General features: G+C 39.8%; 1 protein-coding gene and 2 long non-coding RNA genes across 3 annotated transcripts; 1 reads left to right on the plus strand and 2 right to left on the minus strand.

Annotated features, from left to right (window-relative positions):
* Positions 1 to 1317: 1317 nt before the first annotated feature.
* On the minus strand, positions 1318 to 22366 carry LOC124277665. Its single transcript, XR_006898887.1, has 2 exons — positions 22329 to 22366; positions 1318 to 3562 (listed from the first exon to the last, which is right to left on the minus strand). It is a non-coding gene; the product is annotated as an uncharacterized LOC124277665 (long non-coding RNA).
* LOC124277662 (protein yippee-like 2) lies at positions 7250 to 57903 on the minus strand. The gene is made up of 5 exons (XM_046713394.1): positions 57739 to 57903; positions 20051 to 20575; positions 12844 to 12887; positions 9574 to 9682; positions 7250 to 9392 (listed from the first exon to the last, which is right to left on the minus strand). Exons 2-5 carry the CDS (start codon positions 20153 to 20155, stop codon positions 9303 to 9305), a joined length of 348 nt encoding a protein of 115 aa, XP_046569350.1. The 5' UTR covers positions 20156 to 20575; positions 57739 to 57903; the 3' UTR covers positions 7250 to 9302.
* LOC124277664 lies at positions 38737 to 47045 on the plus strand. The gene is made up of 3 exons (XR_006898886.1): positions 38737 to 38757; positions 40130 to 40132; positions 46738 to 47045. It is a non-coding gene; the product is annotated as an uncharacterized LOC124277664 (long non-coding RNA).
* Positions 57904 to 72089: the final 14186 nt, after the last annotated feature.

Genomic DNA, 72089 nt, shown 5'->3' on the forward strand with positions numbered 1-72089 from the left:
AACATACGGTAACCGTCTTTGACCTGGAATCTCTACATGGACACAAGCATGCGGCACTGGCGACCGTCTTTGACCTGGAATTTCTACATGGACACAAGCATGCAGTAAAGGTGACCTTCTCTAAACTGGAATCTCCACATGGCCTCAAGGATGCAGAACTGGGAACCTTCTCTGAATCGAAATCTTCACATGGACACAAGCATGCGGTATTGACGACCTTCTCTGACCTCTATTCTCTGAAATCACACAAGCACACCTCCTTTGACCTGGAATCTCCACATGGCCTCAAGGATGCAGAACTGGAACCCCTGCCATGGGATCCCTCAGATTAATTAAGTCAGGTTATTTGGTTGCAGCTGAACAACAGCATTATTGTTTACAAGTGTCAATCAATTATTTCCAGTTTGCTCATGTGTGTCAACTGCGTTAATGGGACTTCAGTCACGTCACAGCAGTTCAGTCGAAGAGAGGTGGAAAGGCTCATGAGCAAGGTCTTTGAGGTCTTTTGGAAGGTGATGACCAGGAGAAATGAGGTTTAAGACGGTTTTCAAGATGATGGATCTTACATTGCATCTGTGTATGTGTGGTGGTAGTGGTGGAATTGGGTTTAACGTCGTGCTTGAGAATATTTCGCTCATATGACGATGTGCATGCGTGTGTATGTGTAGGTGCGGCTTCTTGTACTAGCCCAGACTGAAGCTGGTTTTATAGTGCTAGCCCACTGAGATACCATGCCGCAGTGAAGCATGAATACCCCACTCAGACACATTATTCTGACTCCGAGCCGATCAGTCCTTGTTGTACCCATTAATGCCGAGCGCCAGGCAGGGACCAACAAGTACCATATTTTAACGTCTTTTAGTATGACGCGGTCGGGGATCGAACCCGCGACCTTCCGCACTTCGGGCGGACGTTCTAAACACTACACCACGGAGGCGGTCGTGTATGTGTGTGTGCGTGCGTGTCTGCCTCTATTACTCTTTACAGTCCGAGCCCCTCGAGTTACCATGTCACAGTTTAACACAGATACCCCACTCACTGTACAAGCAGACCAGTCCTTGTTTAATAACCTCAATGTCACGCACAAGGCAGAATAACAACAAGTACCATCTCCTTATGGTACGACACTGCGTTTGATCCACTGACCTTCCACTCTCTGGGCAAACACTCTAGCTACTAGACATCCACCTTGTGAGACCAAAGAGTATAGGTATGGTCCTGGCAAGGGGAATCACAGATTCAAACCCATGACAAGAAGGTCCTGTGAACCATGTGACTCACTGTAGTCACTTGAAAAAGACAAAACGAACACCGAGATGTTATGCTGGTATTTATTGTACAGCAATTAAGCGTACATCGTTATATATAAATTAATGACTGATGGTTGACAGACATATACAACATCATGTTGAGAGGAGTTGAGTCAACTCCACTTACAGTAGAGATAGAGAGATAGTGTGAATGGGATGAGGGAGGAGCAACAGAGGGAAAGACAGTGTGATGAAGGTCGTTGAACCAGAGGAATAAGAGTTAGATGTAGGCAGTTTTTGCAAGGATAGCTTCCAGGATTCAAACCATGGCAAGCCACACATAGCTTGATTTGGTTAATTTCAATAATAATAAAGGTTAGTTTAAATTTTTTTAAATTTTAAATTAGCAAACAATGAATTTTTATATGAATATTTGGTTTTAACTTTACTTTTGATTATTGCCCCGAAGACATACGAGATTGATGTATCCGTCGGTGATGAGGTGATTGATTTCATAAAGGGACCATCTCAAAAGTTTTGTTGATCGATTAGTGGCATGACAGCATTTGCAGGTCTCCAAACATTTGAGATGGTCCCTTCAGTTGACCGAGAAATGACCTCTATCTACACATGTAATTCCAATTATCGAGGGTTGTGTTATGAGATGTCCAGTTAGCTTCATGATGTAGCAAAACTGTCCACAACAGAATTTTAAGTGTTTACATCAACAGATTTGTTAGCTGCACAATGATGGATACTCCATCCAAGGATAATTCAACTTCAATTAACTCCTTATTTTTCAATTTTTCAAAAAAATACAATGAAATGTAAAATGAAATTCAATTTTACTTGTGCATCAATGACATTGGCTGATTTTTTTCAAAATATAAACTCAACAAAAATTTGTCTTCCGATTCATGATTCTGAAGAATGTTTTTTTATGAAAAAAGCTTATAATGTAACAGCTAGAATAACTATAGGTATATACTACTCAACATCAGCCAAGGATCCCACCTTTCATTAAAGCTGATCTCATGCTTAGCAAACGTTTAGTAGTATAAATAAATGTCAGTATGGTGTAGAAAACTAATTATTCCAAATTTTATGATATTAACTTCTTGAAATAACGTGAATTTGATGAAGACTTTGAAATGATGGGTTTACTTTGATAGAGTGATTTAGTGCCAGGGGCCGTGTCAGCAATGTTTCAGCTATATAGGACAGTGTGTTTATACAAGTGATGGCACAAGGGTGCAGTATTGTTCTAGAAGCAGCGAGTCAGATGCTGGGTGTGTGACCAATGATTGTACCAGCTACTAAATGCTGAACCGCAACAAGACTTTTTCAAGTCTCAAAAAATATAAAAAAGAAAATGAGATAAGACAAAGATAAGTAAGGAAAACAAGACAGAAATGGCATTTGTTACGAAATCTGAAAACCTGCTGTGAATGTTACCTCATTACCAAGGTCACTACCAATTGGGAAACAAATCCAAGCTTAATATGCATTTGTAAAATTCAAATCACAAAAGGTCATTCTGGTGAATTAATCCCTTCAAAAAGGAAGTGAAGTTTTGAGAATTGATTGATATTAACAAATGAAGTTACTGTTATGGGTCAAGCATCTCACTGACTATTGGTTAGTAGATTCCCAGTAACCATGGCAACACACTAGGTCCACTGACACTAGCCAATCACCATAAGAAAAGAATAAGACCATACATGTGATTGGCCAGTTTAAGATGTTGGGAAATCAGAGAGTAAATCTGACACTGGCTGACTATAAGGTGAGTCACTGTGAAGTGAGAGAATGTAGTTTTATGCTGCTTCAAACTGTATGTCACTGCACCTTAGCTTTATCTGGGAGGAAAAAGTATGAGTTGGGGAATTAAAGATACATGGCCATGTCTAAATCTGAATTTCCAGCCCTTTCACAAACAGTGAGTGAGTGAGTGAGTGAGTGAGTGAGTTTAGTTTTACGCTGCACTCAGCAATATTCCAGCTATATGGCAGCGGTCAGTAAATAATCGAGTCTGGACCAGACAATCCAGTGATCAACAGCATGAGCATCGATCAGCACAATTGGGAACCGATGACGTGTCAACCAAGTCCGCGAGTCTGACCACCCGATTTCACAAACAGTACACCCATCAAAGGAAACAACTGTTCAATGGACACTAAAACATCATTAACTGTCTAAGCTAGTAGTGAGTGAGTTTAGGTTTATGCCGCTTTTAGCAATATTCCAGCAATATCACGGCAGGGGATGCCAGAACTGGGTTTCACACTTAGTACCCATGTGGGGAATCGAACCTGGGTCTTTAACCAATAGGCTACCACACCGAGCCCTAAGCTAACAATAATTCTTTTCATGACCATAGTCAAAACTGGATCTAGTGTACTACCATGGCAACAAGAAGTCCTTGATTTCCAAGGATGGCAAGTTAAAGATTTCTGTAACTGTGTGCTCAAAACAAAGGTGTTAGAAACAAACAGAAATGCCTCAGAAGAATATAAATGGTTAATATGATGCACACACAACACTACCCATACATGTATATGCACACAACCAGCACCTCCACAGCCTTTAGGAAAACAGTTCTCTACAGATACATCACAAAACATAAAGCCCACCTACAATACAACATAGACTAGTTCAGTTGACCAAGGTGAGAGCTATCACATGAGTATATATAGCACTGCAGCACTAGAGCTAGACAACGAGTGTAACGCTATACCGGACAGGTAATAGTTAAATACCGTATCTCCTCTGTTGAATGCTGGCATCTAATCGATCCTGAGTCATCCACTCTGCATCAACAGTCATATCAGGCCCCGATTTCTCGAAACAAATTTAAGTCTGAGTTTTGACTTAAGTCAGAGTTTTACTCAAATTTGAGAAAACACAGGAAAATGCATTTCCCAGAATAAACTGAAATCAATATTAAACTCAAACTTAGTAGACAATTTGAGTTTGGTGGATAGATTACTTAAGTTGTTTGGGATTTTTTACGACCATCCTAACACTAGGAGAGCTTCGAAAATCTAGGACCAGGCCCTGATTTCTCAAAACAAACTTAAGTTTTTACTCAAATTTCAAACTGAGTTTGACAATTTGAAACAGATGAATTTTTAACTCACCTGCATTTTTAAAATTAAAAGGCCCAAACAACTTAAGTAATCTATCCACCAAACTCAAATTGTCTACTATGTTTGAGTTTAATATCGATTTCAGTTCATTCTGGCAAATGCATTTTCCTCCGTTTTCTCAAATTTGTGACTCAGACTTAAGTTTGTTTCGAGAAATCGGGGCCAGATCTCTAATCCTATTTCATAATGGGAAATGACTGTGATTATTAATGGCCATTTGTATTGGTACCCTTCATACAACTGTAGAATTTGGGATTCGGAGTGTTATGACTGAGCCAGCATTAAACAGAATAGACGTCAGGCCTCTAATACACTACGTATCAACTGATTGTGTGAAATCAAGATACCGGGTGTCTAATTGAGGAAAGACGGCACATGTGTGATGCTTGCATATTCACAGGAGGACAAGTTAAAAGATTAAGTTAAATTGCTGTAATAACCTTTTTGGTTATGTGGACAAGGTGTCGAACCTCAGATCAGGAAGTCAATGATTCAAGTTAAAATCAGATGACGACACTCAGACAGTTTCTTCCTGGAGCTTACATTAAAATAAGACTTCAAATAGTTGTAGTCTGAAAAGCATAGCTGGAATAGGGCCAATGAAACATTACTTCTCCAATATATAATTTGAAGCACGTCTAAACAATATTTTCAACTGACATCACCAAGGCAGATAAGCAATGTTAACATATGGTTCCTGCCACTAATGGACATATTGTACTTTCAACTACTGGTCCAGATTAAAATGTTCTAGGGTTTGGTTGATGGTCCAAGCTTTCTGACTAAACCTTTGGCTGACAGAGCTAACATAGAAAATGAATAGTACTATTGTTAAATAGGAAAACAGTGACTTCTTGTACAAAGATGGACTAAACTTATTTTGGGACAATGATACTAAAGCTTAACCAAACACAGTAGTTATTGAGAAGCTCCTAAACTGGATGAGATATGCAGCAAGTTATCACACATGTGCAACTGGATATCAAACAGAGGTCGCTACAAACCAACCAAGCCCATGACCAACCCAGCCACACATGAACACAGCACATACGTATATACATTGTTACACATGTTTGGCCAGATTTCCACACTTCTTTACATCAAACTTCATGTTTCCAGTATCGATTCCAACATATTTTGTTAAAACATAAAAGAACATCTTTTTCCATTGTCACTTTGAAAATAGTGTTATCTGACATTTCGAAAAGAACTATGAGTGCTTTTTAACTACAGCTATGCGATCACAGAAATTACAATACTACCTTCAACAGATAAACATATTACTGTTTAAGACAAACATTTTCAATAAATTAAGTGTTTCCATGGAAACATCAGCAGTTTGGGAGAAATTTGTAGCTGTAAAATATCTAATATCACATGGTTAGTGGCTAACCTATACATCTTCAATATCAAGAGAAACCCAAGACAAGTCACAGATAGTTTTTAGGAAACTATTCTCAAGACTGTTAATCTATATAAAAGCCATGTATGTTTATGACCGAATGTTTGGGTATGATTTGGAATGTCTGAGCAGCCTTGACTTACAGCATGCACGATTGTTCGAGTCACACGGCAGGACAAATGTTGAACATAATTATCAATATTTCACAAAACCTCAATAGGATCGAAAGTTTGCTATGCCATGACAAGATTGACTATTGCAATACGAAAAACATGGTGGTATCTAATCTTTTGGGGGCTAGAATATATTCACTACTATATGAACTAGTGCTTTTCAAATTTTGACTTAACTGATGGAGTAAGAATACATTCCTCAAAATAAAGAAGTTGACATCCATAAATTCTTGCCTATAAGTTTATTTATACGCGTTCATTCCTACCAGACTTTGCTGAAGGGATATGATACAGATTTTCTTCTGGGCATAACAATTGAATATTTTCCCCCTAAAATACAGACTCTCATTGTCCTTATGTGTCCGCTATAGCCAAGAAATTATGGCAGAGGAGTGAGTGAGTGAGTTTAGTTTTACGCCGCAATCGGCAATATTCCAGCTATATGGCGGCGGTCTGTAAATAATCGGTCTGGACCTGACATATGGTAGAGGAGTTCTACTGCTAATGTATCAATTATTTAAGGATTGTGAAATATTGACAAAATATACAACTACATCCTTTTTCTGTAATGGTGGGTGCTGTCGTCACTGCTGTATTTTCTAAGCACTCTTTACCAATAAAATACAGTGTAGGTTTTTTACCCAAGTGTGTGTTTTACAATTACCAACAATACACAGGTCTGCATGCACTATATTCCACCATCACTGATAAACACTACAACCTGTGAGGTATTGATAGTATTCCACACAAACTGAGTCACCCAGTGATGTCCGAACTCTCGGCACTTTACCAAGGCATATCACAACAAAAATGTTCATTAGAATGAGAATAATAATAATAATAATAATAGTGGATATTTGTCAAGCGCCATTGTCAACCCACTCATGCATGCTCATGATTAGGATCCTTACGCTTCAAAGGAACTAAAAATACAAACAAATTAAATCATATTCTAGCATACTGACTTGGTTGGAAGTAATTAATTAATTATTCATAGATTGTTTCATGACATATCTGTTGCTGACTGTGATGAAGGGTTGAATATGATTGCGGATGAAATACGACAAAATTTGGATATTGTCTTATATATGAGAACGGCAAGTACGCTAATGGTATAATGATTGTCACGATGAGTGATGAATCTGGATTCGGAAACTGATGAAAACTGTGAAGACAATGATGATTATGATGATGATAATGATTATGGCATGAAGAGTCAGTTTTGTGAATTCTGTCGGCCTGACCCATATGAAGCACATATACAAAGATGGACACTTGTTGTGTACGGTTGTATTGACGTCACTTAGAACACAGTACCACTGGGTCTTATCAGGGTGGAACCTGCACACGCTAACTGAGAAATACTACCGCCAGTCCTGCACGACACAGATGTAACGACCAGGGATGGAGATTAACTGTTTGCGTCTACTAGCCCAATACTCATCATTACCACTATAAACCATTTGGAAATTTATCTTATCTTATAAAACTGCTTTTAGCAAAATTCAACAATATCACAGCAGGGGGACACCAAAAATGGGCTTCACATGTTGTACCCATGTCGGGAATCAAACTTGGGTCTTCGGTGTGACGAGCGAACGCTTTAACCTTTGGGCTACCCCCCAGTCCCTTATTGTTAACAAAACTGCTGTAAGGGCTAGTGTTAATGTCCATCTCCGGTCAATCTAAAGATCATGGTCTGTTTGTATGAAACCTATCACATCGAAAATGAAGCTATTGAAAATATTACTATGAAGTATATTGTCAGAGAGAGTAACATTCTTCCCGAATAATGCTAAACGTTATATGACCATTACGAAATTCCGTAATTGTCATGTTTTATCACAACTTGGTATGTATCACTTACTGAATTCTGTCATCAGCAAGCAAATAACATATTTACACTGAGAAATATATGTTTCATACGTCATTTTCTAAATCCAAACAATATTCATATTCATCAACACTAAATTTCATACAGAATAAAGTTGATTGAAGGACATTATGGCCAAGCTGTTGAACTGAAAGCACCTTTGACAAACAAAATGGCTGACCATGCACAGTGCAGACTGACTAACAATACAACTGTTACCGTGGCAACCGACAGCTGAAGACTATTGATGACAAGAATAGCACTGTGTCGCTACTACAGATATGTACAACATTTTTCAAGAAAAATCACAGATAATTGAAACGTTTAGCACAATGGAACTCCCGAGGGTCTCCCACTGGTGTTGTCCAGGAATAAGTTAACGAGCTGATCCGAGTTTGATGTTCAAGTGAAGTTTTCTCCGCAAGGTCCGACACAGGTTCACATATTCGTCCTCTTGAAAATCTGCATTGTTGAAACAGATCAACTAATATTCACCTTTTCAGCTGAATTGTGCGAAATCCTTCAATCTATGTGGATGAATGATTCTGTTTCTGTAAGGGGCGTAGATCTCACCGATTTATCGATATATTGAAAATATACCCATGATACGCCTACTATGTATGTACAATCGCAATAAATATTCTTTGAAAAGTAATATCTAAAATTTTGCAAGAAAACCTGTCCAGGTTAATACCAAGGCTACCCTTATATTTCTGTCTGTGACAAAACGAAGTACTAAATCTGGTATCACTGTTATAATAGTAATTTTGAAACAAGCCTGAAGTAAAGAAACATGTGAACTACACAGAACCTGGTTGGTAATACCTACATACTGTCAGACAGGCCACACAAAATCTCAAACAAAAATAGTAGGAATTGAGTACCACAATATATGTCATTTTGTGCTTCGATATCTGACCATGTGAAGTAGGCGTATTGTAAAACCCCTAGAATCATCACCACAAGTTCTTATGAAGGTTCCAAAGAAAAGCAGACTGAAAAGGTCAAGTTTTGCAGACTTACATTCGACGACAAATCTTAAAACACACTTTAAGCCTGTCGAAAGTACATTCACAAAGATTTGTCTACAAGTGCGGATTACAAAAGTACTTCACAATATGCAGACGACAAAAAGGTCTGAAGATAATCTTGACATTTCCGCTGAAGCTGTCACAGCCCACTTGACATCCAGACAAGACAAAAATGTCTGCCATTTTGAAAAACAGTCTCAAACTCGGAATCTAATCTCTTCCAGAATCAGCTCTCTAAGTGGATTCGGTTCGAGTTGCGGACACATTGCCACCATCGACTCTAAATAAACCGTCTTGTGTTCTTCCCAGTCAAGACAGTCCAATCGTGAGGAGGGTCACACGATCATACTTGACTTGGGAACACAGTACACTGTAACCATGGTAACAGATCACATGATCAATGATGAGAGGGGATGATGGAGAGTCAGTCCCATCCGTTGTCTTTGATCATGTGTGCCAGCTCGATGATAAACTTCCCTTCCTTGTACTTCTGACTAGACTCAAATGCATGTTCCTGAAATCACAAAGAACAGCATCAAATATTTGTTTATTTTGTTTGTTGTTCAACACCACACCAGCTATATGGTGGCAGTCTGTAAATGGATTGGTTGGTTTGTTCTTTAATCGAAGAGTGAACGCTTTAACTACTGTATTAAAAATACATCTGCAAGTTTAACTTGTATGTACAAACTCACATATTTCCAGCCCAGTGTGGTTTTGCAGCACTCGCAGTAGATGTCCGCAACGGCATGCAAGCCCGTCAGCAACACCCTCTCTTCCGCTGGTCCGCAGCCCACATTAACACTGCAAGAAAGACTCCAATTTAGCAAAGAGGGAGGGAACAAGCAAAAATAGTTTTAAGTCGCTTTTAGCAATAATCCAGCAATTTCACGATGAGGGTCACCAGATATGGTCTGTACATGAGGGGGATTCAAACCTGGGTCTTCTGCGTGACGAGCGAACACTTAACTACCCCACTGCCCCTTCAGCAAAAGGGAGGGCAGTTGGATGGCAGATTTATTGAAACTCACGTACACATGAAAGATAAAATGGATGAATAGAAGTGATTTTGCTTGCACAAATGGAATGACATTTGTTTCAGAAAGATATTGTCAGGTGAGGTTCACTGAAATTCACGAATAGAAGAGACCTTGCTGGCACTAATGGAGTAAAATTTATGTTAGGAATATAATTCGTCAGGTCGATTTCACTGTAATGCAGGAATGGAGGACACGATGGCCACATTAAAAAGGGAGATAACTGACGTAATTTGGGATTCAAACACACAATCACAAGATTCCAGCATACCAAAGGGAGACAACTCTTCACAGTATAACTAAAATGTGATAAGGCACACTGTTAGGATCAGAGATGCACAGTCAGCAATATTTCAGCTGTATCTGTGCAACCAGTAGATTGTTCATACTTCGGAGGGGCGGTGGGATAGCCTTGTGGTTAAAGCGTTCGCTCGTCACATCGAAAACACAGGTTCGATTCCCCACATGGGTACAATGTGTGAAGCCCATTTCTGGTGTTCCCTGCCATGATAATGCTGGAATATTGCTAAAAGTGGCATAAAACCAAACTCACTCACTCACTCATCTGAATGCTGACTGTCCTACAGTTTGACCACAATGTAACCTACTCTGCTAAGAGCCTCCTGCGGCTAAACAAGCATGGAGGGGCACACGGCTTGTGTGTATAGTGAAACCAGCAGGCTGGCATTTAAACAACACATGCACTAAAATAGCCAATTAAAAAGCACATGCTTTCAAATGTCAGACTCGGACGAAAGGTTATCTGTTCTGAAATTACCTCAAGGGGTAGCTGAGTTTACAGAAAGGAGTTCAACGGCCACGTGTGCCAAACATTTCACACAGAGATTGCGGATTTCGTCTTGGCTTCAGAAGAAGTTATGCGAGTCCTGTTTTACACTGTTTCTAGCAATATTCTAGCAGTATCAAGGTGGGGACACCAGAAATGGGCTTCACACACTGTACCCATTTGAGAAATCAAACCAAACTTTTGCCTGTGTCTAGTGAACAAATTAACCACTAGGCTATCCCATTAGCCAGTGAAGGAGCACCCCATTCTTTCATTCTACTGCAGTTAATCTGTCAAGGACTACCTGATCAGGGCCCGGTTGTTATCCTTAACTTCATTTGAGTAGAATAAAATCTGCCATGTACATATGCTGAACATTTTAAATTGTGATGCTAATGCATTCAGATGACCTTGACCATGATGCTGTCAATAATTACGATATTACTTTCTGAATGAATCCGAATAACAGTCTTAAAGGATGCTTCTGTTGAAGAATTAATTAAGTGTACTTGATGACCTGGGCTGTTTTACAAGTATCATACATTGGTTGTACTGTATATCAGGGTGCGGTTTGTTGTTTCAGTACCTGCACCGAGTGCAGCCTGGCTTATAGGTTTGGCTGCACCATCAAAGTTATGGTTGCACCACACTGGTTCTAAAACGTAACATAAATTCTTGTTTAGCACTGAGTATCAGATACATTCAGGGGTGGAAATAACCCATTGCCCGAAGCCCGAGTCCAGTGTTTTTTTCTGTCAGGCATGCAAATTTGTATATCACACTGTACTGGTGTCCAGTTGACTTTCCAACGTTAATTATGTTGTTTATTTAAAAAATCAACAAGAAAACGGCCGGTATAGTGGAAAAATTATCAGGGCAAGTGATTTTACATGTGCCACTGTACCGGAGTACACTAGCAATTTTTAAGTTATTTCCACCCCTGACATTCAACAGAACCAGATCCCATGATGATAATGATGAATGACTCTATTTCAATATTGCATTACCTTTTTTCATAAATCTCAATTATACAACTGCTACATAAATGACTAATGACTATACACATGTTTATGCTTGTAACAAGTCTTGTTACTTCCAGCCACTTACTTCCCAATAAAAACACACAATGACAGCTGTAAGACGTTGGAGGATATATTGTTACCTACGCCAGGTGCAACCTGTTACTAAAGGCAACCTGCACCAGCCATTTTTGAACATGCACTGGTGCAGGTTGTCAATAGAGAAATTGCACCTTGCACCAATTCAATTAAAATCTCTCCATTTAAAAACATTCATGAATATTTGATTCCAGTGATCACAAATAAAGAACTGAATTCATTAAGGATTTAGTTTTATGCCGCTTTTAACAATATTCTAGCAATATCGAGGCGGGGCACACAAGAAATGGGCTTCACACATTGTACCCATGTGGGGAACCAACCCGGGTCTTTGCATGACGAGTGAATGCTTTAACCACAAGGCTACCCCACCACCCCTAAGTCAGAATAAACATTGGACCAATAGTTGATCTGTATTTCGATTAGGCACTGTAGCTCACTTGACTTTAATGCCACATTTTCAACACTGGTGCAGAAGAGGGTGGTTTCAGCTTGAAGCAATCTTTTAGTTGTTTTGGCAGTGGATGCCAAGAATGAGATTAAGAATTTTAATTCTTTCATATTTCAAGACGTTACTCTTTGTCTCAAATAATTATGTCATATCAACACTAGGAATACTTTGTAAAATGTTTAAAAAAAGTTTAGCTTCACTACTACCAAATTATTTTTATATTGGCTGAGTGAGTGAGTGAGTGCGTTTGGTTTTACATCGCTTTTAGCAATATTCTGGCAATATCACTGTGGGGACACAAGATATGGGCTTCAGACATTTTACCCATGAGGACATGACGAGCAAAGGCTTTAACTACTAGGCTATCCCACCAGCCCCATAATGGCTGAGAATATTCACAAAAATAAAACTTAACTGATCAGACATTAACAAAAAAAATCCATGAAACCATGGCATAGGTATCTGCTTGCCCTTAAAGCTCTCCCCCGGGTAACTGTATGGCGGGATGACTCACACTAGATTGCTATGTGTACCCACCCCTATGACTTGACGACTGTTGGCGAGATACTTACACTGAGTTGAACAAATATGCCCGACCCTGGCTGCCTTGGAACGACTGAAACAAACAAAATATTAATGGTCAAACTTTGGTATCAAGATGGATGTCAATATCTTTTACTGTGTAAGCTTTTTAGGACTTGAGAAAGTCATTCACATACATCAATGTTATATACAACATATATTGTCATCAAAGCATTGTAGCATTATTACAATGACTTGGTGGACACGTCATCGCATCCCAATTGGACCCGTGAAAACCCGGATTAGAACTGATCTTCAGTAACCCATGCTTGTCGTAAGAGGTGACTAATGGGATCAGGTGGTCAGGCCTGCTGACTTGGTTGACACATATCAATTGACATATCCCAATTGCATAGATCGATGATCATGATGTTGATCACTGGATTGTCTGGTCCAGACTCGATTATTTACAGACTACACCATATAGTTGGAATATTGCTGACTGCGGTAATAAACAACCAACCAACCAACTCAATAAGTAGCTTAAGAATTATCTGATTTCTTGAAAAACACAAAACACAAACACAATCATAAATCATCATAGGCTTGATGGGAGATACAGGAAGTGGTTTCAACATCATTAATATCAACCAGTATGTAGTATCTGTATGGCTGCACTCAAACACCAACAGCCCCAGCAGAAAGGGAGTTGATACGGGGACATAGGCTTGATGGGAGATACAGGAAGCGGTCTCAACATCATTTATATCAACCAGTATGTAGTATCTGCCAGTATGTAGTATCTGCAAGGCTGTACTCAAACACCAACAAACCCAGCAGATGGGGAGTTGATACGGGGACATAGGCTTGATGGGAGATACAGGAAGCAGTCTCAACATCATTTATATCAACCAGTATGTAGTATCTGCAAGGCTGTACTCAAACACCAACAAACCCAGCAGATGGGGAGTTGATACGGGGACATAGGCTTGATGGGAGAGATACATCAGGAAGCCAGTCTCAACATCATTAATATCAACCAGTATGTAGTATCTGGGACAGGGCTGATGGGACTCAAAAGTGGTCTCAACATCATTAATATCCAGCAGATGGGGAGTTGATACTGGGACATAGGGCTTGATGGGAGATACAGGAAGCCAGGTCTCAACATCATTAATATCAACCAGTATGTAGTATCTGTAAGGCTGCACTCAAACACCAACAAACCCAGCAGATGGGGAGTTGATACTGGGACATAGGCTTGATGGGAGATACAGGAAGTGGTCTCAACATCATTAATATCAACCAGTATGTAGTATCTGTAAGGCTGCACTCAAACACCAACAAACCCAGCAGATGGGGAGTTGATACTGGGACATAGGCTTGATGGGAGATACAGGAAGCGGTCTCAACATCATTAATATCAACCAGTATGTAGTATCTGTAAGGCTGTACTCAAACACCAACAAACCCAGCAGATGGGGAGTTGATATGGGGACATAGGCTTGATGGGAGATACAGGAAGCGGTCTCAACATCATTAATATCAACCAGTATGTAGTATCTGTAAGGCTGTACTCAAACACCAACAAACCCAGCAGATGGGGAGTTGATACTGGGACATAGGCTTGATGGGAGATACAGGAAGCGGTCTCAACATCATTAATATCAACCAGTATGTAGTATCTGCAAGGCTGTACTCAAACACCAACAAACCCAGCAGATGGGGAGTTGATACTGGGACATAGGCTTGATGGGAGATACAGGAAGCGGTCTCAACATCATTAATATCAACCAGTATGTAGTATCTGTAAGGCTGTACTCAAACACCAACAAACCCAGCAGATGGGGAGTTGATACTGGGACATCAAACACCAACAAACCCAGCAGATGGGAGATACAGGGACATAGGCTTGATGTCTCAACATCATTAATATCAACCAGTATGTAGTATCTGTAAGGCTGTACTCAAACACCAACAAACCCAGCAGATGGGGAGTTGATACTGGGACATAGGCTTGATGGGAGATACAGGAAGCGGTCTCAACATCATTAATATCAACCAGTATGTAGTATCTGTAAGGCTGTACTCAAACACCAACAAATACCAGCAGATGGGGAGTTGATACTGGGACATAGGCTTGATGGGAGATACATAGGCTTGATGGGAGCCGGTCTCAACATCATTAATATCAACCAGTATGTAGTATCTGTAAGGCTGTACTCAAACACCAACAGATGGGGAGTTGATGAAGCACATAACATCAGCAGATGGGGTAGTTGATACTGGGACAGATGGGGAGTTGATATGGGGACATAGGTTTGATGGGAGATACAGGAAGCGGTCTCAACATCATTAATATCAACCAGTATGTAGTATCTGCAAGGCTGTACTCAAACACCAACAGCACCAGCAGATGGGGAGTTGATACTGGGACATAGGTTTGATGGGAGATACAGGAAGCGGTCTCAACATCATTAATATCAACCAGTATGTAGCATCTGTAAGAGCGCACTCAAACACCAACAGCCCCAGCAGATGGGGAGTTGATACTGACATAGGCTTGATGGGAGATACAGGAAGCGGTTTCAACATCATTAACGGCAACCATATACACCTTCAGGCAACCATATAACACAACAGGCTATTTAACCTGCTGTAATTTCACAAACAGTAAAAGAAATTCGTCCAGCTGTCAAGAATATGCAAGAATAAGGGTTTTATTTGATCATTACCCTAAATCCACACAAAGCACTCCTCAAAGCCAGGCCTAGACTAAGGCTTAGTCTCTGAATATATATAATTTTGATAGTAACAAACAAGCCCATTTATATTGAAAAGGAGCCCAAGGGAGACCAGAGATTCAGAACCTGAACCTGAGGAAATCTAGACTTGCTTTATTTAGGGCTTTAGCACTGCAGAGAGGGCTTGGCAGTAGGGAAATTAATGTAGTTCAGGGACTGTGAGACAGACTAAGCCAGGCCAAACACTAATCTCATTAATGATTTATTATGAAGCTTGTCCCCAGGTTCAGACACCGGTCATAAAACACAGGGGAACCAACAACACAAGGCCACTCTGTCTTATTGCTCCTACAGACCACAATGACTAGTAATGTGTGCCAGAAATAGGCCCTTGGAGTCAGGGTTTATGTGGTTCATTCTCCTGTTGGCCATCGTCCAGGCTGCAGATAATAAGTCCAGTGGTCAAGCGGGTATTGCTCCACAGTCCTATAACCAGGCTGATGGTGAAGCTAAGTCCTACACAACAAACCATGGTGTGGGTGAGGGGATGTCACCCAGGGTTTATGTGGTTCATTCTCCTGTTGGCCATCGTCCAGGCTGCAGATAATAAGTCCAGTGGTCAAGTGGGTATTGCTCCACAGTCCTATAACCAGGCTGGATGGTGAAGTCTTACACAACAATATGTCCGACCATGGTGTAGGTGAGGGAAAAAGTATGTCACCCAGGGTTTAAGTTGATAAGCAGACATGGAGTCCTGGACATCAGGTTGCCTGGTTCGTTGTTTGAGCCACACTCAGCAATCTTCCAGCTGAATGAAGGGATCGAACCCCGAACACCAGAAATGGGCTTCACACATTGCACCCATGTGGGGAATCGAACCCGGGCCTTCGGCGTGACAAGCGAACGCTTTAACCACTAAGGCTACCCCATCGCCCTGACAAACAAGGAGAAGTTTCGACCATGTTAATATGTTTTGTGAAACGAAAGTCGTTCTTCTGCCCTTGACCTTCAATCAGGAGTTGTACTAACCAGATAATCTTATAAAACTGTGTGTACAAAGAACTTCTGACCTGATCTTTGTTCTACTTCTCTGGACTGGCCCTCTTAGGTTACACCACACTATTCAGCTAAAGCCCAGGCTTAATGAACTGAAAGTAGGTGGACTTAAACAAATGACCTTCAATCACGTACTGCACAAGGTCATAAACCTCATACACCTGCTGTTGACACACAAGTAGACACGTATTGACATCGGAGTAGCCCACTATTGAGGCCTGTCTCCTGCAAATAACACCCCAGTATTCCACTATTGATGTCCAAGTATCCCCTTATTGACACCCCAATATCCCACTATCGACACCCAAGTATCCTCCTATTGACACCCCAATATCCCACTATCGACACCCAAGTATACTCCTATTGACACCCCAGTATCCCACTATCAACACCCAAGCATACTCCTATTGACACCCCAGTATCCCACTATCAACACCCTAGTATCTTCCTATTGACACCCCAGTATCTTCCTATTGACACCCCAGTATCCCACTATTGACATCTCAGTATCCTCCTATTGACATCCTGTATCCCCTTATTGATAACCCAGTATCAAACTAATGACACCCCAGTATCCTAATACTGACATCCCAGTTTCCTAATATGGACACCCATGTAGCCTCCTTCTGACATCCTGTATCCCACTATTGACACCCCAGTATCCCACTATTGACACCCCAGTATCCCACTATTGACACCTCAGTGACCTCCTATTGACATCCTGTATCCCACTATTGATAACCCAGTATCAAACTATTGACACCCCAGTATCCTAATACTGACACCCCAGTGTCCTAATATGGACACCCATGTAGCCTCCTTCTGACATCATAGTATCCCACTGTTTGAATCCCAGTATCCTACTATAGACATCCTGTATCCCACTATTGATAACCCAGTATCCTACTATTGACAGTGTCACCAGCCGAGGTCTGAAATATCTGTGAGGGTAGAAGGGTTCCCGTGTCACTGTAAGAGGTGTCCTGTGTCTACTCGGGGTTAAGAGGTCCCACATTTTACTAAGCCATCACAAGAGGTCCCTGTATCCCATGTCAACAGAAGAGGTCTCCTACATCCAGCTGGACACATCCCGTATGTCCCTTTACACCCCACTGCTCACCTTAACCCCACAGGTAACTATAACACCGTCATCAGGTCCAGAGTCAAGTCAGTAGGTCATGCGTCTGAGCGGCTATTCCACTGATCTCATTACGTCGAGTACATCCGTTTATATAATGTAATACTCACCAGAAGCATTCACTCAACTCTCGGTCAAGTACAAGTGCTAAATCCTCCCAGCGATAGACATTTTCTACTCCTGTGCTAACTCTCAACAAGTGCTTAAATGGGGATTTGAATATAACCCCGGGGAAACACTTTTGCTGAGATCGACACACATACGTAGTCAGGAAGGTAGATGTAAACTTAGGATCAACATGCGAAATAACCACATGAGCTTTATCAGCCAAAGATGAGCCTCGGGGTTTATGCTTGATTCAACCAAGTGGCTGGCAAGGAAATTGGAAAAAATCTTATTTGGCTAAAATCCTGAACTGTTAGTTTTGAAAAGTTTTTATTTTCCTAATTCCAGAGGTATGTTAATTTTGTATTCAGCAGAATAATGTAAAATCAAATTTCTTTTTATTGGCCCTGTTTTCAGTGAAAGTCACCTTGATCAAACCTACATTGGTTTTAAACATCAACATTAATTGAGAATTGTTATTTATTCCCATTTGGGAATTTTTACTGACATTTGATGCAAACTTGGGGCTGAATATCGTCCGCTGATCAGGTCGAGATAAAAGCATGAGCCTTAAGGGTTCCCTGTAATCAGAAGCATCAACCGGCTGTAATGAACAAGCAGCCCAACAGCGGTTTTAGTACGGGCAGGTCAGAGCGTCTTCGGTTTGATCATAACTAAGGAACCTACTAATTGTGCATCTGGGGAGTTGCTGTCAGAACAGGAATAATAAGCACTGGCAATAACTTCTCATTAAGCAATAGGTAAGTACTTGTCGTCAGGTTAACGGGAAACATGTGACTTATCGGGCATTGGGGCTGACAATACATGTGATAAACATCAGAGGTGACAAAAGTGATTAGGTGAATAATGAGGCAGGTGAGTTGTAACCATGGTAACAACACAGTAACACTCAGTAACCGTGACCTCGGGGTCGGTAGTGTGCGATGATATAATGGCCAGATGCCGATAAACCATGCATCGATCCATGGGTCGCCGATACAGTGAATAGATACACAGTTTTACACTGTCGTATATCCCGATACGATACTTCAAATGGGCCACCATACATCGATGTTTTACTTTGAATATTGCTGAATCGTGATATCTGTCAAGAAAGACTTACTTTGTTTGATGATTAAAATATATGCATACTTATTTTCCCTTCATACGTTTCTCGGAAATTCTTGCGTCAGGAACTGTGTCAAACATAGCACTCGCATTTTATTAACATTCACAAAGTCTGTGTATAAACTTAATTATCTCATTTCCGAACGAACATTGAAAAACGCTGTCGGAATTTGACAAAATACTTTAAAATAGTTTTGTTTTTATCTTAAGGTGTTTTATAGTTGGTGTTAGAATTAAAAAATTTAGTATCGTGATACGTATCGTATCGCCACCCTTATATCGATTCATATCGTATCGCAGCTTCAGTGCACAATACTTAGGCAATATATCGTCGTGACTAAAATTTTAGTGTCATGATGTATCGTATCGCAGGTTGTATGCCAATACCAGCACTACCCCTTACTGATACAAAGTATACAGTTGACCTATAAGATTACATAGGATGATAACATGGGACACAGAGAAGCTTTTATGACCATATGGGACACTACAAACCTCTTCCTGTTACAAAGCATACATTGGAACTCTTACAGTTACACATGACACAAGGGACTCTTATAGTTACAAGATACTCATTTACACAATTGGGATGCGATGACAAGCGATGAAGTGAGTCTGACCACCCAATACCAGGATATGCCCTTTACGACAAGTATGGGTAACTGAAGACCAATTCTAGCCCGATCTTCATGTATGAGTGTGAGTGAGTGAGTGAGTGAGTGAGTGAGTGAGTGAGTGAGTTGGGTTTTACACCGCTCTTGGCAATATTCCACCAATATCATGCCACGAGAAACCAGAAATGGGCTTCACATATTGTACTCATGTGGGGAATCGAACCTGGGTCTTTTGCGTGATGAGCATACGATTGAACCACTATGCTACCCCACCCCCACTAAATCAGAATGAACATTGGATCAATAGGTAGATGAAAACTCACCACTCAAGCAAGGCATGCTTGACTTGTACTATTGTACACAGGCAGGGTGTGATTTCGGTTTTTATTCAGTACCCTGTGTTTTACCCTGCTTTTAGCAATATTCCAGTGATATCACGATGGGATCACAGGTCTTAAGACCCAGCACTCACCTTTGATATGAGCTCATCATGGTTGGCTAGGTGTGCCCTGCAGTGAACACAGCTGTACGTGCGGTGACACTTGCTGGGAAGATAGGCTTGGAACGTCTTCACCATCCTGACGCCAGCTGACAGACATGGACCCTGGCTGTGCAGCAGGGGGGTTAGGAGGAGGGCCAGTCTGCTAGTCGTGGGGGGAGCAGGGGGGCCAGTCTGCTTGTCAGCGCAACCACTCACGCCACTGATGCAGGTACACCTAGCAGAGGAAAGAAATTCCGAACCTTGTCTCCTTGTCAGCTGAGTCGCTCACACCATAGATGCAGGTACACCAAGAGTTACGGAAATCACTCAGATCCGTGGACGTGGGTCTTCTGTCTGTAGACCTGTCGTCAGTACTAGTAATGATGGGCTGGTGAGGAATAAGTCCCAGTTGATTCCGTGTCAGAGTAGCTGGGACTTCTAGATGGAAACTGGTTTGATCTCTAGAAGTAGCAGACGTCTAAACGTTTTCAGTTTGGACTCATTGGGCCACTGTATCTGAAAGAAAAATCAAAAGGTTAGGTTTCAAACAAAGGCAGAAATGACTAACCACAGTTATCATTGTGAATATGTCTAAGCCTTCTACTGTTATTACATCATAGCCATTCAGTCTGTGCACTGGCTGACCTCAATGTTACAATCCTAAGATAAACAGATGTCCTTCCTCACTGTCAACTGTCAGCTGTCAACCAATCCCATTGCAGACAGAATATTCCCGCCAAAACAAATGGAAAAGTACCATATTAACAACCAGGTCATTGATCAACTAACCATAGATTTTGTGAAAATAATGGGTTCAGATCTGGCACAAACCTACCAGAGATTGAACCAGGGGTTTAAACTCATACAAACTGAAGCTACACCAAATCACGTTTGACCAAGGCAAATGTAGAATTTATCAAAAGGAGATCCTAAACTGTTTTTCCAGCTTGTCGTGAGAATGCCGCCACTCAACCTAAGGGCCTACTCTCCTACACTAAAGTAACCATAGAAACTAAACATGGTTCTAAAAGTTAAAGGAGGCACTGACGGCCCAATTGTATAAGTTCACAATTCATGTTCCTTGGCCAGTGATAATAGGTTTGAACTCAACATTCTGCCAGAGAATGTTCCTTGGTTTAGAAATGTATGTTGGCACCATACGTTTCACAAATAAATATCGGCTACAGGCTTTCATGAAGTATAACCAAAACACTGTTGAAAGTTACTTTAAACCAATCTCTGTGAGATACATGTATCAATAGAACTCTACAGGATTCACTGAGCCAAAAGGTCACCGCGAGAGTATGCACTGTGTTGACACATCTGGGTGTTGAAAATCAATGCCAAACTTGCCCGACTTTCCAACTCGGGATGTGAGATCGCCTGACAAACAATACAATCTGCTTCAGTTGCCTGTGGCCGATCTAAAATTTTGGCAGACCCTGAGCATGTTCAGACAGTTGTCATAATCTGCTTGTAAAAAGTAGTGGTGTCTAGATTATTGTGTTTACATAGCAATATGCTTGCTTGTGTTTGGGTGTGTGTGTGTATATAATCATCTGGTTGGTTGGTTGGTTTGTTGTTTAACACCACACTGAAGAATATTCCACCAATATGGTGGCGGTCTGTAAATAATTAAGTCTAGACTAGACAATCCAGTGATCAACATCATCAGCATCGATCGACACAACTGGAATACGATGACATGTGTCAGCCAAGTCAGGGAGCCTGACCACCCGATCCCCTTAGTCGCCTCTTACGACAAGCATGGGTTACTGAAGACCATTTTTAACATGGATCTTCACAGGTGTGAGTCAGTTGTCAGTTAACTAGTTAAGACAATCCTAATACACATGATAAAGGGAAATATATTTCTATTCAGGTATTAACCAGTACCCCTTGTTTACACTGGTGTCATGGAGCACCATGGAGACAGGTGGTCTGGTCGCTATGAAGTATAAACATATATTGTCTTGCTTCCCACTGTTGCCAAAAGCAGCATGAAAAACAATATGCAAAATGCACTGACTGGGTTCTATAGGTCAGTCTGCTCAGATTTCATAATAACCTTGCTTGTCAACAAACTAGGGAAACATCACCTGATATGCAAATAGGGCTTGTGGCAGTTTTGTCATGCTAAGTCATCATGTAATGCATAAAAATGTGTGACCCTCATCAGGTAACACCGACCCCAGCTGATATTTCACCAATATCATGGCGGGGGCGCCAGAAATGGGCTTCACACATTGTACCATGTGGGGAATCGAACCCGGGTCTTCGGCGTGACGAGCGAACGCTTTAACCACTTTTTTTACCCGACAGCCCCATAGGTCCATGGGTACTATGGTAGCTATACGAGATACTACATCAATCAGGTGACCTAACTCAGTGACATCGTTATTGTTTGTTTAACGCTGCACTCAGCAATTATTCCAGCTGTTAAGCGACGGCCTGTAAATAATCGAGTCTGGACCTGACTATCCAGTGATCAACAGCACTAGCATTGTCCTATGCAGTTGGATAAGATGACATGTGTCAGCCAAGTCAGCAAGCCTGAAAACCCAATCCTGTTAGTCGCCTCTAATGACAAGCATGGGTTGTTGAAAACAAATTCTTGCCAGGATCTTCACAGGTCTGTGACTTTGTTAATTGCGTTCAATCACACCCTGAAGATGTACATTAGTGTTGGGCATTGGTTAAAATCTCATAATTGATGATTGGTTCATTACTACCGATCAATCATCGAAAATAATTGGTTAGCGTCATTTATGAAATTTGTTAATGAACATAGAAATAAGGAAAAAAAACATGTAGTTCTTTTGGGGTTCTTTGGCAAATTTTCATATCTTTAAAGGATGACTGGTATGTTAGGAACATAAATTTCCTGGAATCTTTAAGATAAATTCAATCATGACTTGAAACGAGCTTGTAGTGCTTACGAAATTTAACAGACAAAACCAACCATGTGAAAAATATTGTTAATGAAAACAAGTGTTCCAGAATTGTTTGTGTTGGATTATGAGAAATTATGATCGATTGCTTGGTCGTTTAGTCACTACGACCAATCTTCGATTGTTTCAATTAATCAGACCACCACTAATGTACATAGCGGTAATATTGTTAATAGCAGCTTAACACTTGCTCTCACAAACCAAGACTGATTCCACTAAACAATGTGAGACGTATCAATGAATTACAAATTTACATTTAACGACACATGTGTTAGGCGTTGGAATGAATTACAAATTATACATTTAACTGACTGTTCATGGGTTTCATAAAGCAACAGGAATAGTGATTATCAAGAATATAACAACATTCACTGCCTGTTTAACTGGAACTCACAGTTCACAGCAACAAATCAGGGAAAACGATAATGACACACAGGAATATATCAGGGACGTGATTCTGCTCCGAAACATGTTTTTTTTTCTGTTAACAATGAACACTTTCCTATTTACATTGACTCAATGTTATATACTGTTTTATTTAAATCTGAGTCATAAAATAACATTATCAGGGCTCACTCCACTCATTGAACATTGAACAAAACAAATTGATTACACTGAAGTATGACTGAATAAATATGATTCTATAAAAATCAATTACTTTAACAATACACACTACCTTCTCTATTACGTATATCATCAATCATCATCATCATCATCCATCATCATCATCATCATCATCATACATCCAAATTTCTACGCCAACCCAAACACAAACAGTACCTCACAACAACTTCACTGTACAGTCAGTCATTAGCAATTACTTTGGACCTCAGCCAGTTTACCACTAACAAATCCAACAAGAGCCATATTCAGGCTAGGAGAACCTCCCGTGGTGCAAGCCAGCTGATTCACAGAGCGGTAGTACCTTTAACACAGCATTAACCCACAGCCTTGGCTACCAACTGGCACACACCAGCTTACTGGGCCTCAGAATAGGACCAGATGACCTTGACCTTCACACAGTGTTTACAAGTTGAACAGCATGTGTTGATGCAATATGGAGTACTTTGCTCGGCTGCAGTCGGTTTGGAGATGTGCCGCACAAATAAAACAGACAAGATACTAGATCAGCTATGGTCCTGAATACAACCTTGTGTAGTCTTGTGGGGAATGTGTGTGTTATTCTAGGCCAGAACACTAAGCTTAGCCACAAAAGAAAATCAGTAATGTATGTGTGTCTGGTTGAGATAAAAATATCCACTGGATGAAAATTGGAAGTATCTTCCTCTGTTATCTTGATCTCAGCATAAACTGCTATCATGCTCCACTTCAGAGCATATGACCCTTTTCAATTCTATCTTTGGTGAAAATAAGAAATGTTGGTTCTATTCAGAAAATACTTTTAAACCAATATTTTCTGTTCTATCAATTCATTCCTGATAGTTTGTATTAAAGTTAAATTGAATTTCAGTAGAAACATTTTGAGTCAGAGGCCCAGATAAGCTGCGTATCCGGGTAAAATACGCATAGAAAATTTCCAACTATGCATTGAAAAAATAATTGTTGCGTACCAATTACGCATTTAAAATGTTAGATACACAAAAAGTTTAAAACGAATGCGGACGGAATATATTTATAAAAATCGCTTGCGTTATGAAAAAGACATTGATTGCTATCAAGTTGTACTTTTAGTATAGGACAAGTGTCGTACTGTCAGTACAGGATGAGTGATTTTTTATGAAATCATTTCCTTTATATTTAAGTTGGTTTTGATTAGGTATGACATGAGGCAGAACATACCTCAATGACGTAATACTTAGGTGAGTAAAATGACTGAAATACGCACATATTTGAAAGCAGTGGGTAACAGAACATGAAATACCCACACTTGAAAATCAATGCAAGATCTAAAGGTATAACAAAAAGGCTCACATGTTGTTCATAATGATCGTGCTAACAGAAATAAATTAACACACATACAAATATTTTACGACTGCAATATTGCTGACATCTTGTAATATTTATATTCATACACCATTACCATGGCAACTTGTTGGTAAGCTGCATCACCGAAGAGTTCCAGTGAAATGCTGAGGTAATCTCAGTGCACTTCATGAATTACCTGTATTCCTGTCAGAGTGCTCGCATTTGCATATATGCTGAACAAATAAGATAGGGATCATAAATAATTAGGGGATGATTTTTTAAAACATGTTTATTTTTGGGAAAGACAAGTCTAGAATGCCTCTCAAACAGTTCATGCTAATTCTTCACTACAAAAATTAGTCATGATAAGTAATTTATAAAAACAATTAACCTTTTTTTCAGTAATTATTACATCATATGTACAAATATAGTACAACGATGATATTTTAGACATCATGAGACAATTGTAATAGTAAGTGAGTGAGTATAAACTTAAACCACTTTTATCAATACTCCAGCAATACAATGGTGGAGGACACCAGAAATGGGATTCAACCATTGTACCCATGTGGCGTATGGAGTGACAATCACATTAACACTCTAACCACTGGGATACCCTACTTCCCCAGCTGTAATAAGTCCAGACATACATACAAATAAACAAACAATGCAGGGAACTGAGGTGAGGTGAGGTGAAATTGGGCTTAACGTCGTGCTTGAGAATATTTTGCTCATATGACGACGTGCATGCGTGTGTATGTGTATGTGCGGCTGCTTGTACTAGCCCAGACTTAAGCTGGTTTTATACTGCTAGCCCCACTGAGATACCATGCCGCAGTGAAGCATGAATACCCCACTCAGACACATTATACTGACTCCGAGCCGACCAGTCCTTGTTGTACCCATTAATGCCGAACGCCAGGCAGGGACCAACAAGTACCATATTTTAACATCTTTTGGTATGACACGGTCGGGGATCGAACCTGCGACCTTCCGCTCTCCGGGCGGACGCTCTAACCACTACACCTCGGAGGCGGTTGCAGGGAACTGAACAAAGACTGGATATATTGTACTTATTTTGGGATTCAAATCTAGCTCATGTTGATGTGAGACTGCTCAACATTACAACACTACTGTGACAAACAGGACCTCTACAGAAATCTTGACAATTATTTCACTAACAGAGAAATCAATCTTGATAATTTTGTTGTATACAGCAACTATGTCACTGTTTCACTGAGAGGTACCCCACTATTTTTTCTTTGATTATTTCTGGCATTTCTAACATTTTGACAGTTTATAATCTGGATAAGACATTTCTTGTTTTGGGGTCGAAAATGTAACTTTTAGGGTTGGTTATAGCTCTTGGACGAAGTCACAAACACAGTAATGGTGTTGACAAACCTAGAGACATAATCAGTTAATTGTGGAATTCACAAAAACATAGGATCCTGGCACAAACAAGGGAGACAATTCAAAATGAAATGAGTTCATGAACTGAGTGAATTGGCACTGCAGCAATCATTCATGAAGAACAAACATTATACCCTTCACTCACACTTCCATGCTATACCCAATGTTATACTCAATGCTGTACTGAATGTTTTACTCAATGCATTAGTCAAAGCTTTATTTAATGTTAAACCCAATACTATAAACAATGTTGTACTGAATGCTATACACAATCCTTTATTTAATGCTAATATCATACCATATTTAATGCTATACTCAATGCGTTAATGCTATACTCAATGTTTTACTCATTGCTACACTCAATTTTATACTAAATATTTTACTCAACTCTGTATTCAATGTTATACCCAATTCTATATTCCATGCTCTAATGCAATGTTATACTCAATTCTATATTCAATGTTTTACTCAATTCTATATTCAATGCTACACTCAATTTCTACTCCATGCTCTACTCAATGTTTTACTCAGTTCTATACTCAATGCTCTATTCAATGTTTTACTCAATTCTATACTCAATGTTTTACTCAATTCTATACTCAATTCTATACTCAATGCTCTACTCAATGTTTTTCTCAATTCTATACTCAATGTTTTACTCAATTCTATACTCAATGTTTTACTCAATTCTATACTATACTCAATGTTTTACTCAATTCAATGTTTTACTCAATTCTATACTCAATGTTTTACTCAATTCTATACTCAATGCTCTATTCAATGTTTTACTTACTCAATGCTATACTCAATGTTTTACTCAATTCTATACTCAATGCTCTATACTCAATGTTTTACTCAATTCTATACTCACTCAATTCTCTGCTCTCAATGTTTTACTCAATTCTATACTCAATGCTCTATTCAATGTTTTACTCAATTCTATACTCAATGTTTTACTCAATTCAATGTTTTACTCAATTCTATACTCAATGCTCTATTCAATGTTTTACTCAATTACTCAATTCTATACTCAATGTTTTACTCTTCTATACTCAATGTTTCTATACTCAATGTTATACTCAATGTTTTACTCAATTCTATACTCAATGTTTTACTCAATTCTATACTCAATGCTCTACTCAATGTTTTACTCAATTCTATACTCAATGCTCTACTCAATGTTTTACTCAATTCTATACTCAATGTTTTACTCAATTCTATACTCAATGTTTTACTCAATTCTATACTCAATGTTTTACTCAATTCTATACTCAATGCTCTACTCAATGTTTTACTCAAATTCCATACCCCATTCTATACTCAATGCTCTATTCAATGTTTTACTCAATTCTATACTCAATGTTTTACTCAATTCTATACTCAATGTTTTACTCAATTCTATACTCAATGCTCTATTCAATGTTTTACTCAATTCTATACTCAATGCTCTACTCAATGCTATACTCAATGCTCTACTCAATGTTTTACTCAATTCTATACTCAATGCTCTATTCAATGTTTTACTCAATTCTATACTCAATGCTATATTCAATGTTTTACTCAATTCTATACTCAATGTTTTACTCAATTCTATACTCAATGCTCTACTCAATGCTTTACTCAATGCTATACTCAATGCTCTACTCAATGTTTTACTCAATTCTATACTCAATGCTCTATTCAATGTTTTACTCAATTCTATACTCAATGTTTTACTCAATTCTATACTCAATGTTTTACTCAATTCTATACAATGCTCTACTCAATTCTATACTCAATTCTATACTCAATGTTTTACTCAATGCTTTACTCAATGCTCTACTCAATGCTGTACTCCATGCTATACTCAATGCTCTACCAAATGTTTATCTCAATGCTATGCTCAATTCTATATTCAATTCTATACTCAGGTGCCTAGGACTAAAACTGCTGACTCAGCCAATTTCCTCCTTCCCTACATATATGCATCTCAGCACTTGATTCTTGTACAATTTAGTAGTGCAAATCAATAACATGGTTTATTGCTTTTCCAGAGTCAATCGATTTGCAAACTGGATTTTGTAAAGATTCTATGGTTGCTCTGCCATCTTTCATATACAGTCTTGCGTGACTCAAACATTTCCAAACATGGAAATCAAGACGTATCAAATATGTTGTCTTCGTAAAGCTGTGACTCATCGCAGGCCAATAGTCATTACAGGCAGGACATGAATAGGTTCTTCTATGACTCGGGGAAATGTCGACTGATCAGCAGACAAATGATGTATCTTGGAGGTGAGGGGAAATGGAACCGTAACTTCATGTTCAAGATCACTGCACTAACATAGCAGCTTGCATGTGTGTGTGTGTGTGTGTGTAAAAACTAATGATAGTATTATAGTCTCAGCCCACTGAGATACCATGCTGATGTTTAACATGGACACACATGTCAGGAATATGATATTGTGTTATTCCTTAATCGTTAACCTGTGAGACAGGATCCCGATCCACATAACATTCGTAGCGCTATGACATTCGTAAGCCTGTGAGTTACGACTGTTCATTATGTTACAAATGCTTTGTGGATCAGGACCCTTGGTTACAAGTCCCATCTTTATGTCTTTTGGCAAGTTTTGTTTCTTCTATAACGCTGCACTCAGCAATATTCCATCTATATGATGGCCGTCTGGGCTAGACAATCTAGTGATTAACATCATGAACATCGAGCTACGTAAATGGGATGAGGACATGCATCAACAAAGTCAGCAAATCTTACCACCCAATCCCGTCAGCCAATTCTTACGACTAGCGTGTTAACCCAATTCTAAGCCAGATCTTTATGGGTATCTATTGGCTTGAAGTGGTGAGGGGTCAACCTCTCTAGGCAAAAGTCAACACATAAACTGACAACCTGAAAAAACACACACACCTGGGCCTAGACTTTTGAAGCTCTCTTAGCGATAAGATAGTCGTAAGTGCCATACATTAACATTAACTTACGACTATCTTAGTGCTAAGAGAGCTTCGAAAATCTAGACCCTGGACCTGTGTAAACAAGTGGTTGACGACACGAACAACTGCCTCATGTCAAGGTGATACACACTGTCAACTAAGGCACCCATGCTGAGCATGTAATATAGTTAGCTGTTATGAGAATCATTTGGTAGAAGGGACCTCTACTGATATGGATGGACACACGTGGACAGTATTAGCAGGATAGACAGCTTGTAGGAAATATGATACATTCAGGCTCAATTGCAGCCACACAATCCTCAAAAGAGACACACAGTGTGTCGGGGCAGTCGGGTAGCATACTGGATAAAGCTTTCGCTCGTCACACACAAGATCCGTCTTCGATTCTCCAGGGGTGGTGAGGTAGCCTAGTGGTTAAAGCGTTCGCTCGTCACGCCAAAGACCCGGGTTCGATTCCCCACATGGGTACAATGTGTGAACCCCATTTCTGGTGTCTCCCGCCACGATATGGATGGAATAGTGCTAAAAGCGGATTAAAACCATACTCACTCACTCACTTGATACTCCACATGGGTACATGTGTAAAGCCCATTTCTGGTGTCCAAGCTGTGATATTGCCAGAATATTGCTAAAAGCAGCGTAAAACCAAACTCACTCACTCACTTGATTCTCCACATGGTACAATGTGTAAAGCCCATTTCTGGTGTCCCAAGCTGTGATATTGCCAGAATATTGCTAAAAGCAGCGTAAAACCAAACTCACAAACAAACAAACAACACACACAGAGCATGGTTCGAAATCAGGATATATATAGATTGTGTGAAAGTCTCTAATCAGAATATCAGGACAATATTACACATCTCTAACAGTTCATCACAACGACATCATGTAACCATAGCAATCAAACAATTCCTCTAATGAGGATGGTACACAAGGAAATCTTCTGCCAAGACTCTCCAGAGTGGCCTGATGGTGTCAGATTCTGTCTATGTATGAAAAGTATCCGCCACATCACATGAATGATACATGCCTACAAATGAAAAAAGTCCTTCAAAAATATTAAAGTTCCATCACAAATCTCAAAACCAGGTCTCAAGAGGATGCAGTTCTTTTAGAAAATATAAATACTTTACTTGCTTTTGTATCAACATCATCAAATTACAGCATCTGTCTAGTTTATCATTTATCATCCCATTCCCTTTCATGGGAGATGTCGCTTGGGTGAGATAATGAATATCTCCTAGGAGATATCAGTACAATGAAACTACATCACAATGTTTTGCTGACTATTGTGATGTCATCAGTTACCAGGAGACATGTTGTCTAAGGTGCTATAATTTACTTTATAGAGTTGTGTCCCTTGGGTATGCCAGGAACCTATGATTGTGGGATGAACTGAGTGAGGTCTTCATGATGCTTTTAGCAACATTTTAGCAATATCAAGGAGGACACCCTAAACTGGCTTCACACATTGCACATATGTTAGGAATTGAACTCAAGTTGTCAGTTTGATGAACAAATGCTTTAACCACTAGGATACCCCACCTTCCCCTTATTGTGTTAAAATCCTGTTTCTCTCAGTCATGTCTCTCGGGTTGTTAGCACCAATCCCATGTTCATGGGGTTCACTAAAGACCAGGGCCCCGTTTCACAAAGCTCTCGTAAGCCTAAGATCTCGTAACTTTTCTCGTAGCATTCGTACCTCCTATGTTACAGTATAGGAGGCATGAATGCTACGAGAAAAGTTACGAGATTATATGCTTACGAGAGCTTTGTGAAACGGGGCCCTGGGGCCGCTTGCACAGAGTGATTTTAGCGCTAAGATATCCTTAAGTCTGTGTTTGAGTATACGATCATTGTAGTGATGACTTTGTTTTGTGCAAGTAGGCCCTGCACAACTTTGGGCTCTCTTTCCAAATTTGGCTGACCAGTGTGATATAACTTAAATTCTGTTATAAACAGGGTTTAACCCCATTCATCTGTTACCATGACGTCAAGATCAAATGACAACTTTCTCTGCCACTGAAGCAGGCTGCTGTACTTTCCAGACTGAAGTTCCCAGCCATTACAGTTTACCAAAATAGTGAGTGAGTAAGGTTTCATGCAGCTTTTAGCAATATTCCAGCAATATCACAGAAGGGGGATACCAGAAATGGGCTTCACACATTGTACCCATGTGCGGAATCGAACCTGGGTCTTCGGCGGGACAAGTGAACACTTCAACCACTAAGTTATCCCACGCCCCATTAACAAAAATAAATACCAAGAATGATTATGGATGAACAACCCTCATGTCTCTTGATATCATACCCATTACAACTCATTGAAATTTTGGCGTTTTAAACTTTCTGAAACTGATGTTGACATTCTCGCTATCAACAGACACTTGGTTAGTCTACGTGTTTATCAACACACCTCAACAAAACACATAGAAAGAACTCCTTCAGAAGAGATCATGTTTGGCTCACAAACCGGTTTTATAAGAGATCCCTAAATCATTCAAATAATATGAGCGCTATTTATATAACATGATATGTTTGTAGGTGTCTAGTACTTTCATACTTGAACGCTCAACAATAGTGCAAGTGAGTGTACAAAGGTGGAGTGGGGAAAGTGACAGGTGGTTCACATACATAATATTCTGAAAGGCAAAAGAAACGTAATCAATGGAGTATATGATCATATTGTTTTTTAAGTACTGTAAATCATGAAATTAATGCGAGCATTTTATTAATGCAAAAAATGTGTCTGTACTCTTCTCGCATTATTATAATGACGATTTCATATCTGACCATGTCTACTTAATTAAAGACAGAAAATGTAAATCTGTTGACAGTACACATTACACCGATACAGGTCACTTCCTCATTACAGGTATCTCAAGCCACATGTAATTATCACTGGTTACAATCACTGGTCATTGTATAAAGTCACTCAAGCACATCAGCCAGACCAGACATTCTCCAGCCACTTGTTTGTTGTACCTTGGTAGATGACTTGCGTCTTTCAAGTCGGATTACGTTTATGCATGTTGTCATAAGACAAGTAGTAGCAAGCAATCACGTAATCAAGCATGGCAGTGTAATCAAAACTTCATCAGCTCATTTCCATTCATTGCTTAACAAGCTCAATTCATTTTATCATCAACACAGATTCCTCGCATTAATTTCGTGACGCATTTTAGACTAGACCCTCACACTCGCATTAAATTTGTGACGCATTAATTTCATGATTTACAGTATACACCGGAAGTCAAGTTTGAGGAAAACATGAATCGTGGCTCAGAGAACAAGTGAACGATTGCCATTCAAGCTGGCAATTTATGCCTGAATGCATGCACGATGCACAATTGCATCTCGATTTCAATGTTTTGTTTGTGTGAACTCTTCCCTTTCTACAAACAAAAACATTTCTAACCTCAATCCCAAACCACATTTTTGCTATTTCTTACGAGGGGGGACCACTTGCTGGTAGAACAGCCAGGTGTGTGAGTTGCCCTAATGAAATTGACATTTCACTATACATGCTTGTTGATTACCTGGCGGTTCTAATGAAACCACCATATTATGCGTAAATACATATTTCTGAAAGATAAAAAAAACAAACAGTTAAAAATACCTCTTTGATCTAATGCAAAAATCCACTTTCAACAAAACAAACCATATTGATTATCAACTCAATGAAAAACAAAACTCTGTATTCATGCCATTATTTCATTAACAAAGCTTCCTGGAATATCTATTTGCCTGGTAAATATTACAACCAATAACTTCACAATAAATTGGGGAAAATTGTATGTCAATATGAAAGTACAAAGGCCTGTATCGTGACTGACGCCCAAGCTAATCCTAATAATCGTGTGCAGTGAAGCACTCAACACTCTCGTCAAGGCTGTCGTCACGCTCTACTTGCCACGATGATAAACATTCGCACCTAACCTACTTGTGAGCTAACTAAGGTGACAATACACCCACGGCTTGCGACTTCACCTGGTTTAATGTGAAACGGTTTGAGAGCTTTGATGGGTCCACCCTGTGCTAAGTTTAAGACTGATGTCAGCAAACTGTCTGGGTTTAGGGAATGAGGGCTTGAAAGTGGGATATGTTTATCTTTCTGGGTGGGTTTAGCGCCATGTGGTCAGAAGTTGATGTTTCTTAAGAATAATATTTTGGAATTTTGTCACAGTTTGAGTAAGTGAGTGAGTGAGTGAGTGAGTGAGTGAGTGAGTGAGTGAGTGAGTGAGTGAGTGAGTGAGTGAGTGAGTGAGTGAGTTTATCAGCTTCAAATAATACCATGTTGGGAATCAAACCCCAGTTGAGAGTACAATGAGTGAACATTAAAACCATTTGGTTATCCAGTTTCTATTCATGGTAGAAATAATTGCTTCAATGGCTGATATTTTATGACATTTGTCCTCGCATGCCAACTGGATTATTGAAATCAGCACATGTACACCAGAACCAAAAAATGAAAAATAAAATCGAAAATATTTAAATTTGTAATACTGAAAACAACTCAATTAATATTAAAATTTGACATTAGTGTGACTCACATTTCAACCTGTTCAACCAATTTTACTCAAAGAAAATAATATTGTTGCCTAAATTAAGACACATCACCATGTTCAATGCCAGCACACGTTTTGGCTTAACAACAATCTCAAGGATAATGTGACAAATATAGACATTATCGCCCACTCAACACAAATATTATTCATCATACCCTTAGTAAAAACATCTTTACAAATTCTGAATGAAAGATTGTCATTCAGGAACCACTGCAAAAAAGACATTTTACAAACGTCATGAATGTAATTTCTTGATAAAAATGACAAAATTTATATCTCTGAATGATGAAAAAATATTTAAAAAACATTCATTTGAATTCAACCACAATGCCCACTGTGAACTACATTCAATTAGAACAACAAATCATCAAATATTATAGTTATTATAGTTATTGTAGCACTGGATGATGAAAAGACATGTTAGAAAGCAAATTCAGGATACCATCGAATATCCCAGGGGTGGAAATAACCCATTGCCCGAAGCCCGAGTCCAGTGTTTTTTTCTGTCGGGCAAGCAAATTTGTATATCACACTGTACTGGTGTCCAGTTGATATTCCAATGTTAGTTATGTTGTTTATTTAAAAAATTAACAAGAAAATGGCCGGTATAGTGGAAAAATTATCAGGGCAAGTGATTTTACATGAGCCACTGTACCGGAGTACACTAGCAATATTAAAGTTATTTCCACCCCTGTATCCCCAGCACTGTGAACTACATTCATTTGCTATTAAAATTCAAAACAAATAAACAAATATTACGGTTGTTTTAGCACTGAACGATGAAAACACATTTTAGAAAACAAATTCAAGATACATTCAAATATTGGGAGCACTTCATTTTTATATCAACATTCAAAACAAATCAGTAAATATTATAGCTGTTTTTTCAAGATGAAAACACATTTAAGAAAACTAATTCAAGATATATTTAAATATTGGGAGCCCTGTGATCTATATTCACTTCATATCAACATTCAAAACAAATAAACAATATTAGTATTATGACAGTTGTTTCATCACTGAACGATGAAAACAGTTTAGAAAACAAACTCAAGATACATCCGAATATTGGGAGCACTGTGAACAATTTCATTTGATATCAAAATTCTTGACAAGGCGACAAACATCTACAGCTGTTTTTCCAATGGCAATCACAAGAACTATCACCAGCATATTAAACATCTAAATATTTGACGTCTAAATATTTGAAACAAGCACATACATACTGTCTACACAAGCATGGTAACTCAGAGCCCAGACTTCGTATCAACAGATGCCAGATTTGACACGGACATAGCACCTTGTACACAACGGAGAAACCCTTCCTATGTAACCTCTTTAGGTTTTCACCACTGTCTTCAATCAGGCCAAAATAGCACCCACAGAGCCGTTTATAAATATCTCATTGATTTGTCCATGTTGTGTTCTGTCTAAGCCACAGGGGCTATAGCAACCAAAGTCTAATTATCGCCAGTGACAGTTATCACACATCTCGGCAATGTCTACAATAGCATGGAGTCTTACCTGGGGTGAATCATATCAAAAGAGGACATCAATGTCTTACGTCCTCAGTGGGAACAGTCCTCCAATTCGCTGGTCAATAACCTAACAAATAGAGTCAGAGAAATCTATCTGGTTGTAGTTTTACTTGACGGATTTCTCAAAGTGGCTGGCGTCTTGATGTGGTTATTTGGAGCCACTCAAGAGGATTGTCTTGCAGGAACCATGATGTCTGTGGGTCAGTTTGGTGCCACTAGTGGTTGAGTGAGTGAGTTGAGTTAGTTTAGTTTTATGCAACATTTAGGAATATTCCAGCAATATCACGGCGATGGACACCAGAAATGGGCTTCAAACCCGGATCTTCGGAGTGATGAGCGAACGCTTTAACCACTAGGCTACCCTACTGCCCCCACTCGTGGTTGAAAATCTCATAGGACAAATGGACAACAATGACATAACCCTCAAAGTACCTTGTTTTACCTAAAACTTTAGTCATATTCATTGTCTTCCCTGTTCCTTCAAGGTAATAGCTGGTCATTAGCAACCACTGTGTTTGGAAGAGGTAACTAACTGGATTGGGTGGTGAGGCTCTTTGACTTGGTTGACACATGTCATATCCCAATAACAAAGATCAATGCTCAGGATGTTGATCACTGGATTGTCAGGTCCAGACCCAATTATTTATTGACAGACGACATGCAGCAGGAATACTGCTTAGTGTGGTGTTAAACAACAAATCAAAGATAAACCCCAGTTGTTGTTGCTGAGTGTGATGATGATGATGATGATGATGATGATGATGATGATGATGATGAAGACAATGATTTTTATTATTTATATTGTTTTAAATGGGCTTCACATATTGTACCCATGTTGGGAACCGAACCGGGTCTTCGGCATGATTAGCTGCTGCTGCTGATAATGATGACAGTGGTGATACTGTTGCTGCTGATGACTGTGATGATGATGATGATGATGATGATGATGATGATGATGACTGTGATGATGATGATGATGATGATGATGATGATGATGATGATGATGATGATGATGATGATTGTCACTCTCAATGACAGCAACCATGGTAATGAATAAAGATAACAAGGTGATTTCTATGATATTGACATCAATGAAGATGATGGAAAACACAAATATGACAAGAATAATTAGGACCACGCTCCTTCCAATATTCTAACGATTCATGATCGGAAACATCTTTTAAAGACCAAGATTCCACTCAAGAACCAATCAATAAGTAACAAATTTATAAAATCTTGAACAAACTATCGGCTCATGCTCTATAATTTCCTACCAACATCAGCACAGCTATCTCAAGTTGGCAGCATGTCCGGCCTGTATCAATACACTAATACCTCCCCAGTCTCGTGAAGCAGGCCTTCAGGTCGACCCCCGACTCAGGGCTTATTAGCATGTACAGCAGTATGTAATTGAAAGCCTATTTGGAATTCACATCAAGTTAGTCTGGTGCCTTGCCTGAATTCTAATTACCAGAAGTGGAAGCAACGATACATCGAAGTGTACGTGTAATAATGTTAGCGATCCCCCGCCATCTAACACACTTATTTCGCCATGTAGACTATTCTAATGGTTAAGCCAAAACAATCAATTTTCTGGATCTTAAAGGAGGATTCCCCAATATGTGTAAATTTCCAAAATATAAAACGGAAACAACTTCTTTGATTGATTGAAAATAACCTTTTATAACTGATATCTTCATTGAAATATTGATGAAAGTTCTATTTCAAGCGTTTGCTTAGGAAATTGAAACCCAAATAAACCCATTTGGTTTTTTTTGTCATTTATATATTTGCTCAGAATATCATCTCAATTAAAATGGGACATCACATTGGTATTAAACATGGTTTTGAACTTGGAAATACATATTATGCAGGTGCATTGACGTTAGTAGTTTCATACCGAGTCAGCAAAATCCTGGAGTACTATGTATTTAAGTTTGGTGCTCACACTTAACCAGTGGTTGATGTCATGACCAAACAAAACACAATTCTCCTGGGCCCTTATTCTCAAAACGTTCCTAGCCTTAAGAATTCTTAACTTTGATCGTACCCAATGTGTTAAGAATGGGCTTAAGAAGTTTTGTACTGTAGGGTTACGAACGTTTCAAGAATAGCTAGCCTGGGCCCTTATTCTCAAAACGTTCGTAGCCTTAAGAATTCTTAACTTTGATCGTACCCAATGTGTTAAGAATGGGCTTAAGAAGTTTGTAGGGCTACGAACGTTTCAAGAATAGCTAGCCCGGGCCCTTATTCTCGAAACGTTCGTAGCCTTAAGAATTCTTAACTTTGGTCGTGGCCAATGTGTTAAGAATGAGCTTAAGAAGTTTGTAGGTCTACGAACGTTTCAAGAATAGCTAGCCTGAGCCCTTATTCTCGAAACGTTCGTAGCCTTAAGAATTCTTAACTTTGATCGTACCCAATGTGTTAAGAATGGGCTTAAGAAGTTTGTAGGGCTACGAACGTTTCAAGAATAGCTAGCCCGGGCCCTTATTCTCGAAACGTTCGCAGCCTTAAGAATTCTTAACTTTGATCGTAGCCAATGTGTTAAGAATGAGCTTAAGAAGTTTGTAGGGCTATGAACGTTTCAAGAATAGCTAGCCTGGGCCCTTATTCTCGAAACGTTCGTAGACCTAAGAATTCTTAACTTTGATCGTAGCGAATGTCTTAAGAATGGGCTTAAGAAGTTCGTAGGGCTACGAAAGTTTCGAGAATAGTTAGCCTGGTCTGTAGGCTCTTGCATGTCAAACAGAAGATCCATGTTAGAATCTGTCTTCAGGAAAACATGCTTGCTGTAAGTTGTGATTAACAATATTGGGTTAGAATTGGCCTTCAGCAGACTATGATCGTCATAAGAGGTAACAGGATAAGGTCAGGCTTGCTGGCTTGGACACGATGTCAATCACTGGATTGTCTGGTCTTCCTTTCAGGCCACATCATATAGCTGATGTGGCGTTACTCCACAGATAAATACAACAAGGATGAGAGCAGAAATCGTGAAATTCTCCACTGCACTGGCTTATATTACTTACAGCAGAACCAATTATCACAGATTTCCACATTAATCACCATGGTTACAGAATCTGTTTATTTACTGATTAATCTGAAAGAAATCTTAACCAACACCAGCATAACAAGTGATGAAAACCAGAACATGAACGTGTTCTACCTAATTCCTGAATCTGAAACCATCAGAATGAGTTGTACTACTATATATATATTGCACATGAGCAGCTAACAGTGAGCGGAAATTAGGGGAAGACCACTACAACTTAACATCCTTGAGGTGGGTGTTAAACAAATACAAATATTTGGGGAGGGTCATACATATTTTATGATAAAATATAACCTTATGTCTTCACAACAACATGTACAGGGACATGAGTGTCAAACCAGCTCTCCTCCATAACAACAGAACACAAGAAGACATAGTCATCAATATCCCCCTCAATGGTAAAATACTCATCATGATTATGTCTACGAGTTATGATTATGTCAAATATTTAGGTGTGTATATAGAAAAGTGGAAGGAGAGTATTGAAAGGTTTTTAAAGTTCTGCTCAAGAAAGCAGCACTATCACCAATTTCAGTCAAACTTGTTGCCATGGAAATGCCAAAAATATTTTATTCAGAATTCCCAAACTACCAAAAGGCACCAGTACACCACCAGACCAATCTATGTGCCAAGTTTGGTGAAGAAACATTAAACGGTTTTAGAGTTCTGCTCCGGAAAAGAGCACTACTACAATTTCAGGCTAAGTCAAACTTGTTGCCATGGAAACGCCAAAAATATTTTATTCAGAATTCCCAAACTACCAAAAGGCACCAGTACACCACCAGATCTATCTATGTGCCAAGTTTGGTGAAGAAATAGTGAACAGTTTTAGAGTTCTGCTCCGGAAAAGAGCACTACCACCAAGTTCAGGCTAAGTCAAACTTGTTGCCATGGAAACGTCAAAAATATTTTATTCAGAATTCCCAAACTACCAAAAGGCACCAGTACACCACCAGACCAATCTATGTGCCAAGTTTGGTGAAGAAACATTAAACGGTTTTAGAGTTCTGCTCCGGAAAAGAGCACTATTACAATTTCAGGCTAAGTCAAACTTGTTGCCATGGAAACGCCAAAAATATTTTATTCAGAATTCCCAAACTACCAAAAGGCACCAGTACACCACCAGATCTATCTATGTGCCAAGTTTGGTGAAGAAATAGTGAACAGTTTTAGAGTTCTGCTCCGGAAAAGAGCACTACCACCAAGTTCAGGCTAAGTCAAACTTGTTGCCATGGAAACGTCAAAAATATTTTATTCAGAATTCCAAAACTACCAAAAGGCACCAGTACACCACCAGATCCATGTATCTGCCAAGTTTGGTGAAGAAATATTGAACGGTTTTAGAGTTCTGCTCCGGAAAAGACAAATGTGCACGGACGGACGGATTGACGGACGCACGGACAGAGTCTATTTTAATACCCCCCGCAAAACGTGTTTCGGGGGATAAAAAATAGCTTTAAAAGGAAGAAAGGTACATTGTAACATACATAAAAGATTTCATCCTATTCGTAGGTGTTTAGCATTTTTAGTATGGCCTTCTAAGTTCAGAGGATCATGGTCTTATCAGGTTCTGGTTCAGGTGTCACTCGACCCACAGGTTCCAGGTGGAGGATCTCAGTCTATCCCCCAGGTAATGGCTTCAGTGTCTGGATGGTGGCTTAGCTGGGTGAGTAGGTGAGTGAGTGGATGGATGTGCAGATGGATGGCTGAGCGGGTGAGTGAGTGGGTGTGTGAGTGGATGGCTGAGTAGGTGAGTGAGTAGGTGGGCGAGTGGGTGGGTGGGCGAGTGGATGGGTGGTGGATGGGTGGCTGAGTGTGTGGTGGTAGGTGGATGGATGGCTGAGTAGGTGAGTGAGGATGGGTGGCTGATGGATGGGTGGCTGAGTGTGTGAGTGAGTGTAGGTGGTGAGTGAGTGGATGGGTGGCTGAGTGTGTGAGTGGTAGTGAGTGAGTGAGGTGAGTGAGGATGGATGGGTGGCTGAGTGGGTGAGGTGAGTGAGTGGATGGGTGGCTGAGTGGATGGTGAGTGGTGAGTAGGTGGAGAGGATGGATGGCTGGCCCGGCTGGTGTGTGAGTGAGTAGGTGGTGAGTGGTGAGTGGATGGTGAGTGGGTGGCTGAGTGGAGTGGAGTGGGTGAGTGGTGGATGGGTGAGTGGGTGGTGAGTGGATGGGTGGCTGAGTGTGTGAGTGAGTAGGTGAGTGAGTGGATGGGTGGCTGAGTAGGTGAGTGAGTGGATGGGTGGCTGAGTGTGTGAGTGAGTAGGTGAGTGAGTGGATGGGTGGCTGAGTAGGTGAGTGAGTGGATGGGTGGCTGAGTAGGTGAGTGAGTGGATGGGTGGCTGAGTGTGTGAGTGAGTAGGTGAGAGTGAATGTGTGAGTGAGTGTGTGGGTAAATGAGAATAGAATGTTTATTGTAAGTGGCCTCTAGTAAATGTACTGAGTGTATGGATGGTGGCCTGGTTGGGAGAGTGAATTGGGTTTTATGCTGCTTTGAACAGTATTCCGGTTACATTGGTTTATCTGACTGAGGGAGGATGCCCCAAACGCTACAGGTCTCAGAAATTTATCACTATTGTGAGTTCCACAAATTACATGGTGCTGACAAACATAGAAACGAAATCAGGATTCGAACCCAATCATAGGTTTTAGGCACGGTCATGGGATGCAACTCTGTACAGCAAATTGTGGGGTTTAACATGACTGGGCAACTTGTGACCTTAGTGGCCTGTTGAATTTCGGCATGAAACACTGCTCACAATGTCCGCCATTGGTTTGTCTGGTCCAGACTCAATTATTTACATTTCCTGTTATAGTTGGAACACTGTTGAGTGTTAGTTAAACAAACTCACTGTGACATTTTGAGAAACTACACTCAGTGTGGGTATCAGTAGTGAAGAGTGTTGTATCTATCTTATCAGATTGAAAAAAACAATCACACTTAAGATTAGAGTTGTTTCTGAACCAACTGTGGGACCCGAATGTCAAGGTCAATGGTTGTCAAGACTTGGCTACATGGTCTGTCGTAATAAAAAGCAGGTTAGAACTACTGGGTGCCATTGTACAAAGCAACAACAATAGACAGTCGTAAATCTATGTAAAGGTATGGGAGTTACGGTCACCTTAGTGCTAAGATTGTACAATGACGCCCCGATCTTACATGCTTGTTACATGAGGCAGCATTCGCTCGTCATGACGAAGACCTGGGCTCGATTCCCCACTAGGGTACAGTGTGTGAAGCTCATTTCTGGTGCCCCCTGCCGTAATATTGCAGGAATATTGCTAAAAGCGGCGTAAAACCCAACTCACTCACCCACTGATAGTGTTAAATGATCAGGTAGGGAGACACACTGACTTCGATGCCAATTGTGTAAACCTATGAACATGGTGTCAATCACTGGACTGTGTGGTCCAGACTTGATTCTTTACAGATCGATCTATCATACAGATGGAATACTGCTGAGTGCGGCATTGAACGAAAAACAAACTGTTCACCATGATATGACTTTTACATTTAAGCAATACTGTAAACGTACTTATTTTCGCGTGGTGCAATTTTCGCGGAATTGACAGTTTAGACTACATCGCGCGGTTAATTATTTGCGCAATCAGTAATTGCCGGAACTGCCAGCTGTCTCTTTGGCCGCCACTAATAGCAGTGAAAACAAACAGAGTGGCTTAACCTGTCAGGTGGCGTTTATTGCTTACTCACAGGAAATCCCTATCTGTGCGATATACTAGTACACAGTAATCCGTTTACTCACGGAAGAGATGAAAAACACATCAGTCTTATGTTCCGAATTCTGACGATCTGACGAATTAACTTCTACTGTATATGAAGCTCTTTGTGATATCAAACAAGCCGGGTTGTTGTGAATGAGATGATTGAGTGTTAAGTGACTATTCGCTTCATGATGTACTGGTAAATAAAATCTTAATGAATAAATAAAATACTGCTGTATTATTTCTTTCCGAGTCGTTTCATGGTAATCTATTTTGTATCAAACCATCTGTCATGTGACCAATTTCCATGGCGGCCACAACACACATTGCTGTTTTCGCTAATTCGGCGATGGGATTTGGCTCATTATTTAATTATGTTTTGCGAAATCCATTACAGCGACAGTTAAGTATGATTCTTTATGCTACTATCAGTCGTCATTATAAGATTCCCGTAGATATCTGTCTTCAAACTTGATGTGTTATGGTAACAACTCAGGGGCGAGCGTGGCTAGACTGAATGAATGACAGGTTTATTCGCGGTGTATAAATTTTTGTGCTAAAATGTTTTGCGCGATAAGCGAAAAATAAAACCTGCGCGAAATATAATACGTTTACAGTATTCCAGAAATTATACATGATAACAGGAGACATCAAGAACATGTAAAATGCTTACATACCCTGCATATTTGTGATTCAAACCTAGATTTTGTTTTAACCACTGGGCCACCTGAATATGCTTGTCTCTCATCATCGTTGAACATGTCATATAATGAAAACTGATGATTACACTCAGTTACCTCGACCTACGAACCCCATGTTATACAATCATAACTTTCCATTTAGAATATGACATGTCAATAACAAACATGTGTTTAAGGTATTTTAATCACACCACAATCACTTCAGGAAATATCCATGTAGAAACTGGTGCACATGGACCCTCTGTCCTATTGTGGAAATAGTTAAAATTCCAAGGCGTGCAGCAAACAATGACAAGGATTAGACAGTGACGTCCAAGTGGTGTAACCCATAAATACCAAACTTAAAGTAACTCCGCACCTAAATGTTTTAACATTGTTTTGACAATCATTTTAAGAAAGATATTCTAGAACCCTATACTTATCATAATAATTTTGAGTCATGCAAGATCAAATTAAAAGATGTGTTCCTCAAGTCTTTCTAATATTCATTCATCTATTTGTTTGAAACAGTATTTTGGTTAGTGAGTGAGTGAGTTTAGATTTACGCTGCACCCAGCAATATTGTGTATTAGAACAACTAGGCATTACTGTTTAATGCATCACCATGTCTTTGAAGATACAAATAAATATGCTGCTCAAAGACTTTAAATAGAAATGCTATTCTGATATTCTTATGTTTGGGCAAGCCAAAGCCTGAACATGCTCAAGTGGCAGATTAACCAGATGTTTAGAGATTAACAGGAATAGTTCTCAAGGAGATTAACATAATCTCAACACGATGACATATGATTTCACGGTCAACATGGTCAAGGTCTTCAAGTGGCATGTTTCAAGGTGGCCGACAGGGTCACCTGATTGGACAGGACGTGTTTCACTGATAGGCTGGAGTTGAGTGGGTTACAATCACAGCCCAAGCTGGTTTAGCCGATAACAGGCCAGTAGTGTTCCGATTGCCCTTTCAGTCTCGGTCAACAGAAACTGCTACCAAGGGAAATATTTACTTATTCTTGATCGGCTATGATTTCAGAGACATCACCAACAACAGTTTACAGGGGTGTCAGATAACAAAATTGAAAATGAAAAATTCTACTACCATGTTTTGTCCTTGACTAAAGTTTAGTTTTTGAATATCTTAGATTTTGATAGTAGTAATAATCCCATTCAAAATGAAGAGGAGCCCCATTGAGATGGCAGATTCAGAGAAAATCTAGCCTTGCTTCATTTAGGGCTTTAGCATTGCAGGGAGGGCTAGCCAGTATTGGCAATCTATGGGTTCAGTGACTCCGCGATACACTAGTTTTGACCATGTCTACTTGTGTTTGTTTTTATTGCTTAAGTCCCTTTGTTTTAATGGTAAAAATATTAAACTACAAATTATTTTTGAACTACATGAAATTTCTTCGAAGTTTCAAAGTAAACACTGCTGATTTTTGTACACGCCCAAAGGCAAATAAAAGATATTATCCCACTTGCCCCGCACTATAATTTCCTGGTTTGGGCAAGTCGGGCATGCTAACCAAACGCCCTGGTTTGTTATTAAATTCAAGTCAGGTATAATCACATGATAATCAGGACAGCAGTTATCAAAACTGATCAAACAGTCATTACCACTATCAGCATCGATTTGATATGTTGTTGTAACACCTGCCCAGTGACTGATGTCACAACTGGAGAAAACACCCTGAGTCAAAGTCAACAAGACGACCGTTTACCGAGTGGTTTCGAACTAGATTTCGGAGAGAGATGTGTAGGCCTTCAAAACTAGGTCACTTTGACTCAACTCAAACTCATATGAGGAGACGTGGCGAGTGAGTTTAGCTTTACACAACTTTTAACAATATCCCAGAAATATAAAGGCAGGGGATAAACGAACATCCATTCACACATTGTACCCCTGTAGGAAATTGAACCCGGACCTTCGTCATGATGAGAGAACGCTTTACCAACTAACCTACCCACCTGTCCCTTTAGAGTGAGTGAGTGAGTTTAGTTTTACGTCGCTTTTAGCAATATTCCAGCAATATCACGGCAGGGGACACCAGAAATGGGCTTCACACATTGTACCCTTGTGGGGAATCAAACCCAGACCTTTGGAATCATGAACGAATGCTTTACCCACTACAACCTACCCAACTGCCAATTAGGAAGGTTTTACAGTGAAAGATTGGATTGGGAAGTTCAGCAAGGTGGGGAATGTGGTCAGTGGTTAAGGACACCCCATTATCAATGGATGACAATACAGTATAATGGCCCCAAGCCAGTCCTTGTTTTATCTGATTACAGACTAACAGACAGGGTAATAACAAGTACCTTCTTTTAACTTTTAATGTCCTTTGGTACAATGCAGTTGGGGATTGAACCACAATCTTCTGATCTCCAGGAAGACATTCTATCCACTAGACTATAGAGACAATCCCCCAAACATTGTAAATAACGAAATTCTGTCATTTGTTACTAATTTCTATAACAAGTAGAGAGAGTTGAAACTCTCAAATTGTCTTCCCAAATCCTCAACAGTCTTTAACAAGAGTGAGTTTAGTTTTACGCTGCTTTTACAATATTCCAGCAATATCACGGTGGGGGACACCAGAAATGGGCTTCACACGTTGTACCCAGTGGGGAATCGAACTCAGGTCTTTGGCGTGATGAACGAACGCTTTAACCACTGGGCTACCCCACTGCCCCCTTTAAAAAGGAATAACACCTGCCCTTGATGACAACATATGAAGAACGAAACCCTGGATAGGGTAAAAGATGGAAGTTATGCATGGATGACGGCCAAAAAATGTCGAAAATATCATAATATAGCATTCCTTGATTATTCGCGATTCCAACGATATATGTTATTATACAAAATACAACATATGAGGGTTGCAGTATCAAGACTAAATGACACCCTTTCTTGATGATACTTTTAAACGTTTATTGTTTTTTAAGTATGTATCAAAAGTATATAAACATAATGATCATATGCTACTATTTGTCTACTGAAAGTGATTTTACCCAAGTCTGATAACATAATTGGGGTAAAATGCGCTGAATTAGTCCGATTTGAAATCCTACACAAAGCTATTAAAATTGAAACGCAAGTGAGAAGTAAGAAGTCAAACTGACTGATTGACACAAGTATGTACTAAATGCATATCAATTTCACTGTTACACCTGATTCTGAAAACACACAGAAGTATTTTCGAAAATTTACAAAATCCTATTAATAAAAATAAAACCAGACAATTTCCTTAACAAAAACCTATCCGATTAAACTCACAGATAATCACTTAAGTCCTATAAATTCATATAAATGTCCTCATTTTTATAACCGCATCACCTCTCCTAAACAGCTTCAAATACCATGACATAAAAAACAATGTTTACTCTCCGACATTTGTCACGTAGGCCACCTACTTTAAAGGGTTTAAGTTTCATCCCATTTACAAACAGTCAAATTACGCATTTAAATGGCAAAATGAACAAACGTCTTGAGCAGGCCCAACCTGAAGGTCAGCCAACTCTCATTAACCCCGATATCCGTCAGTCCCAATATGGCCAACATCTTATCCTACAGTAACTAACTGAAGAGGAAGTTTTACATCGTGTGTCAGATCTGCTGATCTGTTTCTATTTATAGCTCAGTGTCGGGTCAAGTCGTGAGGTCACATGACAGGCAAGTCCCACCGTGTAAACAAAGACAAGTTGACAACGGACAAGAAACACTCCAGTCCCTGTTTGGCAACATCGGAAAGAAACAGTGGCTGGGTATTTCTGAACCTGCTGGATCTTCCTCCAGAAATACTTGTAGACTTAACTTGAGGCCCTATTATTAATTTTGTTTATTTCTTTGTTGAAATTGTTTATAAGGCCAGACCAATTTTATTTCTTGTTTTACATATTTTTGTCCTCAGATAACCTAAAGGCAGGGGGAAAAAAATAAGTAAAATAAAATCACCAAAGTAATATTCCTTCTAAATATTAAAGTATTTTACATTTGGTAATTTGTGAAGTGTATATGTGGCAAAAAACAATAAAAATAAAATTTTCCTGTAAGTTTACATTTTTGGTGGATAAAAACATTAGCATTTTATTTTTGAGCAGGGACAATTTATTTTTATATTTTATCTTATTCTAGAAAAAATACGACCGGCAGATCTGTAAAACAAGAAATAAAATTGGCCTGGCCTAATATTTAAGAAATGAGCATTGAGAATCTCGTCATAGGAAACTGATGAAGCACAGACTTGCTATAATATTTCAGACTTTCACAGGATTGGTTGATTGTTGTTTAACGCCGCACTCAGCAATATTCCAGCTATGTGGCGGCGGTCTGTATCTAATAGAACCTAGATCAAACAATCCAGTGATCAACAGTATGAGCATTGATCTATGCAATTAGGATATGATGACACGTGATAACCAAGTCATCGAGTCTGACCACCCGATCCTGTTAGTCGCTTCTTACAACAAGCATGGATTGCTGAAGATCAATTCTAACCAGGATCTTCACGGGTTTTCAAACCAGATTCTGTATGTAAACTAAATAATGATTAAGTGGTGTTCAAGTGATTTTAAACACACACACACACACCCCAAAAAAACAAGCAAAAAAATGCTTCAGTAGTTAAGAAGTAAAGTCTGTCACCAGTTTGAAATAGATAGGTTTTGAGGTGAAATATGAAAACATATAAGTAGAAGACTTTCTCAGATGTGAGGGGAGATTGTCCCCCTCTGTTGCTGTACTTCACTAAAAATACCAAGATTCTATTGTCCACCTCAGTCTAATATGTGATGCCCATATCTGAAGTCCCATCCTGCAGAATAATGCTTAAAATGGCATGAAACCTCACTCACTCACTCCATATGAACTCCTAACACAACCAAGGTCCAATCTGGCCTGGATATTCACACTCTTTCAACAGTATTCATAAGTGCTTACTACTTATGTTAGTAGAGTCTTATTACTTTAAGATATACTTGAACTTCTACTGCTGGTACCAATGATCATGTCAACATGTATTTAAGCCTGGATCTGTATATATCAGTGCGCAAGTAGGTGCTATTTTATCTAGATTGTTAATGTATCTACCCTGGTCGTTTATACAATATATATCTATTCTGAATGTTTATACAATATCTATCTATGTGGCTGTTTATACAAGTATTATCTATCCTGTCTGTATATACAATATATATCTCTTCTGGTAGTTTATATAATATTATCCTCATATATTGTCAGTATATGAGAAGCCTTACTAGAAGTAATCCATGCAGGAATAAATACGTTTTTTAAGTGAGTGAGTGAGTTTAGTTTCATGCCACAGCAATATTCCAGCTATATGGCGGCGGCCTCGAGCCTGGACCAGACAATCTAGTGATCAACATGAGCATCGATCTATGCAGTTGGGATAGGATGACATGTGTCAACCAAGTCAGCGAGCCTGACCACCCGATCCCGTTAGTTGCCTCTTACGACAAGCATGGGTTACCGAAGATTAATTCTAAACTGGATCTTCTTGGGTTCTGTTTTTGAGGATATATACATTTAATGTAGACATGATCCTAGTGAGTATATACATACTGAATACACACACAAAAAAACCTATCAATATCAATGTGAACGATAATTTGTGATGGAATGTTTAAAACTGATCTGATACACATCTGAAAAAACTCATCCTGAGCCCCACTCAATAGCGATACTTTCTCAAACTGATGCCATACTTCTGTTATTACTTCGCATCTCGATTTCAACACAGCCAGTGTCACTGGATATTATCCAAGGTTGGTATTTATTCAGGTTTCCGGAGGTATTCAGCTATTTAGGATGACTTTACAATGAACTGGAACAGCAGCAGAGACTCGTTGAGTCGTGCTAAGTGTTATGGCTGACACGGCGAACATCAACATGTTTATCTACGAAAAGTAACTTGTACCCTGCTTCTTTAATGGATGGCCCAGGGCCTCTTGCACATAACCATCTTACGTTAGATTATGGATTGGTCGGCTGGTTTGGTGTTTAATGCTGCACTCAGCAATATTCAAGCTATATAGCACCGGCCTCTAAATAATCGAGTCTGGACCACACAATCCAGTGAGCATCTACCTTTGCAATTTGGATACAATGACATGTGTCAACCAAGTCAGTGAGCCTGACCACCCAATCCCGTTAGTGGCCTCTTACCACAAGCATGGGTTTCTGAAGATCAACGATAACCTGCATCTTCACAGGTTGTTAGATTATGGGAACTATGATCACTGTAGCACTAAGATCACTTGTGCATGTGGGCCCTGTAGTGTTACACGTAACCAGGAAGAGTTACATCCCCTAGCTCTGCCAGGATCAGCTGCTCATGCTATTAAATCACAGGAAGCAAAACGCTATACATTTGATGCCAAACTGCCACACCACAAAGGGGCATGTCTAAAACACACGCACAAAATATTGATTGAAACACAGGAAAGAAATACTTAAATAGTTAATTTGAACATTTAAAGAGGTGATTTGAGTTCCATAGTAAAACAGCAGCTCGGGAAATCGAGAACCAAAAGACTTCAGTTTTATGTATTTTCACTTCCGTTCAAGTATCCATCAGTTTGCATCAGTTGGGGCAGCCCTCATATTACCAAGCCAAAATGTTGCAATTTATGGAGAAGATCAAACCAATTCCATACAAGAGGCATATGTACAATATTCACCAGAATAATTTTTCATTTTGCTTTCCTCAATTGCCTACAAGTATCTATGGGTAGCCGATTTAGGCGTTATATTTGTGTATTGAGCCCTACATTCTACTAACACTACAACTAATCACATACCTTTAAATTGTTTCATGTTTGATACAAAATGATTACATTTTCAAAACCATTAAACCATTACTGTTGCCATTATTACATTATAGCCATTACTAAATAATAATTATCAGATCATCAACAAAAACACAGCAGAACAAAACAGTTTCAGATTATAAAAGAAACTGATGTAATGATTAACACTCCAGCAAAACTATTCTCCTAACAGCTGGTTGCAACAGCTGCTATCATTGAATATCCTACGCAACCTTATTAACACCATTTCCGTGAACCTATTCACCTGGAAACACAAAATTATACTGCACACTAAAGTGAACCAGGTACACAAATATTTAGCCAATTTTCAGAAAAAGGGATTGGAAACGGCGGACATGTTTTCGACAGCCTGTTTTGCTAAAAATGATCAAAGCACTATTAAGCTTTGTTTGGAATGGGGATGGACCAACGTAAATGGTGGTTACTTGGTTTGTATGTGTTTTATGTTCTGATAAATAATGCTGAATATGAACACATATAAATACTCCAAAAAGTCCCTCTGATCATGAAGCTTTGTGAATCATTACATTTAGTTCAAAATCCAAATTCCATTACCCCAACATTTCTTAAAGTTGTGGTCTTCAGCAACCCATGCTTGTTGTAATAGGAGACTGACGGATTACGTCAGACTTGCTGACTTGGCATCTCATTGTGTTGACTGACTGACTGACCGAGTTTGGTTTTATGCCGCTTTTAGCAATATTCCAGCAACATCACGGCGGTCGTGTTGACATTATGAGGTTCAATGCTCATGACGTCAATCACTGGGAGTCTGTTACAGACTGGACTATTTACAGACCGCTGTCAGAGACCATATACCAATATATTGATTGTGGACATGGTGTTGAACAACAAACAAGTTGGAGCTAAATGTCGCAGTGTTTATTAAAATAATATTACTGACACTGACAGTGATACTGATAGAGAATATTTATCCAGTGTCTATCACAATACATGTGGTACATTAAACCCACATGGTCAGGATGACGTGTAACCATGGCAACAATAAACTATATTAGCAGCTCCTGGCGTCAGACAGACATAGCGCACTGATTTCAAAGTGTTGATCTATGTTGTAGACTGTTTATAAATTTGAGCTATTATGATGAAGTCACGAAATTGTTGCAGCAGCTGATTCTGATCAAGAAATTGATGGTGCTTTCTGTATGTGCAATTTAAGAGTAAAACTGACGAAACTACAGGCTGTTATCCAACTTGAAGCAAAATTATATTAACCGGAAAATGGTTAAGTAAGAGAAAATACTTGAATCGTTTGTTGAATGCTGATTCTGTTGATATGCTGATGATTGAAGCAGCATCAAAAAAGGTTGTTCTACTTTGAGAATTGAGCGATTTCTCTAAAATTGAAACAATATCAGTATCAATACAGTCACATTTCATGCAGATCACAGCAGAAATTTACATAAACTGTGTCAATAACATGGCCTAATATAAAATAAAATAAAAATAAAAAATCGTCATGACCCAATTCATTTAAGAGTTGCTTAGATACAAATATGGTCATGATATGCCTGCAATACTCCTGATGTGACTTTAAATCGTTAACTAATTCACATACAAATATGCATGAAAAATTGAAGAAACCTAATTCTCTAGCAATATGTGTAATTACCCAATTGAGCTAGTGTTCTCACATGTCTTCTCAACCAAAACAGCATTTTAGCTAGAGTTGAAATGTGAAAAAGGCACACCCATTGAGTTTGATTACACCCTAGAGACTAAATATATCTTGAATATGTGAAGAAACTATGAATTACAACCTTTGAATCAATACTCAATAGAGTCAGAGCTACAGATAACTTTTTGGGTCATTGAGTTACGTCCTCGCTTGTGTTCATCTCAATTGGGTATCCTACTTTTCCTTTCAGTTACCAAATAGATTGTACTCACCTCACTCAAACTCAATTGGGTATTTTGCTATTTTCCATTAATTTTTTAAATATAATAAAGTTTAAATGTTAGTCAAACTAACATTTGACATTTTTGTGTGTACGCATGTAAGATCACATTTATTTACAAAAATTCAAGAGTACTTGTATGCAATAGACTTAATAGGAATTGAGTTTTCACATAAATATTTGCGTAATTTACGCAGATATGCAGCTTAACTGTACCTCTGAATAGAGTTATCTGCCCCTGCCTTGACATTGCCTAACTTCAAGGCAAGACCACCGCCCAGTATCACAAAGATGTACACATGATACGCCATCTGTCTTCATAGTTGTAATCACTGATGGCTAAAAATAAAACTTCCATATAATGCACTTATTGACGTCAAGCTGGCACAGGATAGGGAGGGGGAAGAGTGGTATGTGGCTTGTTACGTAACTATATATAACTTGTTGTCATGTCAGTACACATGTAGATCCAGGTTAGAATTGGTCTTCAGCAACCCATGCTTGTCACAAGAGGCGACTCACGGGATTAGGTGGTCATGCGCACTGACTTGGTTGACACATGTCATCGTATCACAATTGCACAGAATGACAGATTGATGCCCATGCTGTTGATCACTGGTTCGTCTGGTCCAGACTCGATTATTTACAGACCGCCGCCACATAGCTGGAATATTCCAGAGTGTGACCGTAACCAACAAACAATTAAACAAACGAACCTTTACAAAAACCAAACGTAACGATAACTGGTCCTTATTTCAGTACAACTTTGTATTTCAAATTACTGTTTTCTAGTGCAATAGGCGTGTTACAAACTATCATATTTCATGTACTTGCAAGAATAGCTAGCTTTAGTAAAAATGTTCTATCAGGGGTGGAAATAACCCATTGCCCGACGTCTGAGTCCAGTGTTTTTTTCTGTTGGGCAAGCAAATTTGTATATCACACTGTACCGGTGTCCAGTTGACTTTCCAACGTTAATTATGTTGTTTATTTAAAAAATCAACAAGAAAACAGCCGGTATAGTGGAAAAATTATCAGGGCAAGTGATTTTACATGTGCCACTGTACCGGAGTACACTAGCATTTTTAAGGTTATTTCCACCCCTGTCTATGTATACCTGGGTCAATATTTTTACATGTTACCCCTATTGCACTACGCTATTACCATGACTATGTAGCCTACAGAAAAAAAATAAACAACATGCATCATTTAGTACATTCTTTGTATCAAATCGCTGTGAAAGATTACAACCCCGTGAAAAAAACTACTTGTCACATGATGGGGCAAGCAGCTATATCCAACACTGGTATCGTGTATGACTTGGGTTCCCTTTTAGCGAGTTCAATATCATACAGAGCCTCTAGCTCTCCTGAAATCATTTAGCAAAACAACAATGGGATCAATTTTGAAATCAGCCTTACCAATTAACAGTCACATTTTCAGTGATGAGAAGTTCAGACTCAAAGACTTCACTCGGTGCCCCTGTGTGAGTCATCGTCTCATGAAAGACATGTTCGTAGATCACGACATTCTAATTCAATATTTTATGTGATAAAACACTTACAAAAGTCTCTCCCTGTTTGCTGTGGGTTTAGAATCTATCAACCGGTTGTTTGTTAGTGGGAGAATGATAAGATCAGGTATTGATGGCCCCGAGTCAGGCAATTAACAATATGAAATCATGAACGATTTCATCGACCTACTTCATACCCAGGGTCACAAAACACTAACTCTGTCTTTAGAAATGGACACTGTCAAGATGTGGGTATTGATTGATCAGCCAGGTTGTTAATTAAAGAAATCTCGGAGATTATTCAACATCACTGCCCAGAATGTTATAAGATGCTTGGATGAGATCGTGCAGTTGAGGCTAATTTTACCAGGTTTATGGCACTTTGGCAAAATTTGGAAAAATCCTAATTTGTTAAAGTTAATATTTTCATGAATCTTGGGTCTTTGAATATGGAAATAATGTATTAAGCATTAGAGGCTCTTCTTCATTGCCAGGTACCACCATCATTGATAAACGGTTACCACAAAGTCAATAAAAGTCAACAAAGCCATAAAATTAAATATAAATATATTCAACAAACTGAATGTTTTCATTTTAAATTTGAGAAGTTTTTCTGACATGTGCTCCCGATTTGGGGCTGAATTTAGGAGCTGAATATCACCCGGAACAGGTCTAGATAAACCCTGAAGCACACAGATCTAAACACAGATCACAGACCAGATAAGTCTGTTACCAACTCCATGTAAACAATCTGCCGTGCTGCTGTCGCCACGAAGGAAATCAATGTTGCTTGCAAGGCCTTGAATATGGCATTAGTTGGTTTACAAAAACGAACAAGCAATACGGATATTGGAAAAACATAAGTAAATAATTTCAGCCCAATCTGCAGGGTGCGTGGTGGCCAAATTAGGTCATAAGTAGGTGGTTATGCAATCGCAGGTGACAAACATATTTTTACCTGGACCCATCAGGAGTCGTAAGTTGAACAATTGATATAAGAACATACACTGAATGTGCTTACACACATTTTAATATTCTTGCTATGATGTCACTTTGCCATGACTGAATGACTGAGTTTGGTTTTACGCCGCCGCTTTTAGCAATATTCCAGCATTACAGCGTGGGACACCAGAAATGGGCTTCACACATTGTACCCATGTGGGGATTTGAACCCGGGTCTTCGGCGTGAGGAGCCAACGCTTTAACCATTAGGCTACCCCACCGCCCCACTTTGCCATGAATGCAAGTGAGTGAGTGAGTTTAGTTTTATGCCGCAATCAGCAATAATCCAGCTGGTCATGGCAGTCTGTATATAATCAAGTCTGGACCAGATAATCCAGTGATTAACAGCATAAGTATTGATCTACGCAAATGGGATACAATGACAATTGACATGTGTCCACTAGGTCAGCGAGCCTCAAACTCAAGATAAGCAGGTTAACTGTAGCGACTGGTACACAAGTTCTATGTACCGGTACATTCAAGATGCACTGGGTGTAGCGAAGATACATGCACTCATGCACTGACGACAGTCTGCACATGTTTGCACTTTTGTTGCAGGTGTCAATCATGTACCTCACGGTCTGCTTAAGGAGTGATCGACCTTATCATGCTCATCTCGTTAACAGATAAATACCACAACAGCCACTTTTGAAGTTTGGGTTCATGAAGTAAATAATGCATTACTGTGAGTCTAATAAACACAAGTACACCAGACCCAGGAAATCCACAACAATAATCCTTATACATTCAACAAGCCTTTATTAATCAATGTTTCCATAGACTAGAAGGACCCACTGTGGTTTTATGACGATTTTAGTAATATTCCTGTAACATCACAGCTAATAACTCTAAAATTTCAACAATAATTTATTAATGTTTCATTGACTGGAAAAGACACAGTCACTTAGAATATGCAAGTTTGGTTTTTTGTCGAGTTTTGTAATATTCATTCAGTATATTACAGGGGACACCAGAAATGGACTTCACACAATGTATCCATGTGGGGAACCGAACCCGGATCTTCAGTATGACAAACAAACGCTGTAACCACTGGGCTTCCACTCCGTACCTTAATATATGTAATCAATACTGAGTACATTATCAATTGATTATTGATGTTAAAGTTATATTCACATCTGAGACATGATGTAGTAAGACTGGACATTCATATCCATCATCCTTTCCCCAATACGCAATGTTCGCGCTAAAGAGATATTGAACTCCAACACTCTTATACTGATGTGTATGTACACTGTCTAACATTGTACACCACCATATGACAACAGCCTGTGAATAATTGATTCTGGACCAGACAATAACGTGATTGATGCTGCGAGCAGCGATCCATGATGTCAGGTCGAAGACGTACATTTAAGGTCACGTCAGTCAGTCCATTTAGTCCGACGGGGCTTACAGTGATAGAATAGCAGCTCGAACAGTTTTCACCCCAGACAGTATCTAAACAATTTGGACAATTAAAACCTCCACACGACACACAGACTTATTGTCAGATTAAGTCTACAACTGTTCTAGTAATATTCTCAAAACAGCAGAGCACGACCAGTAACACCAAAAAGGTTTCACAGCCATGTAACAGTGAACAGAATAACACTGGCCTTTAAATCATCCTTTCAGGATTGCCAGACACACTAGTGGCTTATCATATCATCAATGATTCATGCTGCTGGGGTAAGATCACACTTTGACACACAATCTGTCTGCCACAGATCACAATCACCCCAACCCCATTTTAGATGACCCTGCCTCCACCCACCCTTCCCCTGGGACATAGGGGCCAACAGAGAAACTTCCTGAGTGATCCTATATGGGGGTCTGATATTAGGGATAATACTGCAATGACCGAATACAGAACTTATCTAGGACTCCTTAGTACGTGACTTTCGAATACAAATTGGGAGAATATGTATTTTTTCAAAATTCTAATTTTCTTCCTTTTCTTAAATTCAGGATATTTTAACATTTCACTCAATGCAAAGACATAAAACTAAACATTAATTCCCTTCTCTTCTATGGACTGATTGTCTATGAAATGCAAGTCACCTCTCAACAACGCTCAAAGCCATTATTTATTACCATAATATGACTTTTGATTCCAGTTTGGAATTTTGACATTGCTTCAGATTTGGGTCTGAATATTGGCTCTTAGCGGGTCTAGCTAAATCACCACAATTAACTACGATACTCTACAGTCCATATGTTTTTCATTTCAACGGGCGAATTGGAAATCCAATTTAGAATGATCAGATTATGTTTATTCACATTTGTCATCATAATGCAGACACTACAATATGAATAATAACATTATGTATAAATTGGTCTGGCATTGTTTCCTATATGAACTATTTGGCTAATTAGGTTAAGACAGATCAAGCAGATATTGAGATAAATTGCCATTATAATGACAATCAGTAATTTAAAGTCATGTCAATAGAAACAAAAATATCAGCCTAATCATTGGAAGATCATCTCTCCACATGAATAACATATGATTGAACATAACTAACTCACACATTCAGTACGTTTACAGACCATTCAATTCTCCGTACAACTAGGTGCACTTGTACTCTGCATGACACAAGAAAGACACAAGCGTGCTCAATGTACGCAATCTTAAATAATTCATGAACAGGTTGAATTCTTTGTTTTTGTGCGTCATGACTATGTTTTTCCCACGAAGATGATAATGAGACAGAAAATTACCATGAGTCACAGCTTTGATGCATTAGGCTGTCCATCAATATCGATCGAACGTCAGTTCGGTCGCGGCAAGAACATATATGCTGTCTCCATGCAGAAGATCTTCAAGTACAAGATAACTGTAAAAAACACTGTTCATGGTTTAGACACACACAAGCTGGCTTACACAGCAACTTGGCAGTGCGATGCATTCTCATGCAGTGGTTGGTCTATTAATAGAATATTTATCTCCCACTGGCATTAGAGCATCTTTGGATCCAGGTGAAACAATGTCTCTCCCTTCATGGCATTATCTCTGGATTAAGTGTTTAAATGAAATGCATAGACACAGTAGACATGAGAAGATGTCGCGCCTAGCCTAACATCGCCTAGCAGAAGGCTTTGTAGCAAACTGATCATTGATTAAATCGAGTTCTAAGCAGCTGGTTGGTCTAATGCTTGCCCACAGACACTCATGTGTCTGTGTCCATGTTTTCGCTACATCCAGCTCTTCCATACACTGCTGTCTTTGTTATCTTTGAAATATAGCGATAAGGAGATTATTGTTCCAAGGCGCAAAATGGAACTGACATATCGCGCTCTTTGTTTTGAAGCGACTGAATCGAACATCATTTTCAAAACAAAGGTCATTGTGACGAAACAGTTCATTTGCACGTTATTCACAAGAGGCATACGATTTATACTAAGCTCTTTAGGTTGAAGTAGATACTATCTTGCCATACTTGATGTCAAATTACGTCACGCCATCATTCTAAAGGATATAGGGGTAGATATAACCTGCTTTTCTACCTCGCCTTGTGTTGAGTTCGCCCGATACCCCTCTCCAAACATGTGCCGTCGAAGAAGAATAAATTTCTTTAAACCTACCTTCACGCTTTGTCAGCTCATGCAAACACACGTGCAGGTATAATCTTGAAATATGTCAACGTCTGGCAGGTTTTCCTTCCGCCAAAATGAGCTTGAGAGCGAGAATCTGTCTCTTCTTCAGTCCTTTCGCCTGCTATGTTTATCTTTTTCCTGATGGCGGAAATAAGGTGACGTCAGATCACGTGACTAGAAAGTCTCACAGCAACACAAACAGAGGTCATGTGACTAGGTAAATCCCCGTCACAACAAATCGAGGCCAGTTGAGGACAGAGGCCGTTTCGGGGCAGATATCACGTCTCGCGGTGTCATAGTCGTCGTGTCTGGTTCGTTCAGAGCTGCGAAGGATTCAGCAAATGCGTACTGTGTTCTTTTGCACCTGGAACTTCTATTAACAGTCATGTTCTGAGAGGTGTTTTGACATGAACGATCACAGAATTGTCTGATTGTAAGATATCACAAAAATTAGATGCAGACGACCGATTTGATGCTCATGGTATTGCGCTGATTATATAGGCAGTATCTAAGGCAGCAACTAACTGATGTTTTAAAACGAACAATAACAATCACCAGCAAACGCTTGCTCAATATTTTCGGTTTGTTTGACGCCAAGTTTGTTTTGTTGCTATAAATACAAAGCACTATTTAATAAACAATATTCCTAATATTTTGACAGTAAATGAATGGCGATCTCTTTCACGCGATCGTTCCCCGAATGATGTAATTTTCCACAGGATGTCAGTGTCATTTTTTTGCAAACTCCTCTGATATGTTTCCACCACAAGCCAACGATAGATCTCATCAGGCTGTTTTATTTGTTGTTTTTGTTGGCTGTTTTTTATAATATTCATCAATATTGAGTTTATACGTCTCCGGCGTGGACCAGACAATCCCGTGATCGACACGAGCAATGATCCCAGTCGAAGTGCGATAAGACACGATTAACCAGGTCACCGATCATGGCCACCGATCCATTAAATCCTCTCAAACGATCAGGGGTACCCGTGGCAGATTAAAGACGGAATTTAGTTTATTAAGGAGCCACGACAACAATATTGAGGACGCTGCTGCTGCTGCTCCTACTACTACTACTACTACTACTACTAGTGAGTTTACTTTTACGCCTCTTTTAGCAATATTCCAGCAATATCACAGGGGAGGTCACCAGAAATGGGCTTCACACATTGTGAATCGAACCAGGGTTTTCGGCGTGACGAGCGAACGCATTAACTACCAGGCTACCCAACCGCATGGTAGACTAAGAGCGTTTAAAATGGGTGTACGAAACTAAGCTTATGATCAATCTTGGGGTTTCAGTCCACCATCAAAAACACTGACTCACTTTAATTAAACAAAGAAACTAAGTACAAAAAGATGCCAAGTCTTGATTATCCTCAGAAACAAATTCTTTTGGTTTAAAAGGAAAATAGCTGTGAAAATTACATGAGTGAGTAAGGTTTTACGTCGCTGTTAGCAATGTTCCAGCAATATCACGAAGGGGAAAAATTGGATAACCGAATGTCAGTGATGACACCAGGTGTTCTCTAGAATCACACCTTTTCTGCTTTACAAAATTTTAAAATAAGTTATTAATTGTACCATTAAAATATTCACACTATTTTCACTTCCAACCCGAAATGGACGCGGGGTTCATGAGAATTAAACTATTTTCCTGACAATACGTAATTCTCTCAGATGTCTTGATTTCAACAAAGTCAGACATGTACTGATCTGTTATCCACGCAGCCTCGAGTGTTAATAAACGATTGTCCGATTTAGATAGCCATCAAGTCATAAAGAGCTGGCAGTTGTTGGACACACTGATAACATGCTGCAGTTGCGGAAACTCGCCTAAACAAATGTACACAGCACTGGGTTGCCAGGAGACGGGTCAAGCAGCTGGAGACGTCTTGGTCAACACGCCTAGAAGGCTGTATGACAATTTGACCCGGAACAAGAGGACCTGTGTATTAATTATACGATCACAACACCCACGTCTAAACAACGGCGACTAATCACGACATATAAAGCAAAACCCCGTGAAACCGGGCGGTACTGCTGCCAAAGATATTGGCTGGTTTAGCATGTTTCCAGATTATTGATTTCTTTAAAACACAAGTCGTTTACAATATATAGATCGATGTTCCTTAAAGTAATGGTTCTAAACTTGGCTTCGTGATCATTATAGGACAATAGACGAGGACAACAGTGACGATTTGACTGTTTGGCTATTTTTTCATTATGACTGAATTAAAATATGCATGTTCTCGACGGTGGGTCAGTACGGTCAAGCGGGTGGGCTTGTAATGACACCTGAACGAGGCAGGAATACTAATGGCACCTACACAAGATCGTATCGCTACACATATGTTTTGCAACATATGAAAATATCAACCCGTGAAGATCCGGGTTAGAATTGGTCTTCAGCAACCCATGTTTGTCGTAAGAGGCGACTAACGGGATCGGGTGGTCAGGCTCGCTGACTTGGTTGACACATGTCATCGTATCCACTATCCGTAGATCGATGCTCATGCTGTTGATCACTTGTTTGTCTGGTACAGACTCGATTATTTACAGACTGCCGCCACATAGCTGGAATATTGCTGAGTGCGGCGTAAAACTAAACTCACTCACTTACCTTACTTGATTGATGGCAAAGCGTCGTGTGATGTGTGTAACAGTATTCGCAGACTAACGCTTAATTTTTGAATATATTTGACTTTGATGGTAACAAATACAACCATTTAAATTGAAACGGAGCCCCAGTGAGGTTGGAAATTCTGAAGAAATCTAGAAATGCTTCATTTAGGGCTTTAGCACTGCAGGGAGGACTGTGAGGCAGACTACCTTATACAGGGAGCGAGTAAGCATGGTTGCAAGCCGATAGCAATATTCTAGCAATATCACGACAGGGGATATCATAAATGAACTTCACACATTGTACCCATGTGGGGCATCGAACACGGGTCTACGGCGAAACAAGCAAACGATTTAACCACAAGGCTACCCTCCCGCCACCTTAGCTGACGGGTTGTGCGGCAATGACGTTCCGCTATCTTTAGGACGATTCGAGGTTTTGCCTTCAGTTCGCAGATGGCAGATAAACGTTGCCGGCGACGTAGTGGTGAGCTGTACGCCTGGCGACAGTTCTTGACCATGACCAGAACGTGGACATTGGTGTCATGGTTTAGGAGTGACATGCGAACTGAGTTGGCTATTGTCGGTAAATATATGACCTGCCAACAATATGTTGATGACAATTTAGTCCTGTGGTTGTTCCATTCAATGAATTATCGGCAGATATTTGAATGAACAAGCTGTGTCATGGTGGGAACACCACGTGTTGATCTACACCTCCCAACTCCATTGTTTGTTTGTAATATGATGCCCCACTCAGCAAAATTCCAGCTATATGACGGCAGTCTGCAAATAATCGAGCCTGGACCGGACAATCCAGTGATTAACATCATGAGCATCGGTCAACTTAAATCTGATACGATGACCTGGTGGTCGCCTTTTGGGTTGGTGAAGACCAATTCCAACCCGGATCAACCTGGTCCGAAATAATAAATAGCGTACAGAGATTTATGATTATTATACCATCTCATCAGTTTATTATTTTGTTGTCGTTGGTATTTCTAATACGTAAATATGATTTCGGGACTAAATAATAACTTAACATTAAATATAAGGCTGATTCAGGATATCACACTGACCATCCCAAGCTCTTCCGAAAACTCTTTTGATTTTCTACTAAAACAATTAAGCTCCTTGTAAACGAGATCCGTGTTGCAAACAACGTCCGTGACGGATTTCGAGACATCACATACACGTCTACACCACACCTATACCTATACCTATATTTTTCAATGACTTCATTCTGTCTTCGTACTGACAGTTTAACGAGAACATTCCACCTCATCCACCTGTAATTTCTATGTAGGTACCTATATAGGTTAGGTCACAGCGTGCAGAACAAGCTCAGCACCATTCAAGTAAGGCTTATATTGCGTCAATGCACTGGCAGGCTGCTGTCGAAGCAGGGCGGCCGCCTCCATTCATTCCCCAGGATATTTCAGATCGATCAGTCTTCAGTTCGGGAGAAATCGATGACGTTGTGTAGGTAGATTATGAAATGATAACGACGAATATATATGGCAGTGTTTGAGAATGAAAACAAGGGGGCGGGTGAATAGATTCCGTGCTCTCAATCGATAATTTTAAATAATTATTTTATGTTGATGTTTAGGGTTCGGCGTTCTCAGACTAATGTCAGAGACATTGACTAACGTTTAGTCTCTGAATATGTATATTTTACGAAACAAATAATTCCTTTTTGATTTATAAGGAACCCCAATGAGAAGGGAGACTGAGAAGGGAGACTCTCTCTGACTGATGGCAGGCTAACTAGCCTCCGAATATGTATATTTTAATGAAGCAAATAATTCCTTGTTAGATTTACAAGTGAGACGGGAAATTATATTCAGAAGGGGTATTCCTGAACCTGAGGAAATATAGACTTGCTTCATCCAGGGCTTTAGCAGCAAGAGCTGGATGGAAGGGAAATATTGCATTTCATGGACCGTGAGACAGACACAGATGAGGGACACAGCAGTGTTTTATGCCTGGATCCTAGTCTGTCTCACAGTCCCTGAACCACATTAATTTCCCTACTGCCAAGTCCTCTCTGCAGTGATAAAGCCCTAAATAAAGCAAGTCTAGATTTCCTCATGTTCAGGCTCTGGTCTCCCTAGGGCTCCTTTTCAACATAAATGGGCTTGTTTGTTACTATCAAAATTATATATATTCAGAGACTAAGCCAACTACCTGAATCCTAGCTTCCACACATAGAGAGTCGATCGTTAAACTGTGGAAACTCGGAATAAAGCTTGATATCAGTCTATCCAATTCCCAGTGAGAAATGATCCGTATATGTATTATTCAGTGAGATATGATATTAATATTTCTTTTCACAGTGAGATGTCATTTCAGTATATGATATTTAAAGTGAGATGCTATATACATTTGTTATATCCAAAGTGAGATGCTATATAAATATGTTATATTCAAAGTGTAATGTGATATCAATATTTCTCTTCACAATGAGATGTTATTTCAAGATATGAACTATACAGTGAGATGGATATAAATTTGTGATATTCAACGTGAAATGTGTTATTGAAAGTTTCTATAAAATGTGAGGTGTTATACAAATATATGTTACTCGAAGTGATACGTGATATCATTAGCTAAACTACAAATGAGTTGTGGTATGCATATACACCGAAGAACAAAAGAAACTACACACCTGTGACTTTGGAATATAATAATAACGTTAATATTTTGAAACGTGTTTTGATTGTGACGTAAAAGTCACACATCACGTGTTGCCCAAACTCCACAGGTATCGTACACAACGACGTTGCCAACGTGGACGATTCAATCGCTGTTAATGGGCATGCCCCGGCATTGTCGACAGGCCTGGGTGCGGCGTTGACAGCACGCAGTCTTTATTGCCACTGCCACTGTTATGGTATATTACGCTCTATTGTAAGTGTTCTGCTATTGAATGTCGTACCGGTGGGTTCTCTATTATGTGCTGCCATTGTTATTACTCAGCTGTACTTTCTATCAATTTTATAAATCTCATCAATTTCAAAAATAAATTGTTAAGTGTATAACATTTTTTCTATTGTTTGTTGGTTTCATACTGAATTACATTGCGTATGGATAATGTGGCACGTGATACCAACAGATAATATTCATAACATTGACAGATGTGACGTTAACCAGCATGACGTTCTGGGATATTTCACATCCCAGAATATATTCGTACGTCTTGAGTCAGAAAAAGGAGCAAAAGAATAAAAACTAATCCCTAAACAAGATCACTTTGCCAAATACTATTCAGATTACTATTTATAATTGACAATAAATCTATATTAATTATCAATATATTAAAGGTATTGAGGCGTACGTTACATTTAGGTTTGTTTAGATGTTTGTTGTTATGACCCGCGAAGATCCTGGAATTGGTCTTCAGCAACCCAAGCTTACCGTTAGAGGCGACTAACGGGATAGGCTGGTCAGACTTGGTTGACACATGTCATCGTACCCCAGTTGCGTAGATCGATACTCATGCTTGATCACTGGGTTGTCTGGTCCAGACTCGATTATTTAAAGACCGCCGCCATATAGCTGGTATATTGCTGAGAGTGGCAAACAAACAAACAAACAAACAAACAAACAAACGTTAAACGATTTAATTTTCTGATAATCTGACGCTGGGTTATTAATGTCACAGGAACATGACACATATCATGACAATCGGTCATATGTAGTCAGTAACCAGCTGTCAAATATGACCATCATCATGGTCAGCTGTTACGCTGATTCCTGGCTTTTTTCAACAGTTTAGTTTTATAATTTGTAAAATATTATTAACGTTAACCAACCAACAAACATTTACTTTAAAAAGCTAATTGGTAGAGTGCCGGATTTTACCGTTAGAAGAGCACGTGCTATTCGAGAAATATAATTTTAACGGCTATTCACCAAATCAGTATTATTCAGCATACAATCGTGACTAATTCTTGGAGTTTAATATTTCGTGTGTATGTATGAAACTCTGCTTATAACAGTATTCTAGTTTCATCACACTGTTAACGATGTCGAGATGAGTTAAAATATGGAAAAAAATTGAATTAACACAATATGTACTTTTAAACAATTTGCAACATCATTCTATTGTTTGGTTGTTTATATAATATTAAGTCCGGGATTATGACCCGGATGTATGGTAACATTGTGTGTAAATAGGACTCCTAAGTCATGTCCTTAATAGTGTTTATCAGTATCTGTGTTGGACAGACAACAGGTTGCGTGTTTCCTTGGCTATTTATAGACCCGGGATTACGACGATAAGATTTCCTTGAATAATTTACATTGTCTGGTGGAGGTGTCAGACCCACTCCCGGTATGCATCGGATATTGTTTTGTTTTGGTAGTTAGGGGATGGAGGTTAGAAGTTAGGGTGGGTTTCTCTCTCTCTCTCTCTCTCTCTCTCTCTCTCTCTCTCTCTCTCTCTCTCTCTCTCTCTCTCTCTCTCTCTCTCTCTCTCTGTGTGTCTCTCTCTGTCTCATTCTCTCTGTCTCAACTCACTCTCTGTTCATTGTGTGTCTCTGTCATTTCTGTTCTGTCTCTTCTCTCTCTCTCTCTCTCTCTCTTTGTCTCTCTGTCGGTCACCATGTAAGTGTATGTTGGCGTATGTAAGTGTATGTTTATTTTATTTTTAAAATGTATCTTTATGTGTGCCGGTGTTGTATGTGATTGTTTGTTGTTTGTTTTGTTTGTTTTTGTGTCTGTGTTGTCTGTGCGTGCGTGTGTGCGTCTTTGAGTCTGTGCATGTGCAATGTCATGGCGGGGGACACCATAAATGGGCTTCACACATTGTATCCATGTGGGGAATCGAACCCGGGTGTTATGCGTGACGAGCGAGCACTTTCCCCACTAGGCTATCCCACTGCCATTTGTTTCTATGAGTATCAAGCAAAGGCAAACTGGAATAATTTGTCCATTGAGTAGGGAGGTATTACAGCGGTATTACATAGGTATTCATCGGTATTACACCATCCATAGTTGAGTGGATACAGTGGTTGGTTGTTTGTTTGATCCCTGGCAACACGAGCTAAAACCCCGTTGACATCAGCTCACCTACACCATGGTTTGTTGTGTAGGACTTAGCTTCACCATCAGCCTCGTTATAGGACTGTGGAGCAATACCCGCTTGACCACTGGACTTAAGGTCATCTGCAGCCTGGACGATGGCCAACAGGAGAATGAACCACATAAACCCTGACTCCAAGGGCCTATTTCTGGCACACATTACTAGTCAGTGTGGCCTGTAGGAGCAATAAGACAGAGTGGCCTTGTGTTGTAGGTTCCCCTGTGTTTTATGACCGGTGTCTGAACCTGGGGACAAGCTTCATAATAAATCATTAATGAGATTAGTGTTTGCCTGGCTTTGAGGAATGCTTTGTGTGGATTTAGAGTAATGGTCAAATAAAACCCTTAGCTTTCTTTTTCTTGACAGCTGGACGAATTTCTTTGACTGTTTTGTGAACTCACAGCAGGTTAAATAGCATGTTGTGTTATATGGTTGCCTGAAGGTGTATCCTTCATCCCCGGATCTGTTTACCAGTGTTTCTGGCTGCGGGGGCAGTGTCTGAGTACAGCCTTGCAGATACTACATACTGGCTGATATTAATGATGTTGAAACCGCTTCCTGTATCTCCCATCAAGCCCATGTCCCCATATCAACTCCCCATCTGCTGGGTTTGTTGGTGTTTGAGTACAGCCTTACAGATACTACATACTGGTTGATATTAATGATGTTGAAACCGCTTCCTGTATCTCCCATCAAGCCCATGTCCCCGTATCAACTCCCCATCTGCTGGGTTTGTTGGTGTTTGAGTACAGCCTTGCAGATACTACATACTGGTTGATATTAATGATGTTGAATCACCGCTTCCTGTATCTCCCATCAAGCCTATGTCCCATGTATCAACTCCCCATCTGCTGGGTTTGTTGGTGTTTGAGTACAGCCTTACAGATACTACATACTGGTTGATATTAATGATGTTGAGACCGCTTCCTGTATCTCCCATCAAGCCTATGTCCCAGTATCAACTCCCCATCTGCTGGGTTTGTTGGTGTTTGAGTACAGCCTTGCAGATACTACATACTGGTTGATATTAATGATGTTGAGACCGCTTCCTGTATCTCCCATCAAGCCTATGTCCCGTATCAACTCCCCATCTGCTGGGTTTGTTGGTGTTTGAGTACAGCCTTACAGATACTACATACTGGTTGATATTAATGATGTTGAGACCGCTTCCTGTATCTCCCATCAAGCCTATGTCCCAGTATCAACTCCCCATCTGCTGGGTTTGTTGGTGTTTGAGTACAGCCTTGCAGATACTACATACTGGTTGATATTAATGATGTTGAGACCACTTCCTGTATCTCCCATCAAGCCCATGTCCCAGTATCAACTCCCCATCTGCTGGGTTTGTTGGTGTTTGAGTACAGCCTTGCAGATACTACATACTGGTTGATATTAATGATGTTGAAACCGCTTCCTGTATCTCCCATCAAGCCTATGTCCCAGTATCAACTCCCCATCTGCTGGGGCTGTTGGTGTTTGAGTACAGCCTTGCAGATACTACATACTGGTTGATATAAATGATGTTGAGACCGCTTCCTGTATCTCCCATCAAGCCTATGTCCCAGTATCAACTCCCCATCTGCTGGGGCTGTTGGTGTTTGAGTACAGCCTTGCAGATACTACATACTGGTTGATATTAATGATGTTAAAACCGCTTCCTGTATCTCCCATCAAGCCTATGTCCAGTCTATGTCCAGTATCAACTCCCCATCTTCTTAAGGTTGTTCGTAGCCTAGAGTGTAAAGTAAGTTGGATCGTCTCGTCACGGTCGGGTTCGAATCCATATCTACAATTGAGTGATCGAGTTTTTGCCTTTATGATATTTCTGATAGAAGTGTATTACTAGCATTACTCACTCACTCATTCAGCATATATACGCACGCACGCACGCACACAGACAGTAGCACACAGAGAAAGACACAGACACACACACGCATGTTTGCAAGTCACTTTTAAACAATTATAGCCTGGTGATGAGGTCAATACCTGTTATTTTATGGACCCGCGAAGAGCAATATTGACCGAAGACGAAGTCCATAATTGTTTTTTTATGTAATTATCAAAAAGTAGCTTCTAAAACATCAAAACATGTCCATTTAGTCGCTACAAACCAATAACGTTATGTGAACAATACTATGACATGTAAACAATAGAATGACGTCATAACTTGACGTGAAAATCTATTTGTAATAACCAAAGTCAGTATGACTTTTGGTCGGACCTGGGTTCGAGTCAATATGCTTTTCTGTCGACGGTCACGTGACCGCCTCTAGACCAATCAGGTAGCCGGAAAAATATGCTTGCATAATAAAGAGCAATAAAACTGAAAGTGATATATCCCATTTCATATCATCTTTCTAACATCGAGACACAGCAAAATAACGATATGATGGATGTTACGAACTGCTTATACGGTTATAACGACGTGAAATCGCGGCCCTCTGAGTTCGTTATAACCACAGTTCCCGTTCCCCTTTACTGATCTTGGGTTGCTACGGTAGCCTTGTGGTTAAAGCGTTCGCTCGTCACGCCGAAGACCCGGGTTCGATTCCCCACATGGGTACAATGTGTTAAGCCCATTTCTGGTGTTCCCCGCCGCGATATTACTGGAATATTGCTAAAAGCGGTGTAAAACTAAATTCACTCACATCACTGATGTTAGCGCTACGAATGTCGTTTGTCGGTGATAAAGAGTGCCGTTACAATCAAGGTCCGGGTTAGAATGTGCCTTCAGTAACCCATGCTTGTCGTAAGAGGCGACTAACGGGATCGGGAGGTCAGGCTTGCTGGCTTGGTTGATACTTGTCATCGGTTCCCAATTGCGCAGATCGATGCTCATGCTGTTGATCACTGGATTGTCTGATCCAGGCTCGATTATTTACAGACCGCCGCCATATAGCTAGAATATTTCTGGGTGCGGCGTAAAACTAAACTCACTCACTCACAGTTACAATCACCCTAGTTAAGATGGCTTTGGGAACCGGCCCCTGGAACTTCTTGCTCCCTGCCGAGCTAGTTAGTGCATGAACACTGCTGCGATCGTCGCCAAGGCCGCCGCCACAACAACTGCCAACAGCTAAACGTGACCGGGTACACTTTTGCACTGTATATTTTAATGGTGGAGATCTTGATGGTGATAACTTTTCTGAGTGTGATTTACCTCCGGGTTCAATGTAAGACGAACCGATCGATTGAATCATGCGCCGTCTGCATGATGTGTCTGTTGTACCTCATGCGCTATTTTATGCAAAAATATATTTATCTAGATATACATAACAGATATGAAGTTACACAGACGGACGTAATGTCAATATATGCCTGAGCACGCCATGCGGTAATAGGTGTTTGGTTTGTACAGTATGGAATTCAAATTTCAAATGTCAACAGGGAACAGTGAGTGAGTTGAGTTTTACGCCTCTTTAAACAATATTCCAGCAATATCACGGATATATCAGATATGGGCTTCAAACATTGTACCCATCTGGGGAATCGACCCCACCTCCCCTACAGGGAACTGAAGCCAGAGAGAGAGAGAGAAAATAAGAGACAGAGAGAGAGAGAGACAGAATGAGAGAGAGAGAAAGAGATAGGGAGAGAGACAGAATGAGAGAGAGACAGAGTGAGACAGAGAGACAGACAGAGAGAGACAGAATGACAGGGAGAATGAGAGAGAGACAGAATGAGAGAGAGAGAGAATAAGAGACAGACAGACAGAAAGAAAGAATGGAAGAGAGAGACAGAATGAGAGGGAGAGACAGAATGAGAGCGACAGAATGTGATAGAGATAGAGAAAGAGACAGACAGACAGAATGAGAGAGAGACAGAATGAGACAGAGAGACAGAATGAGACAGAGAGACAGAATGAGAGTGAGAAAGAGATAGGGAGAGATAAAGAATGAGTGAGAGACAGAATGTTAGAGGGAGAGAAAGAATGAGAGAGAGAGACAGTGAGAGACAGAATGAGAGAGATAGAGAGCGAGAGAATGAGAGGGAGACAGTGAGAGAGACAGAATGAGAGAGAGAGAGAGAGAGAGAGAGAGAGAGAGAGAGAGAGAGAGAGAGAGAGTGGAGGGAGGCAGAGAGCGCGAGAGAGAGAGAGTATGAGTCAGAAAAATATATAATAGACAAATATTCTACTTCAAAATACAGATATTGAACTTTCTATTACTAATCACCCATATAGTTGCTGTTGCTGTTGGTGATGATGTTGTTGTTGTTGAGGATGATGTTACATGGACCCTTGCACCAGTGCCCTGGATCATAACGGACATAAATGTATATATTGTACCAAACCGTTTAGCCCCAGATCGAGTTGCAATGCTGAGTACACAGATGTGACACAGATATGAAGCTGAATAAATTAACGTGTTATGGAATGTACATATATTTTATGATACGTGTATTATAGGACGAAGGTTTATTGTGCATTCCTATATTAAATTCGCCAATGTATGAAATTATTGAATAACTGCACGAGCAGCATTATTCTCTTTATTTTTTCTCCTTTCCATTACGATTATTATTATGGAACCATTCGCAGCTTCATATTGAGCCCGACATGAAATTGCCGTTACACGAAATTACTCTCATGAGCGTTATAAATCGTGTCCTAACTTGGTAAAAAGAACGATGGAGGTTGTGACGTCACTGAAACAAAGCTATGGTGGCGAATGGGTCCAGGGTGTTTATCATAACATAACGAAAATTGCCCTTGATAATCGAGGATGATCTAGGCAGTGTTACGGGGATGCGGTGTTCGTGTATTGTCTCAGCAGCACTGAACCATGCTGAAACCCCTTAGTACTGAGTTTGAATCCAAGATTCAACCTGATTCTGGTCCTTGGTGTGCGGCTCCATACTTTCACCATGTTTGAGGGTTTCACTATGGTGGTAAGTATGGAACACTGGAAGGGACATTGTATGGTTTTCACATTCAGAAAAACAAACAAAATGTGCCCGAATTCTCTAGAGTGCCACAAGGGGACACATTGTCAAAATGTCGCATTGTCGCGGTTTGGTCAGTTTAGAAACATTTTGCTTTCGACAATGTCCCTTATAGGATTCCATAGTTAAAGGACATCACCTGTGTCACTTCAGTCTTCACTCACGCGAAGGTGGACCCTTGAAGATCCGGGTTAGGATTGGTCTTCAGTAACCAATGCTTGTCGTACTTGACAACCAGCGGGATCGGGTGGTCAAGCCCGCTGACCTGACAGATGTCATCATATCCCAGCTGCGTAGATCGGTACTAATGATGTTGGTCACTGGATTGTCTGGTCTAGATACGATTATTTACAGCTGGTAAAACAGTGTTAAACAACAAAGAAACATTTTGCTTGCGACAATGTCCCTTAAAGGATTCCATAATTAAAGGACATCGCCCTGTCTTACTTCGGCCTTCAGTCACACGAAGGTGATATGCCATGACTGATTGCTGTTCAATACAGCATAAAACCAAACTCAGCGTAAATAAGTGACGTGTTATTTGCATTTACCTGGGAGACATGGGCGTCTCCCCACTTTACAGGTAAGTAAACACACACTGGTACAATAGAATGTAATCAAAACCCCATATGCTACGTGGGTTACGTGTCCTCGAGTGTTCTGGCGGTACACCGGTAAACATTGCGTGTCGTCTTGGTTATTTTGTTTAAAGTAATGAAACTCCCTTGAATAATTTACCTTGTCTGTTTGAGGGTGAGTGCCTCGTCCTTTGACCCGTACTGTGGGGATAGGGTTAGACTGGGGTCGGTGTACGGGAGACCGAGGTCGGTGGACAGGGTTAACATAAGGTCATGTGTTGATTCAGGGCATGGGTGAGAGGGTCCGGCCCCCTACTCCGACAAAAACAACATACAAAACAGTAACAATACCATCATCATCATCATCATCATCATCATCATCATCATCATCATCATCATCATCATCATCATCATCATCAGAACCATCATCATCACCATATATCATAACAATATATGGATGAACAACTTCTATCATTTCTTTATTACAGTGAGACGTGTATCGGTATAGGTTCTAACACCGTTATCAAGCAGCAGCAGCAGCAGCAGCAGCAGCATCATCAACATCATCATCATCATCATCATCATCATCATCATCATCATCATCACCATCACCATCATCACCATCATCATCACCATCATCATCATCATCATCACCATCACCATCATCACCATCATCATCATCATCATCACCATCACCATCACCATCATCACATCATCATCATCATCATCATCATCATCATCATCATCATCACCATCATCATCATCATCATCATCATCATCACCATCATCATCATCATCATCACCATCATCATCACCATCATCATCACCATCATCACATCACCATCATCATCATCATCACCATCATCATCATCATCATCACCAGGAGAAAGGATAACAATATATGGATGAACAACTTCATCATTTCTTTATTACAGTGAGAGACGCGTATCGGTATAGGTTCTAACACCGTTATCAAGCAGCAACATCATCACTAGCAACATCATCAGCATCATCAACAACAGTAACATCATCAACAACAGCATCCTCAGCAACAACAGCAACGGCAACAGCAACAACAAAATATACAAAGTATTAGGAAGCTTATT

Source organism: Haliotis rubra, unplaced genomic scaffold (assembly GCF_003918875.1).
Source record: "Haliotis rubra isolate DU_JTF1 unplaced genomic scaffold, ASM391887v1 Scf225, whole genome shotgun sequence".
NCBI classification, from domain to species: Eukaryota; Metazoa; Mollusca; class Gastropoda; order Lepetellida; family Haliotidae; genus Haliotis; species Haliotis rubra.

What these genes read in the sequence shown, in the direction of transcription:
- LOC124277662 (XM_046713394.1), bottom strand. Translation starts at nt 20,155, where the DNA reads ATGGTGAAGACGTTCCAAGCCTATCTTCCCAGCAAGTGTCACCGCACG. An exon ending in ATGATGAGCTCATATCAAAG is followed by an intron (nt 12,888 to 20,050) that starts GTGAGTGCTGGG and finishes TGTTTGTTTCAG; the next exon opens with TCGTTCCAAGGCAGCCAGGG. An exon ending in CCACACTGGGCTGGAAATAT is followed by an intron (nt 9,393 to 9,573) that starts GTGAGTTTGTAC and finishes TTGTGATTTCAG; the next exon opens with GAACATGCATTTGAGTCTAG.